Raw genomic sequence first — 61,930 nt, 5'->3', positions numbered from 1 at the left:
ATGGCCCCATTCATTCTTTCCTTTACACGGATCAGTCGTCCTGGTCCCTTTGCAGAAAAACAGCCCCAAAGCATGATGTTTCCACCCCCATGCTTCACAGTAGGTATGGTGTTCTTTGGATGCAACTCAGCATTCTTTGTCCTCCAAACACGACAAGTTGAGTTTTTACCAAAAAGTTCTATTTTGGTTTCATCTGACCATATGACATTCTCCCAATCCTCTTCTGGATCATCCAAATGCACTCTAGCAAACTTCAGACGGGCCTGGACATGTACTGGCTTAAGCAGGGGGACACGTCTTGCACTGCAGGATTTGAGTCCCTGGCGGCGTAGTGTGTTACTGATGGTAGGCTTTGTTACTTTGGTCCCAGCTCTCTGCAGGTCATTCACTAGGTCCCCCGTGTGGTTCTGGGATTTTTGCTCACCGTTCTTGTGATAATTTTGACCCCACGGGGTGAGATCTTGCGTGGAGCCCCAGATCGAGGGAGATTATCAGTGGTATTGTATGTCTTCCATTTCCTAATAATTGCTCCCACAGTTGATTTCTTCAAACCAAGCTGCTTACCTATTGCAGATTCAGTCTTCCCAGCCTGGTGCAGGTCTACAATTTTGTTTCTGGTGTCCTTTGACAGCTCTTTGGTCTTGGCCATAGTGGAGTTTGGAGTGTGACTGTTTGAGGTTGTGGACAGGTGTATTTTATATAGATAACAAGATCAAACAGGTGCCATTAATACAGGTAACGAGTGGAGGACAGAGGAGCCTCTTAAAGAAGAAGTTACAGGTCTGTGAGAGCCAGACATCTTGCTTGTTTGTAGGTGACCAAATACTTATTTTCCACCATAATTAGCAAATAAATTCATTAAAAATCCTACAACGTGATTTTCTGGATTTTTTTTCCTCAAATTTGTCTGTCATAGTTGACGTGTACCTATGATGAAAATTACAGGCCTCTCTCATCTTTTTAAGTGGGAGAACTTGCACAATTGGTGGCTGACTAAATATTTGTTTTCCCCACTGTAATTCTGGACGAAATAAAGACATCCTCTCTTTTAGTACAGTGCCTTCGGAAAGTATTCAGACCACTTCCCTTTTCCCACCTTTTGTTACATTACAGCCTTATTCTAAAAATGGATTAAATTAATTCCCCCCCCCTCATCAATCTACAAACAATACCCCATATTGACAAAGCGAAAACAGGTTTTTAGATTTTTTTGTTCAGACCCTTTGCTATGAGACTAGAAATTGACCTCAGGTGCATCCTGTTTTCATTGATCATCCTTGAGATGTTTCTACAAATTGATTGGAGTCCACCTGTGGTAAATTCAATTGATTGGACATGATTTGGAAAGGCACACACCTGTCTATATGTCCCAGAGTTGACAATGCATGTCAGATCAAAAACCAAGCCAAGAGGTCGAAGGAATTGTCCGTAGTGCTCCGAGACAGGATTGTGTCGAGGCACAGATCTGGGGAAGATTACTAAAAAAATTCTGCAGCATTGATGGTCCCCAAGAACACAGTGGCCTCCATCATCCTTAAATGGAAGAAGTTTGGAACCACCAAGACTCTTCCTAGAGCTGGCCGCCCAGCCAAACTGAACAATCGGGGGAGAAGGGCCTTGGTTAGGGAGGTGACCAAAACCCTGATGGTCACTGACAGAGCTCCAGAGTTCCTCTGTGGAGATGGGAGAAACTTCCAGAAGGACAACCAATCAGGACTTTATGGTTGCGTGGCCAGACGGAAGCCACTACTCAGTAACAGGCACATGACAGCCCGCTTGGAGTTTCCCAAAAGGCACCTAAAGGACTCTCAGACCCTGAGAAACAAGATTCTCTGGTCTGATGAAACCAAGATTGAACTCTTTGGCCTGAATGCCAAGCGTCACGTCTGGAGGAAACCTGGCACCATCCCTAGGGTGAGGCATGGTGGTGGCAGCATCATGCCGTGGGGATGTTTTTCAGCTGCAAGGACTGGGAGACTAGTCAGGATCGCGGGAAAGATGAACGGAGCAAAGTACAGAGAGATCCTTGATGAAAACCTGCTTCAGAGCGCTCAGGACCTCAGACTGGGGCAAAGGTAGTCTGCTGGAGCGCAGACTACGGGTGGGAAGAATGGCGCCGGAGAAGATGGCTGCCGTTTTACAGCCCTCTAAACAATTATACTATTATGTGTGTTTTTCCGCGTTATTTGTAATTTATTTTGTACATAATGTTTCTGCCATCGTCTCTTATAACCAAAAAGAGCTTCTGGATATCAGGACAGCGATTACTCACCTCGTATTGGACAAAGATTTTTTCTTCAACGAGGCGGCCGCGAAGGATATCCTACAGACACCCGACAAGGCCGAAATCCCCGTCATTCGCATGAGATAGAGACAGAGATATCATGGACGTAGGTCGTGGTGCCTTGTAAGGATCCGAAGGCGAGCGAGTAAACTGCCTCTCCCATCAATCCTATTAGCCAATCTTCAATAATTTGAGAATAAATTGGATGACCTAAGATTACGGTTATCCTACCAACGGGACATTAAAAACTGTAATATCTTATGTTTCACTGAGTCGTGGCTAAACGACGACATGGACAACATACAGCTAGCGGGCTATACGCTACATCGGCAGGATAGAACGGCTGACTCCGGTAAGACAAGGGGTGGCGGTCTGTGTATATTTGTAAACAACAGCTGGTGCACAAAATCAAATACTAAGGAAGTCTCGAGGTTTTGCTCGCCTGAGGTAGAGTATCTTATGATAAGCTGTAGACCACACTATTTACCAAGAGAGTTTTCATCTATATTTTTCATAGCTGTCTATTTACCACCACAAACCAATGCTGGCATTAAGATTGAAATGAATGAGCTGTATAAGGCCATAAGTGAACAGGAAAACGCTCATCCAGAGGCAGCGCTCCTAGTGGCCGGGGACTTTAATACAGGGAAACTTAAATCCGTTCTACCTAATTTCTACCAGCATGTCAAATGTGCAACCAGAGGAAAAAAAACTCTAGACCACCTTTACTCCACACACAGAGACGCATACAAAGCTCTCCCTCGCCCTCCATTTGGCAAATCTGACCATAACTCTATCCTCCTGATTCCTGCTTATAAGCAAAAACTAAAGCAGGAAGCATCAGTGACTCGGTTAATAAAAAAGTGGTCAGATGACGCAGATGCTAAGCTACAGGACTGCTTTGCTAGCACAGACTGGAACATCTTCAGACGGGATTCTTCAGATAGCTTTGAGGAGTACACCACATCAGTCACTGGCTTCATCAATAAGTGCATCGATGATGTCGTCCCCACAGTGACCGTACGTACATACCCCAACCAGAAGCCATGGATTACAGGAAACATCCGCACTGAGCTAAAGGGTAGAGCTGCCACTTTCAAGGAGCGGGACTCTAACCCGGACGCTTATAAGAAATCCCGCTATGCCCTCCGACGAACCATCAAACAGGCAAAGAGTCAATACAGGACTAAGATTGAATCGTACTACACTGGCTCTGATGCTCGTCGGATGTTGCAGGGCTTGAAAACTCTTACAGACTACAAAGGGAAGCACAGTCGCGAGCTGCCCAGTGACAAAAGACTTCCAGACGAGCTTAACCACTTCTATGCTCGCTTCGAGGCAAGCAACACTGAAGCATGCATGAGAGCACCAGCTGTTCCGGATGACTATGTGATCACGCTCTCCGTAGCCGATGTGAGTAAGACTTTTAAGCAGGTCAACATTCACAAGGCCGCAGGGCCAGACGGATTACCAGGACGTGTACTCCGAGCATGTGCTGACCAACTGGCAAGTGTCTTCACTGACATTTTCAACATGTCCCTGACTGAGTCTGTAATACCAACATGTTTCAAGCAGACCACCATAGTCCCCATGCCCAAGGACACTAAGATAACCTGCCTAAATGACTACCGACCCGTAGCACCTGACGTCTGTAGCCATGAAGTGCTTTGAAAGGCTGGTCATGGCTCACATCAACACCATTGTCCCAGAAACCCTAGACCCACTCCAATTTGCATACCGCCCCAACAGATCCACAGATGATGCAATCTCTATTGCACTCCACACTGCCCTTTCCCACCTAGACAAGAGGAACACCTACGAGAGAATGCTATTAATTGACTACAGCTCAGCATTCAACACCATAGTGCCCTCAAAGCTCATCATTAAGCTAAGGATCCTGGGACTAAACACCTCCCTTTGCAACTGGATCCTGGACTTCCTGACGGGCCGCCCCCAGGTGGTAAGGGTAGGTAACAACACATCTGCCACACTGATCCTCAACACGGGGGCCCCTCAGGGGTGCATGCTCAGTCCCCTCCTGTACTCCCTGTTCACCCATGACTGCATGGCCAGGCATGACTCCAACACCATCATTAAGTTTGCCGAAGACACAACAGTGGTAGGCCTGATCACCGACAACGATGAGACAGCCTATAGGGAGGAGGTCAGAGACCTGGCCGTGTGGTGCCAGGATAACAACCTCTCCCTCAACATGACCAAGACAAAGGAGATGATTGTGGACTACAGGAAAAAAAAGAGGACAGAGCACGCCCCCATTCTCATCGACGGGGCTGTAGTGGAACAGGTTGAGAGCTTCAAGTTCCTTGGTGTCCACATCACCAACGAACTATCATGGTCCAAACACACCAAGACAGTCGTGAAGAGGGCACGACAAAGCCTATTCCCTCTCAGGAGACTGAAAAGATTTGGCATGGGTCCTCAGATCCTCAAAAAATTATACAGCTGCACCAGCTCTAGAGCATTCTGACTGGTTGCCTCACCACCTGGTATGGCAACTGCTTGGCCTCCGACCGCAAGGCACTACAGAGGGTAGTGCGTACGGCCCAGTACATCACTGGGGCCAAGCTTCCTGCCATCCAGGACCTCTATACCAGGCGGTGTCAGAGGAAGGCCCTCAAAATTGTCAAAGACTCCAGCCACCCTAGTCATAGACTGTTCTCTCTGCTACCGCACGGCAAGCGGTACCGGAGTGCCAAGTCTAGGTCCAAAAGACTTCTCAACAGCTTCTACCCCCAAGCCATAAGACTCCTGAACAGCTAATCATGGCTACCCGGACTATTTGCACTGCCCCCCCCCCCCCCTCTTTTTACGCTGCTGCTACTCTGTTAATTATTTATGCATAGTCACTTTAACTCTACCCACATGTACATATTACTTCAACTACCTCAACTAGCCGGTGCCCCCGCACATTGACTCTGCACCGGTACCCCCCTGTATATATAGCCTCCCTACTGTTATTTAATTTTACTTCTGCTCTTTTTTTCTCAACACTTTTTTGTTGTTGTTTTATTTTACTTTTTTATTAAAAATAAATGCACTGTTGGTTAAGGGCTGTAAGTAAGCATTTCACTGTAATGTCTGCACCTGTTGTATTCGGCACATGTGGCCAATAAAATTTGAGTTGATTTGATTTGATTTGATTTGAGGTTCACCTTCCAACAGGACAACGAACCTAAGCACACAGCCAAGACAACGCAGGAGTGGCTTCGGGACAAGTCTCTGAATGTCCTTGATCGAACATCTCTGGAGAGACCTGAAAATAGCTGTGCAGCGACGCTCCCCATTCAACCTGACAGAGCTTGAGAGGATCTGCAGAGAAGAATGGGAGAAACTCCCCAAATACAGGTGTGCCAAGCTTGTAGCGTCATACCCAAGATGACTCGAGGCTGTAATCGCTGCCAAAGGTGCTTCAACAAAGTACTGAGTAAATGTGATATTTCCGGGGGGATTGCAAACAATTGCAAACATTTCTAAAAACCTGTTTTTGTTTTGTCATTATGAGATATTGTGTGTAGATTAATTTTAGAATAAGGCTGTAACGTAACAAAATGTGGAAAAAGTCAAGTGGTCTGAATAATTTCCGAATGCACTGTATCTGAGCCTCAATCTTTTTACTTTTTCTATTAAAAGAATATGGTTAAAGAATATGTGGGATTGACCCTGCAATCTTCAGATCTGCAGCAAGATCATTAACCCTCTACACTAGGGGTTATATAGCTGTGGCCTTGTGAGTTTTCAGTAAAATGGGGTCAATCAGGACACAAAAACACAATTTCTGAGTTATTAAAATGTTTCCATCCTCTTCATATGCTGTGTACTTGTAACACTGTATTTTATGATTGTCTTTCTTCAACACGTGTTGAAAGTCTTATGAAATGTGATTTTGAAATTGAGAAAAGGTCAAATTGTTTTCTCATTTAGTTTGAAGGTTCTGAGTCTGTATTTAAGAAGCATATTGAATACACAAGAATACAAGTTATTTAAAAGGAGCTCTATCAAACTAAAATCACATTTCATAAGACTTTCAACATGTGATGAAGAAAGGAGTACGGAGATAAGAGACTGGAAAGAGATGAGGCCTGCTGCAAAGCCAAGTGTACAGAGCTAAGAGACTGGAAAGAGATGAGGCCTGCTGCAAAGCCAAGTGTACAGAGCTAAGAGACTGGAAAGAGATGAGGCCTGCTGCAAAGCCAAGTGTACAGAGCTAAGAGAATGGAAAGAGATGAGGCCAGCTGCAAAGCCAAGTGTACAGAGATAGGAGACTGGAAAGAGATGAGGCCTGCTGCAAAGCCAAGTGTACAGAGCTAAGAGACTGGAAAGAGATGAGGCCTGCTGCAAAGCCAATTGTACAGAGATAGGAGACTGGAAAGAGATGAGGCCTGCTGCAAAGCCAAGTGTACAGAGCTAAGAGAATGGAAAGAGATGAGGCCTGCTGCAAAGCCAAGTGTACAGAGATAGGAGACTGGAAAGAGATGAGGCCTGCTGCAAAGCCAAGTGTACAGAGCTAAGAGACTGGAAAGAGATGAGGCCTGCTGCAAAGCCAAGTGTACAGAGCTAAGAGACTGGAAAGAGATGAGGCCTGCTGCAAAGCCAAGTGTACAGAGCTAAGAGACTGGAAAGAGATGAGGCCTGCTGCAAAGCCAAGTGTACAGAGCTAAGAGACTGGAAAGAGATGAGGCCTGCTGCAAAGCCAAGTGTACAGAGCTAAGAGACTGGAAAGAGATGAGGCCTGCTGCAAAGCCAAGTGTACAGAGCTAAGAGACTGGAAAGAGATGAGGCCTGCTGCAAAGCCAAGTGTACAGAGCTAAGAGACTGGAAAGAGATGAGGCCTGCTGCAAAGCCAAGTGTACAGAGCTAAGAGACTGGAAAGAGATGAGGCCTGCTGCAAAGCCAAGTGTACAGAGATAGGAGACTGGAAAGAGATGAGGCCTGCTGCAAAGCCTAGTGTACAGAGCTAAGAGACTGGAAAGAGATGAGGCCTGCTGCAAAGCCAAGTGTACAGAGAGAGAGAGAGAAGCATTACCACTCCATAGTGCAGCCAGCCAATACTCGAGGAGTACGTAAAAGAAAATCCTCTGTCCCTAACAAAAACACTCGCTTGTGAAAGATCCATTGTAGTAATCAGAAAGGAATGGACATTTGGTGGATGGGTGGAGTTGGGGGAATGGGGTTGGAGGTTAGAGGTGGAGGTTTTTCCCCTTTACATACTCAATGTATTGTTACTTTTTGGCTGTGTGGTATGATCATGGTGATCAATGTTTTGTATTTGAGTACTTACAAAAAAAAAAAAAAATCTTATTTTTGAGTGGCAGCCCATGGGATGATGTGAGCTAACTATGAAATTATATGAATGTGTGTATTGTGCCTGTAGCCCAGCCACCCCCCAACAAGAAAATGACAAAATGAATAACGATTTGGTCACAAAAAAAGAAAGGAATGGAAATATGTCAACAGTTAAATTAGGCAACATGATATCAGAGTAAAATTTCATCCTGCTACTTGAGAGCGACTCCTCTGAGCTGGGGTAGTTCGTTTTCAGGCCCTCGACCTGTGCTGCAAGAGGGCGGAGTTAGCCGTTTGAGAGAGAGATTAATGTGATGCCAACAGGCAAATCCGGGAGGCAAATCCGGGAACACAGGCGAACATAATGAACAAACCACTATTCATGATTCCATTTGTTTGTAAAGAGGGCAGGTGCGATCAGAACTCAGTCAGATCAAGAATATAAGCGTTCTGAGCTTTGATCAATGCTGGGAGCAATATTTAGATGTAAATTTTTATTTTTTTCAAATTAGAAAAAAAATTACTGAGGTCCGGACCTCAGTGACCTCATATGTAGTTAGGGCCCTAGATGGTAGGCCACTCTGATAGGCCTACATTATGATCAAATAGCCACAGTGGCCTACTTGGCCAATGTTAAAACTATAAACATAGGCCAGAAGTTGCACAGAATTTTCACAACGTTCAAGTTTCCGCTCAGCAGTCCTGAAATTTGCTCAGTGCTATATTAGAGGGAATGTTGCCTCCCTTGACCAACTCATATTTCACCCACATCTGTTTAACTTATTTTGTATTTTATAATAGTTAGTGTAAATCAGTGGAACGATTTTGGAATAAAAGCGCCTTGGATAAAAATCGTGGATAAAAGTGTCTGCTAAATATATTAATTCTCATTCCTCACAATGGGCTAAAACACAGTGGTGGAAAAAGTAACCAATTGTCATACTTGAGTAAAAGTAATAAAAAATGACTCAAGTAAAATTGAAAGTGACCCAGTAAAATACTACTTGAGTAAAAGTCTAAAAGTATTTGGTTTTTAAATATACTTAAGAATCAAAAGTAAATGTAATTGCTAAAATATACTGAAGTATCAAAAATAAAAGTATAAATCGTTTCACATTCCTTATATTAAACAAATATTTTTTATTTACGGATATCCAAGGTCACACTCCAACACTCAGACATACTGTAATTTACAAACATAGCATTTGTGCTTCGTGAGTCCGCCAGATCAGAGGCAGCAGGGATGACCAGGGATGTTCTCTTGATTAGTGTGTGAATTGGATCCTTTTCCATTCCTGCTAAGCATTAAAAATGTAATGAGTACTTTTAGGTGTCAGGGAAACTGTATGAAGTAAAAAGTACATCATTTTCTTTAGGAATGTAGTGAAGTAAAAGTTGTCAAAAATATATAAATAGTAAAGTAAAGTACAGATACACCACTGCTAAAATATAGGGTATTTAATGTGCTTGTGTCAGCAAGAGCACTTCTGTTATTCTTCATACTTTTATTCCACTTCTTCACAGTTTTGCCGGTGCATCTACTTATTTGAAGTCTGATAGTTGTGTCTTTTGAAAGTAAATGTAATAAGGCTCCCATTTTTGTAGGCATGTTCATGTAACATGTAGCTCAGTTGGTAGAGCATGGTGTTTGCAACGCCAGGGTTGTGGGTTCGTTTCCCACGGGGGACCAATATGAAAAAATTTAAATAATGCATTCACTAACTGTAAGTCGCTCTGGATAAGAGCGTCTGCTAAATGACTAAAATGTAAGCTATGTCCTTGGACAGTGTTGATTGTAAGTCATAAACAAATGAGAAAAGGCTATGTTGAAATGCCCCTTGCCTCACATCTTGTTTTGTCCTTTTAATACTTCAAACCAAGTCGTCAAGTTTGAATGTTAATTTAAACTTTCAAAGCATCCTGAATACACCAGATTTGTGATTTTATTTAAATTCCACCTTTGTCATAGACCTAAGCCTCACAGGAGGAGCTGTGAGTTTAACTAGCTAGTATTCTGTGTTCAAGTTATATTTTCTGAGTCAGCTGCTAGCTTGTGAAGTTGTTTTGACATGCAGGGGGTTAAATTGAAGGGGACAAAGTCGCCCAATGTAGAAAGTAAACAACACCGACTTGGACAGTGATTCATCAGGCTGTAATACACAATTCATTGGTATATACAGCCTGAAACTAATGACTGCAAAATCGTTTAAATGTTTATTACAAACCAGAATGTTGAATAAAAATACATTTGAAAACTTACTCAACCGGTTGCCTGTGGTGTTGGTCCTTCAGATGGTCGAGACAAAACATCCACGATGTTTACCCGACTTTTTTAGAGCGCAGGTGTTATTGCCACAGATGGTTTGGTTACGTTTCTACCGTTGTCTAAATGGAGCAGGCCTACAGCTCCATCTAGTGGTCACGTCAGGGACAACAGTTGTTGAAAACTGTAGCGTTGTAGCTGACCCAAACTCTTTTCCTAACCTGCTACGTTAATTCACCTAACATGCTGCGTTAGTTTCCCTAACCTGCTACGTTAATTCACCTAATCTCCACGTTAACAAACCATCTGTGCTGACAAATCATCAGTATTACAACACAGGTACTGAAGTAAAACATTTTATCACCTGGCACATGCAAAACCATGTAAACACCTGCTGACTTCAGTTAGACTGAGCTATAATAAGAACAACCCAGTTAGTATGCCATCGCGTGCATGTACTTCCCAGTCTTGTACACATGCCTTCGGTCATTAGCAAACACGTGATGCAAACTAACTGAACTCAGCAGGTACAGTGCCTTCAGAAAGTATTCATACCGACACAAACATCCACTACATCTAAGAGGAACAATGGCGGACTGAAAAACCCTTGAATGAGTAGGTGTGTCCAAACTTTTGACTGGTAGTGTATATATATATATATATATATATATATATATATATATATTTTTTTTTTTAATAACAGTATACAATACAATCGAGGTGAGGGCTTTGGAAATGCTTTTGGCTGTTAATCTGCTTCTGTTCTGTGGTTCTGCCTGTTCTTTTTAAAGGATTGGTCCCGATCTCTCAAAGGCCCTAGGATTCAGGTGGAAAGGGGTGGTCTGCCCGTCCCTGGGACGACAACCCAACTTGGGATAGGGGGGAGGTTTTAGCAGGTGGAATAGTGGAGAACAATTGGAGGTTTACTCAGTAGTAGTGCAAATATCATGGTACAGCTATATGGACACTCAATCATCAGTGTAGTTTTTAATGGTAAGTTTACAAACATATATTATGATAGTAGGCCTGATTACCAACAATGACGAGACAGCCTACAGGGAGAAGGTGAGGGCCCTGGGAGAGTGGTGCCAGGAATGCTTGTGCCCCCCCCCCCCACCCCCACTTGAGGGAATGTATTATTAAATATACGTACTGTAGGCTAATAATAATTGTGCCCTGCCCTCCCATGCATTTCATATGCCCCCCTTAAGACTGAGGTCTGGCGACGGGTCTGCCTCCAGGATACCTACAGCAACCGATGTCACAGGAAGGCCAAAAAGATCATCAAGGACATCAACCACCCGAGCCACTGCCTGTTCACCCCGCTATCATCCAGAAGGCGAGGTCAGTACAGGTGCATCAAAGCTGGGACAGAGAGACTGAAAAACAGCTTCTATCTCAAGGCCATCAGACTGTTAAATAGCCATCACTAGCACATTAGAGGCTGCTGCTACCTATTGAAATCACTGGCCACTTTAAGAAATGCAACACTAGTCACTTTAATAATGTTTACATATCTTGCACTGCTCATCTCATATGTATATACTGTATTCTATTCTACTGTATTTTAGTCAATGCCACTCTGACATTGCTCAATCTAATATTTATATTTCTTAATTCCATTCTTTTACTTTTAGATTTGTGTGTATTGTTGTGAATTGTTAGATATTACTGCACTGTTGGAGCTAGGAACACAAGGATTTCGCTACACCCGCAATAACATCTGCTAAATATGTGTATGTGACCAATACAATTTGATTTGATAAATAGAATTGAAACTTGTATCTCATTATGGTATGTGGTGAAATAAGTATAGCCAGTTATAATTGTAATGGCTTAGCAGATAATAACAAAAGAAGAACAATATTTACATGGCTCAAAGAGAAGGAATATAATACCTGTTGTTTACAGGAAACTCATTCAACAAGTTGTGCGGGAAAAGGACTGGGGGGCAAGTATAAATATAATATATAAATATAATGGATGAAGAAACTCAAAAAGGATGATGATGTTACTTAACAAAAATTTTGATCAGAATTTTTATTTTATTTTTACCTTTATTTAACTAGGCAAGTCAGTTAAGAACAAATTCTTATTTACAATGACGGCCTACACCGGCCAAACCCGGACGACGCTGGGCCAATTGTGCACCGCCCTATGGGACTCCCAATCACGGCCGGTTGTGGACACTCAATCACTATGGTATTTTTTATTGGTAAATGTACAATGTACCTCATTATGGTATGTGGTGAAATAAGTATAGCCAGTTATAATTGTAATGGCTTAGCAGATAATAACAAAAGAAGAACAATATTTACATGGCTCAAAGAGAAGGAATATAATATCTATTGTTTACAGGAAACTCATTCAACAATACTAGATGAAGTAGCGTGGAAAAAGGAAGGGGGGGGTAAATATACTTCTCCCATGGGCAAAGAAACTCAAAAGGGGTGATGATGTTACTTAACAATAATTTTTGATCAGATCAGAATGTGCAAATTGTCCAAACAGATCCGCAAGGTAGATGGATTCTTTTAAATATGTTATTGGACCATAAACAGATTTGGCTCATTTAATCAATACGGTCCAAATAATGATGATCCACGCTTCTTTGAAAATATATACAGTATAATAATTTATCAAGCCTATAAGCAATACAAGACTCTATTATGGTGGGAGATTATAATATGGTTTTACAGTGAGGGAAAAAAGTATTTGATCCCCTGCTGATTTTGTACGTTTGCCCACTGACAAAGAAATGATCAGTCTATCATTTTAATGGTAGGTTTATTTGAACAGTGAGAGACAGAATAACAACAAAAAAATCCAGAAAAACGCATTTCAAAAATGTTATAAATTGATTTACATTTTAATGAGGGAAATTATTATTTGACCCCCTCTCAATCAGAAAGATTTCTGGCTCCCAGGTGTCTTTTATACAGGTAACGAGCTGAGATTAGGAGCACACTCTTAAAGGGAGTGTTCCTAATCTCAGTCTGTTACCTGTATAAAAGACACCTGTCCACAGAAGCAATCAATCAATCAGATTCCAAACTCTCCACCATGGCCAAGACCAAAGAGCTCTCCAGGGATGTCAGGGACAAGATTGTAGACCTACACAAGGCTGGAATGGGCTACAAGACCATCGCCAAGCAGCTTGGTGAGAAGGTGACAACAGTTGGTGCAATTATTCGCAAATGGAAGAAACACAAAATAACTGTCAATCTCCCTCGGCCTGGGTCTCCATGCAAGATCTCACCTCGTGGAGTTGCAATGATCATGAGAACGGTGAGGAATCAGCTCAGAACTACACGGGAGGATCTTGTCAATGATCTCAAGGCAGCTGGGACCATAGTCACCAAGAAAACAATTGGCAACACACTACGCCGTGAAGGACTGAAATCCTACAGCGCCCGCAAGGTCCCCCTGCTCAAGAAAGCACAGATACAGGCCCATCTGAAGTTTGCCAATGAACATCTGAATGATTCAGAAGAGAACTGGGTGAAATTGTTGTGGTCAGATGAGACCAAAATCGAGCTATTTGGCATCAACTCAACTCGCCGTGTTTGGAGGAGGAGGAATGCTGCCTATGACCCCAAGAACACCATCCCCACCGTCAAACATGGAGGTGTAAACATTATGCTTTGGGGGTGTTTTTCTGCTAAGGGGACAGGACAACTTCACCGCATCAAAGGGACGATGGACGGGGCCATGTACCGTCAAATCTTGGGTGAGAACCTCCTTCCCTCAGCCAGGGCATTATAAATGGGTCGTGGATGGGTATTCCAGCATGACAATGACCCAAAACACACGGCCAAGGCAACAAAGGAGTGGCTCAAGAAGAAGCACATTAAGGTCCTGGAGTGGCCTAGTCAGTCTCCAGACCTTAATCCCATAGAAAATCTGTGGAGGGAGCTGAAGGTTCGAGTTGCCAAACGTCAGCCTCGAAACCTTAATGACTTGGAGAAGATCTGCAAAGAGGAGTGGAACAAAATCCCTCCTGAGATGTGTGCAAACCTGGTGGCCAACTACAAGAAACGTCTGACCTCTGTGATTGCCAACAAGGGTTTTGCCACCAAGTACTAAGTCATGTTTTGCAGAGGGGTGAAATACTTTTTTCCCTCATTAACATTTTTGACTTGTGTTTTTCTGGATTTTTGTTGTTGTTATTCTGTCTCTCACTGTTCAAATAAACCTACCATTAAAATTATAGACTGATCATGTCTTTGTCAGTGGGCAAACGTACAAAATCAACAGGGGATCAAATACTTTTTTCCCTCACTGTAAATACCTCAAAGGAAATCACATTACAAACTATCACACTAATGCACTTAAGGAAATCACAAATATCATGGATATATTGTAACTCGTGGATACAGTGCATTCTGAAAGTTTTCAGACCCCTTGACTTTTTCCACATTTGTTACATTACAGCCTTATTCTAAAATGGATTAAGTTGTTTTTTTCCCCTCATCAATCTACACACAATACCCCATAATGACAAAGCAAAAACAGGTTTTTAGAAATTTTCAGAATGCAAAATAAAATAAATACTAAAATATTACATTTACATAAGTATTCATACCCTTTACTCAGTACTTTGTTGAAGCACCTTTGGCATCAATTACAGCCTACAAGCTTGGCACACCTTTATTTGGGGAGTTTCTCCCATTCTTCTCTGCAGATCCTCTCAAGCTCTGTCAGGTTGGATGGGGAGCGTCGCTGCACAGATATTTTCAGGTCTCTCCAGAGATGTTAGATCGGGTTCAAGTCCGGGCTCTGGCTGGGCCACACAAGGACATTCAGAGACTTGTCCCGAAGCTACTTCTGCGTTGTCTTGGCTGTGTGCTTAGGTTCGTTGTCCTGTTGGAAGGTGAACCGTCGCCCCAGTCTCTCTGTACTTTGCTCCATTCATCTTTCCCTCGATCCTGACTAGTCTCCCAGTCCCTGCCGCTGAAAAACATCCCCACAGCATGATGCTGCCACCAACATGCTTCACCGTAGGGATGGTGCCAGGTTTCCTCCAGACGTGACGCTTGGCATTCAGGCCAAAGAGTTCAATCTTGGTTTCATCAGACCAGAGAATCTTGTTTCTCATGGTCTGAGAGTTTTTAGGTGCCTTTTGCCAAACTCTAAGCAGGCTGTCATGTGCCTTTTACTGAGGAGTGGCTTCCGTCTGGCCATTCTACCATAAAGGCCTGATTGGTGGAGTGCTGCAGAGATGGTTGTCCTTCTGGAATCTTTTCCCATCTCCACAGAGGCACTCTGGAGCTCTGTCAGAATGACCATTGGGTTCTTGGTCACCTCCCTGACCAAGGCCCTTTTCCCCCGATTGCTCAGTTTGGCCGGGCGTCCAGCTCTAGGAAGAGTCTTGGTGGTTCCAAACTTCTTCCATTTAAGAATGATGGAAGCCACTGTGTTCTTGGGGACCTTCAATGCTGCAGAATTTTTTTGGTACCCTTCCCCATTTTTTTGGTACCCTTTTTGGTACCCTTCCCCATATTTTTACTCCTGACCTTATTTAGGCTTGCCATAAAAAAGGTGTTGAATACTGATTGACGCAAGACATTTCAGCTTTAAATGTTTAATTAATTTGTCAAAATTTGAAAAACATAATTCCACTTTGACATTATGGGGTATTGTGCATTGGCCAGTGACAAAAAAAAATCTCAATTTAATCAATTTTAAATTCAGGCTGTAACACAACAAAATGTGGAAAAAGTCAAGGGGTGTGAATACTTTCTGAAGGCACTGTATTTACATGGTTTTCGGCATGTGCTAGAAATATCAACCTCAGTACAAGCGGTCAAAAAAGTTTGGTAAACAATACCTTCCTGGGGATATTTTGCCTCAAATTTTGAGCGGCTGAAGGACAAACCGCACAGACAACCGGTAAAGTTCAAAAGTAATTTTATTAAACATTCTGGCTTGTAAGGAACATTTACACGATTTTGCAGTCATTAGTTTCAATTAATTGTGCATTACAGCTTGATTAATCAGACAAACTTGGACTGTTACTCAGCTAGCTATGTCTCAAACGCTCCTACCAAGGATCCTACCTCTGGCTTGTGGCTAGCTACGTATCGCTCTTGCTAATCTAGTTTTTGATGTTTTACAATAAAGGCACTTGAGCGGTGTTGGTAAAAAAAAACAATGAGCATCGTTCATCTTGTCAGTCAATCAAACAATGTTTTAATGATAACATTCGAGCTGTCATTATCTCTCTTTACAGTTGTCTCTACTTCCTCTACCCACAATGCCAAGTGACAAGTGTTGAGACAGAGGACCATGTTATTCAAACCACTCTAACCAAAGATGGTGTTTTAATCGCTCTTTTTAAAAATGGACACTGAAATCCTCCAGTGTTTATTTTTCGAATGCTAGTAAATGCGATGATATTGATCATTTTGTGATCAGTATATAATTTTATATACAAGGAAAGCACTCTCTTATTGCCAGACAGTTTGTGACACAGTATTTTCTCATTAACCTCAATGGAAGCTCCAGTCACACCAACTCCTCTACCCTCCAACTCCACCCTGCCTACACCTTTCCCTCTGCACCGGGCAGTGGCCCCAGCAGTCCGGCTTGGATTCACCATCCTCTACACTGCTCTCTACGGAAGTCTCTTCTTGGTCGTCTACGTTCGTCTCTGGCTCCTCCTGCTCTGCCGACACAAGCGCTGGAGCTACCAGAGTGTGTTTCTGTTCCTCTGTCTTCTCTGTTCTCCTTCTACTTCCATAACGGCCTGGAAGCCAATCACCTGGCCACAGTGTTTTACTGGCTCCTCTACTGCTTCTCTGTCTGTCTGCAGTTCTTCACCCCTCAGTCTCATCAACCTCTACTTCACTCAGGTAAGACACATTTTATATCTTAGATCACATGACATACTTGCAGGACAAGTTTTTCTGAGTTATGATTTGTTATGAAAGCATTAGTCTGACGCTCGTGGCAGATTGTTAAATCGAGTAGCTGGCCAGCCGCATGCAAGATTTGGTTCGAAGTTCAGAGACTATGAAAGTATTTGTTAAAGTATGTGTTTACTTTGTCTATTGGCTGGTTTCTATTCTCCTTTGTTTGTACAGGTATTACTCAACGTGATAGAGAAGTACAGCCCTAACACTGAGCCCAGCAATGGACTGTGAGTTCCACTTCCCTCAAACTACTTGCAGCTGTTGGTGTCCTTTAGAGAGGTTTTGAAGAAGCTTTATTTAAATAATTTGAACTGACAAGTCTCTCTCTCTCCTCAGATGTTGGGCGCGGTGCTTATACGCCTCCCTGAGTGGTGAGTTCCTGTGTGTCAAAGTGGTGTGTGCTGCTCTTGGCTGGAACGGGGGCAGTGGAGGAGCAGGAGCTATAACATGGAGTCTGGTTCTGAAACGAGGACTGAAACATGGAGTCTGGTTCTGAAACGAGGACTGAAACATGGAGTCTGGTTCTGAAACGAGGACTGAAACATGGAGTCTGGTTCTGAAACGAGGACTGAAACATGGAGTCTGGTTCTGAAACGAGGACTGAAACATGGAGTCTGGATCTGAAACGAGGACTGAAACATGGAGTCTGGTTCTGAAACGAGGACTGAAACATGGAGTCTGGTTCTGAAACGAGGACTGAAACATGGAGTCTGGTTCTGAAACGAGGACTGAAACATGGAGTCTGGTTCTGAAACGAGGACTGAAACATGGAGTCTGGATCTGAAACGAGGACTGAAACATGGAGTCTGGTTCTGAAACGAGGACTGAAACATGGAGTCTGGATCTGATACGAGGGACTGAAACATGGAGTCTGGTTCTGATACGAGGACTGAAACATGGAGTCTGGTTCTGAAACGAGGACTGAAACATGGAGTCTGGTTCTGAAACGAGGACTGAAACATGGAGTCTAGTTCTGAAACGAGGACTGAAACATGGAGTCTGGATCTGATACGAGGACTGAAACATGGAGTCTGGTTCTGATACGAGGACTGAAACATGGAGTCTGGTTCTGAAACGAGGACTGAAACATGGAGTCTGGTTCTGAAACGAGGACTGAAACATGGAGTCTAGTTCTGAAATGAGGACTGAAACATGGAGTCTGGATCTGATACGAGGACTGAAACATGGAGTCTGGTTCTGAAACGAGGACTGAAACATGGAGTCTGGTTCTGAAACGAGGACTGAAACATGGAGTCTGGTTCTGAAACGAGGAATGAAACATGGAGTCTAGTTCTGAAACGAGGACTGAAACATGGAGTCTGGATCTGATACGAGGACTGAAACATGGAGTCTGGTTCTGATACGAGGACTGAAACATGGAGTCTGGTTCTGAAACGAGGACTGAAACATGGAGTCTGGTTCTGAAACGAGGACTGAAACATGGAGTCTGGTTCTGAAACGAGGACTGAAACATGGAGTCTAGTTCTGAAACGAGGACTGAAACATGGAGTCTGGATCTGATACGAGGACTGAAACATGGAGTCTGGTTCTGAAACGAGGACTGAAACATGGAGTCTGGTTCTGAAACGAGGACTGGTCAATGACCTGCTTTTCATCTTTGAGGCTGTGTGTCTAGCTGCATTACTGCTCCTCTTAACCAGACATTCTCCATCCACCAGCCCTTACCTGCACAGTAAGGTGAGTGCTGACTAGGTTATTAACTATTCCTTAAAAGGTCATTCAACATGACAATCTTTAAAAAATATATATATATTTCACCTTTATTTAACCGGTAAGCCAGTTGAGAACAAGTTCTCATTTACAACTGCGACCTGGCCAAGATAAAGCAAAGCAGTGCGATAAAAACAACAACACAGAGTTACATATGGGGTAAAACAAAACATACAGTCAATAACACAATAGAAAATCTATATACAGTGTGTGCAAATGTAGTAAGTTATGGAGGTAAGGCAATAAATAGGCCATAGTGCAAAAATAATTACAATTTAGTATTAACACTGGAATGATAGATGTGCAGAAGATGATGTGCAAATAGAGATACTGATGCTTAAAGTTAGTGAGGGAGATAAGAGTCTCCAGCTTCAGAGATTTTTGTAGTTCGTTCCAGTCATTGGCAGCAGAGAACTGGAAGGAATGGCGGCCAAAGGAGGTGTTGGCTTTGGGGATGACCAGTGAGATATACCTGCTGGAGCGCATACTACGGGTGGGTGTTGCTATGGTGACCAATGAGCTAAGATAAGGCGGGGATTTGCCTAGCAGTGATTTATAGATGACCTGGAGTCAGTGGGTTTGGCGACAAATATGTAGTGAGGGCCAGCCAACAAGAGCGTACAGGTCACAATGGTGGGTAGTATATGGGGCTTTGGTGACAAAACGGATGGCACTGTGATAGACTACATCCAATTTGCTGAGTAGAGTGTTGGAGGCTATTTTGTAAATGACATCGCCGAAGTCAAGGATCGGTAGGATAGTCAGTTTTACGAGGGCATGTTTGGCAGCATGAGTGAAGGAGGCTTTGTTGCGAAATAGGAAGCCGATTCTAGATTTAACTTTGGATTGGAGATTCTTAATGTGAGTCTGGAAGGAGAGTTTTCGGTCTAACCAGACACCTAGGTATTTTTAGTTGTCCACATATTCTAAGTCAGACCCGCCGAGAGTAGTGATTCTAGTCGGGTGGGCGGGTGCAAGCAGCGAAGAGCATGAATTTAGTTTTACTAGCGTTTAAGAGCAGTTGGAGGCTACGGAAGGAGTGTTGTAAGGCATTCTCTAGTCAAGAATGTGATTCTTCCTAAAGGAATTCCTGCTTTTATGACATTCATCCTCCACTGTAACTGACCTAGCTGTTCCTAACCTTGTCCCCAGTCTAATTGGAAGGAAGTGTCTGGTGAATGAGATTGACATTTCCCCTAGCCAAAATCCAGTGTTTCCGCTGCACTCATTTAACTGTGTTGCTGTGCCACGGCAAAATCTCTGCAAACAAAACGAGTAATGAATAGAAAAATCTGACAACCCCCACAGTACAATAGTTTATCTACAGTGCTGTGAAAAAGTATTTGACCCCTCTCTGATTTTCTTTATTTTTGCATATCGTTGATACTGAACGTTATCAGATCTACAACCAAAACCTAATATTAGATAAAGGGAACCTGAGTTTACAAATAACAAAAAATATATACTCATTTTATTTATTTAATTAACAAAGTTATGCAACACCCAATTCCCCTGTGTGAAAAAGTAATAGCCCCCTTACACTGCAACCAAACGCTTCCTGTTGTTGTTGATCAGTCTCTCACATCGCTGTGGAGAAATTTTGGCCCACTCTTGCGTGCAGAACTGCTTTAACTCAGCGACATTTGTGGGTTTTCTAGCATGAACTTCAAGTCCTGCCACAACATCTCAATTGGGATTATGTCTGGACTTTGACTAGGTCATTCCATAACTACAAATGTGTTGCTTTTTAACCATTTTCATGTAGACTTGATTGTGTGTTTTGGATCATTGTCTTGCTGCATGACACAGCTGTGCTTCAGCTTCAGCTCACAGACGGATGGTCTGACATTCTCCTGTAGAGTTCTCTGATACAGAGCAGAATTAATTATTCCTGGCGAAAACCAAACACTGCATTCCACAGTAAGAACCTTATACCAACGGTCAAGCATGGCGGTGGTGGTGTGATGGTTTGGGGATCCTTTGCTGCCTCAGGACCTGGACAACTTGCCTTAATAGAAGGAACCATGAAGCATGGTGGTGGTGGTGTGATGGTTTGGGGATCCTTTGCTGCCTCAGGACCTGGACAACTTGCCTTAATAGAAGGAACCATGAATTATGCTCTGTATCAGAGAATTCAACAACAACAAAATGCTCAAAAGCAACACATTTGAAGTTTTGGAATGGACAACCAGTTAATGAGTGTAAGGGGGAAATTACTTTTTCACACAGGGGCATTGGGTGTTGCATAACTTTGTTTATGAAATAAATGAAATAAGTATGCAATTGTTGTGTTATTTGTTCACTCAGGTTCCCTTTATCTAATATTAGGTTTTGGTTGAAGATTGGTAACGTGCTGATAACATTCATTATAAACATTTGCTAAATTAGAAAGGGGGCAAATTATTTTTCACAGCACTGTATTTACCATGTCACAGTGGTGGAAAAAGTACTCAATTGTCATACTTGAGTAAAAGTAAAGATACCTTAATAGAAAATGACTCAAGTAAAATTGAAAGTCACCCAGTAAGTACTTTACACCACTCCCTAGTTGGCCTGTTGTGTGTTCTATGTAAGATACATATTCCTTTCGAGGCGCATTTCAAGTTACGAGTGCCATAGGGAGGGAAACCTGCATTCTGACAAGTAGTCAATGCACAACAATTCTTGCAGTTTTAATGGCCTTTGTTAAAAAGAGAGTGTTCCCAGCTTTCCATTCCTACTTTATTTATTTCTCAACTCCTAAATATGTGTGAACTGCACCGTTTTAAACCCAGAGTTTTTAGCAGCGTCATGGTTAAGCACGTTACCACTTGCAATTGGCTGTCATTAAGTGGTTTCTGTGAGAAGTACAGGCTAACAGGTAGACCTACCTAATATTCACTGTGTTTATGCAGGTTTTCTGGGACATAAATTCATCAGTAGGATGCTAACTAGTTAAAATATTAAATTTGGGCTCTAGCTAATGATTAGCCCAATAGGGCACATGCAGATAGGCAACCCCATGCTTCAGTCTATGTACAGTTGAAGTCGGAAGTTTACATACACTTACGTTGGAGTCATTATAACTCGTTTTTCAACCACTCCACACATTTCTTGTTAAACTATAGTTTTGGCAAGTCGGTTAGGACATCTACTTTGTGCCTGACACAAGTAATTTTTCCAACAATTGTTTACAGACAGATTATTTCACTTATAATTCACTGTATCACAATTCCAGTGGGTCAGAAGTTTACATACACTAAGTTGACTGTGCCTTTAAACAGCTTGGAAAATTCCAGAAAATGATGTCATGGCTTTAGAAGCTTCTGAGAGGCTAATTGACATCATTTGAGTCAGTATGAAAATGAATGCACTCACTAACTGTAAGTCGATCTGGACAAGAGCGTCTGCTAAATGACTAAAATGTCAATGTAAATTGGAGGTGTACCTGTGGATGTATTTCAAGGCCTACCTTCAAACTCAGTGCCTCTTTGCTTGACATCATGGGCAAATCAAAAGAAATCAGCCAAGACCTCAGAAAGAAAATTGTGGACCTCCACAAGTCTGGTTCATCCTTGGGAGTAATTTCCAAACGCCTGAAGGTACCACGTTCATCTGTACAAACAATAGTATGCAAGTATAAACACCATGGGACCACACAGCTGTCATACCGCTCAGGAAGGAGACGCGTTCTGTCTCCTAGAGATGAACGTACTTTGGTGCGAAAAGTGCAAATCAATCCCAGAACAACAGCAAAGGACCTTGTGAAGATGCTGGAGGAAACAGGTACAAAAGTATCTATATCCACAGTAAAACGAGTCCTATATCGACATAACCTGAAAGGCCGCTCAGCAAGGAAGAAGCCACTGCTCCAAAACTGCCATAAAAAAGCCAGACTATGGTTTGCAACTGCACATGGGGACAAAGATCGTACTTTTTGGAGAAATGTCCTCTGGTCTGATGAAACAAAAATAGAACAGTTTGGCCATAATGACCATCGTTATGTTTGGAGGAAAAGGGGGGGCTTGCAAGCCGAAGAACACCATCCCAACCATGAAGCACGGGGGTGGCAGCATCATGCTGTGGGGGTGCTTTGCTGCAGGAGGGACTGGTGCACTTCACAAAATAGATGGCATCATGAGGAAGGAAAATTATGTGGATATATTGAAGCAGCATCTCAAGACATCAGTCAAGGAAGTTAAAGCTTGGTCGCAAATGGGTCTTCCAAATGGACAATGACCCCAAGCATACTTCCATAGTTGTGGCAAAATCACTTAAAGACAACAAAGTCAAGGTATTGGAGTGGCCATCACAAAGCCCTGACCTCAATCCTATTGAAAAATTGTGGGCAGAACTGAAAATGCGTGTGCGAGCAAGGAGGCCTACAAACCTGACTCAGTTACATCAGCTATGTCAGGAGGAATGGACCAAAATTCACCCAACTTATTGTGGGAAGCTTGTGGAAGGCTACCCGAAACGTTTGACCCAAGTTAAACAATTTAAAGGCAATGCTACCAAATACTAATTGAGTATATGTCAACTTCTAACCCACTGGGAATGTGAATCACAGAAAATAAATGACATTTCACATTCTTAAAATAAAGTGGTCATCCTAACTGACCTAAAACAGGGAATTTTTGCTAGGATTAAATGTCAGGAATTGTGAAAAGTTTAAATATAAATATATTTGGCTAAGGTGTATGTAAACATCCGACTTCAACTGTACATGTAGGTAGTTATTAAAGTGACTATGCATAGATAATAAACAGAGTAGCAGCAGTGTTAAAAGGGGGAGGGGGAGGGGGGGGGGCAATGCAAATAGTCTGGGTAGCCATTTGATTAGCTGTTCAGGAGTCTTATGGCTTGGGGGTAGAAGCTGTTAAGAAGCCTTTTGGACCTAGACTTGGCACTCCAGTACCCCATGCCATGCGGTAGCAGAGAGAACAGTCTATGACTAGGGTGGCTGGAGTCTTTGGCAATTTTAAGGGCCTTCCTCTGACACGACTGGTATAGAGGTCCTGGATGGCAGGAAGCTTGGCCCCAGTGATGTACTGGGCCGTACGCACTACCCTCTGTAGTGCCTTGCGGTTGGAGGCCGAGCAGTTGCCATACCAGGCGGTGATGCAACCAGTCAGGATGCTCTTGATGGTGCAGCTGTAGAACATTTTGAAGATCTGAGGACCCATGCCAAATCTTTTCAGTCTCCTGAGGGGGAGTAAGCTTTGTTGTGCCCTCTTCACGACTGTCTTGGTGTTTTTGGACCATGATAGTTTGTTGGTGATGTGGACACCAAGGAACTTGAAGCTCTCAACCTGCTCCACTACAGCCCCGTCGATGAGAATGGGGGCGTGCTCGGTCCTCCTTTTCCTGTAGTCCACAATCATCTCCTTTGTCTTGATCACATTGAGGGAGAGGTTGTTGTCCTGGCACCACACTGTCAGGTCTCTGACCTCCTCCCTATAGGTTGTCTCATCATTGTCGTTCATGGGTGAACATGGAGTACAGGAGGGGACTGAGCACACACCCCTGAGGGGCCCCCGTGTTGAGGATCAGGGTGGCAGATGTGTTGTTACCTAACCTTACCACCTGGGCCCCCCACACGGGGGCCCCTCAGGGGTGCGTGCTCAGTCCCCTCCTGTACTCTCTGTTCACCCATGACTGCATGGCCAGGCACGACTCCAACACCATCATTAAGTTTGCCGACGACACAACAGTGGTAGGCCTGATCACCAACAACGATGAGACAGCCTATAGGGAGGAGGTCAGAGATCTGGCCGTGTGGTGCCAGGACAACAACCTCTCCCTCAACGTGACCAAGACAAAGGAGATGATTGTGGACTACAGGAAAAAAAAGAGGACTGAGCACGCCCCCATTCTCATCGACGGGGCTGTAGTGGAACAGGTTGAGAGCTTCAAGTTCCTTGGTGTCCACATCACCAACGAACTATCATGGTCCAAGCACACCAAGACAGTCGTGAAGAGGGCACGACAAAGCCTATTCCCCCTCAGGAGACTAAAAAGATTTGGCATGGGTCCTCAGATCCTCAAAAAATTCTACAGCTGCACCATCGAGAGCATCCTGACTGGTTGCATCACCGCCTGGTATGGCAACTGCTTGGCCTCTGACCGCAAGGCACTACAGAGGGTAGTGCGTACGGCCCAGTACATCACTGGGGCAAAGCTCCCTGCCATCCAAGACCTCTATACCAGGCGGTGTCAGAGGAAGGCCCTCAAAATTGTCAAAGACTCCAGCCACCCTAGTCATAGACTGTTCTCTCTGCTACCGCACGGCAAGCGGTACCGGAGTGCCAAGTCTAGGTCCAAAAGACTTCTCAACAGCTTCTACCCACAAGCCATAAGACTCCTGAACAGCTAATCATGGCTACCCGGACTATTTGCACTGCCCCCCCACCCCATCCTTTTACGCTGCTGCTACTCTGTTAAGTATTTATGCATAGTCACTTTAACTCTACCCACATGTACATATTACCTCAACTACCTCAACTAGCCGGTGCCCCGCACATTGACTCTGCACCGTTACCCCCCCCTGTATATATAGCCTCCCTACTGTCACTTTATTTTACTTCTGCTCTTTGTTTTTCTCAACACTTTTTTTTTTTTGTTGTTGTTTTATTCTTACTTTTTTTGTTTAAAATAAACGCACTGTTGGTTAAGGGCTGTAAGTAAGCATTTCACTGTAATGTCTGCACTTGTTGTATTCGGCGCATGTGACCAATAAAATTTGATTTGATTTGATTTGATTTGGGGGCGGCCCATCAGGAAGTCCAGGATCCAGTTGCAGAGGGAGGTGTTTAGTCCCAGGATCCTTAGCTTAGTGATGAGCTTTGAGGGTGCTATGGTGTTGAACGTTGAGCTGTTGTCAATGAATTGCATTCTCACATAGGTGTTCCTTTTGTCCAGGTGGGAAAGGGCAGTGTGGAGTGCAATAGAGATTGCATCACCTGTGGATCTGTTGGGGCGATATGCAAATTGGAGTGGGTCTAGGGTTTCTGGGATAATGGTGTTGATGTGAGCCATGACCAGCCTTTCAAAGCACTTCATGGCTACAGACGTGAGTGCTACGGGTCGGTAGTCATTTAGGCAGGTTACCTTAGTGTTCTTGGGCACAGGGACTATGGTGGTCTGCTTGAAACATGTTGGTATTACAGACTCAGTCAGGGTTGAAAATGTCAGTGAAGACACTTGCCAGTTGGTCAGCGCATGCTCAGAGTACAAGTCCTGGTAATCCGTCTGGCCCTGTGGCCTTGTAAATGTTGACCTGTTTAAAGGTCTTACTCACATTGGCTACGGAGAGCGTGATCACACAGTCGTTCGGAACAGCTGATGCTCTCATGCATGCTTCAAAGTTGCTTGCCTCTAAGCAATTTAGCTCGTCTGGTAGGCTTGAGTCACTGGGCAGCTCGCGGCTGTGCTTCCCTTTGAAGTCCGTAATAGTTTGCAAACCCTGCCACATCCGACGAGCGTCGGAGCCGGTGTAGTACGAATCAATTCACCTGTATGGTTAATGTACAACAACAAATGATTACTGTTCACACTGTTGTCTCTTTTCACCAGCTGGTATGGATCCATCAAGGAGACGACACCTCGTCTTCGGCCAGTAACCCTCCTGACCAGAACCAACACCACACCTTTTACTCTACACCACAGAACTAACTGACCCTCTCTCTGAAATGGCACCATATTCTCTTTATAGTGTGCTATATAGGGTAGAGGAAGCCATTTTGGACGCACCCTGATCCTGTTTGTCTGCAGTGAAATGTTGAAGCGCTCTCTCTCAGGTTGCTGACCACTTGCAGCTGCAGACAGTCAATACCTCATTCCAATGGACTGATGCGTTTTTGCACAAAAATAAACTCTCCGAAAGTTGTCACTAAATTGAGTAACTATGCACCTTTTAAACTGATCAATAGATGACTGACATCTCCAAAGGGGGCCTTGTTTTTTTTTTTTAAATGTAATTCCTTTGATTGGTCACAATGTGTTTGTCAACTGACCTGTGTATTCATTAGCCAGATTGTGCAATTTCATGTCAACTCCTTGTCACTCAATGTCATGTCAAATGTTTGGCTTGAAAATGAGCAATGGAGTTGGCAAGAGGAAAAACACTGACGCTCAGTCTATATTCATTCCACTATAGAAAGTTTATTTTCTGACAAGACCAAATATTTTGTAAAGGTGTTGTTTCCTACTTGCCGACTAGCTAAAAAGGCATCGTAACATCGGTATGACCACTGCCATAAGTAATGCAGACAACAGTAGATTAGTTTGTCATTTTCTGTGATTGTACATTGAAGTAAGCTAACATTTATTCAGATATCACCTCGTCGTTTTAGCATTTATGGACCAAATACCTCTTCCTTCTCACCAGCATTTTCTAGGGGATTCATAGGTAAACGAATATACTCAGATCTGTGTAAATGTCTGATTGTTAATCTTGTACGTACAATGCGTCACAACACATTAAAATGTGAATAAAAAGAATGAAGTGTTCCATTTCTTCTAGGTTGGTGCACCGCCCCCTTTCCTCAACTTAGGGCTGGAGTCAATCCATATCGCTGAAGATCCGCATTCAAATTAAAGGTCATTTCCGATTGAGCTGACATCTGCCGCATTTACCGTGAATGCAGTCTCTGCAACATTGCCTTTAAAAAAATGGTCAATCGCGCTATAAAGCGTATCGACAGTGCTACGGATTGATTTACTACCACTATAGTAAATATGACGAGGGAACACAGAGGCGACAGGTTGGCCACCAGCCGAGTACAGCTCACGTTGGTCTGTCATTTCCTAGATAGCAGAGATGAATATTAAGCTCATGATAGTGAACCCATCCACGTAGTACATCCCAACGAAGACATGACCTGAGCTCTGATAACAGCAACGTTTCATTTCAATGGTTTATTCTGCAGTATGTACAGATCATCCTATTAAAACTCTTTTTACAGTATATACAGGTTAAATCAACCCACTTTCCTAATAAGTTATAATGCCCCCGCCTGCAGCAAAATCTTGATATCCCAGAAATCAGAGAAAGAAATGAAGGGGGAAACAGTATAACGTCGTCCATCACTCGGGGTGCTATGGCTACACCCTATTCCCTAGATAAGTAGTGCACTACTTTCGACCAGAGACCTGTGCACTACATAGGGAATAGGGTGCCATTTCAGACAAAGCCAGACTGCAATTTAACATGGCTTCCTTTAACTCAATGTGTCAGACCTCCCTGTAACACAGTCTGACAAGCTGGGGAATAAGGGTGATCAACTTTACAGTGAAGAAAAATCAACCTTTCACGGTTGGATCAACTCCATGGTAGAAGGAGAAATACCAGTGACCTGAGATTTTTTTTTAACTGTCCACTTTGTTGTCACTGATCAAGTCTGTATTTGAAGAAGTCAGGTCTCAGGTCAGGTATGTATTTGAAGAAGTCCGGTCTCAGGTCAGGTCTGTATTTGAAGAAGTCCGGTCTCAGGTCAGGTCTGTATTTGAAGAAGTCCGGTCTCAGGTCAGGTCTGTATTTGAAGAAGTCCGGTCTGTGTGAAGAGGGGGGAAACAAAACACCTACAGATGGATCATAAGATGTCAGGCAGTAGAAATCTTGCTTTTATGTCCAACAACAACGAAAAGGTTGTGGAACACAACATGTTCCTTCTTCCTCTTTCTGTCGGAGTTTGAACAGCACAAAACACAGAGCCAGGAGGGGGAAAAGAGAAATAAAATACAGCTATTATTCTAAATTGGTCATCAATAAATGTATTGATTGATAAGTCAGTTCCCAGAATGCACCAGTAGGCATGTATTAGTGGTCAGGAGGAGGGGGTGTGGTCTCGAGTTTGCGGAGACGACGGCGCCTCAGCTCTGAAGGGTTGGGGTCTCCATCTTCCCCGACTTCCTCTCCATCTTCCCCGACTTCCTCTCCATCCCGCTTGTCTTCACTGTCGCCCAACGTGGTAGAGTCTGGCTGGGAGAAACCTGTCGCCCCGTTCACAGCTTCTGGTTCAGCAGCTGGAAAGAAGAGACAGAGGAGAGAAACAAGTGAGAAAATGTGTGTCTACAGTGTAAAACATGCCGCTTCACAGTCCCACTAACGGCTAGTCCGGATTCCTAACGGAATGATTCTGTTTCACTTCACAATGTCAGTCAGTCAATAGGAAGACTTAACTGTACTGTTCTGAGAGTCATTCTCCTGGGTTTCTGCACTAGTGGAGACTTACAGTGCATTCAGAAAGTATTCAGACCCCTTGACTTTTTCTACATTTTGTTAAGTTACAGCCTTCTTCTAAAATTGATTAAATAAATGTTTTTCCTCAATCTACACACAATACCCCATAATGACAAAGCAAAAATAGGTTTTTAACACTGTTTACAAATGTACAGTACCAGTCAAAGGTTTGGACACACCTACTCATTCCAGGGTTATTCTTTATTTTTACTATTTTCTACACTGTAGAATAAAAGTGAAGACATCACAACTATGAAATAACACAAATGGAATCATGTAGTAACCAAAAAAAAAGTGTTAAACAAATCAAAATATATTTTATATTTGAGATTCTTCAAATAGCCACCCTTTGCCTTGATGACAGCTTTGCACACTCTTGGCATTCTCTCAACCAGCTTCATGAGGTAGTCACCTGGAATGCATTTCAATTAACAGGTGTGCCTTCTTAAAAAGTTAAATTTGTGGAATTTCTTTCTTCTTAATGCGTTTGAGCCAATCAGTTGTGTTGTGACAAGGTAGGGGGGGTATACAGAAGATAGCCCTATTTGGTAAAAGACCAAGTCCATATTATGGCAAGAACAGCTTAAATAAGCATGGAGGAGGTGGTGTGATGGTGCTTTGCTGGTGACACTGTTGGTGATTTATTTAGAATTCAAGGCACACTAGCATGGCTACCACAGCATTCTGCAGCGATACGCCATCCGATCTGGTTTGCGCTTAGTGGGACTATCATTTGTTTTTCAACAGGACAATGACCCAAAACACACCTTCAGAATGTGTAAGAGCTATTTGACCAAGGAGAGTGATGGAGTGCTGCATCAGATGACCTGGCCTCTACAATCACCCTACCTCAACCCAATTGAGATGGTTTGGGATGAGTTGGACCGCAGAGTGAAAGAAAGGCAGCCAACAAGTGCTCAGCATATGTGGGAACTCCTTCAAGACTGTTGGAAAAGCATTCCACATGAAACTGGTTGAGAGAATGCCAACAGTGTGCAAAGCTGTCATCAAGGCAAAGGGTGGCTACTTTGAAGAATCTATAATATATTTTGATTTGTTTAACACTTTAGTTACTACATGATTCCATATGTGTTATTTCATAGTTTGTCTTCACTATTATTCTACAATGTAGAAAATAAAAATAGTAAAAGAAAAACCCTGGAATGAGTAGGTGTGTCCAAACTTTCGACTGGTACTGTATACAAAAACAATGAGTGTCGCTGCACAGCTATTTTCAGGTCTCTCCAGAGATGTTAGATCCGGGCTCTGGCTGGGCCACTCAAGGACATTCAAAGACTTGTACCGAAGCCACTCCTGCGTTGTCTTGGCTGTGTGCTTAGGGTCGTTGTCCTGTTGGAAGGTGAACCGACCCAGTCTGAGGTCCCGAGTGCTCTGGAGCAGGTTTTCGTCAAGGATCTCTCTGTACTTTGCTTCGTTCATATTTTCCTCGATCCTGACTAGTGTCCCTGCCACTGAAAAACATCCCCACAGCATGATGCTGCCACCACCATGCTTCACCTTAGGGATGGTGCCAGGTTTCCTCCAGACGTGACGCTTGGCATTCAGGCCAAAGAGTTCAATCTTGGTTTCATCAGACCAGATAATCTTGTTTTTCATGGTCAGAGCCCTTTAGGTGCCTTTTGGCAAACTCCAAGCAGGCTGTCATGTGCCTTTTACTGAGGAGTGGCTTCCGTCTGGCCACTCTACCATAAAGGCCTGATTGGTGGAGTGCTGCAGAGATGGTTGTCCTTCTGGAAGGTTCTCCCATCTCCACAGAGGAACTCTGGAGCTCTGTCAGAGTGACCTTCGGGCCCTTCTCCCCCGATTGCTCAGTTTGGCCGGGCGGCCAGCTCTAGGAAGTCTTGGTGGTTCTCAAGGATGATCAATGGAAACAGGATGCACCTGAGCTCAATTTCAAGTCTCATAGCAAAGGGACTGAATATTTATGTAAATAAGGTATCTGTTTTTTAGGTTTTATAAATTAGCAAAATTTTCTAAAAACCTGTTTTCGCTTTGTCATTATGGGGTATTGTGTGTAGATTGAGGTGGAAAATGGTTTAATATAATCAATTTTAGGATAAGGCTAACGTAACAAAATGTGGAAAAGGGCAAGGGGTCTGAACACTTTCCGAATGCACTGTACCTGTGCTGTTCTGAGAGTCATTCTCCTGGGTTTCTGCACTAGTTGAGACTTACCTGTACTGTTCTGAGAGTCATTCTCCTGGGTTTCTGCACTAGTGGAGGAAGGAGATAATCCACTGGCCTCGCCAGCAGCGCTGCTGTTTTCTGACCGAGGAGGACTGAGGAGGAAAGGAGTAGTATGATTATCATATTGCTAAAACAATAAATGGAAAATGTTGACACACTAAAGATGTGGTTTTCCCACATAAAAATGAAACAAGGCATCATTACGTGAGTGTGGCGACGGTAGTGAGGTAATGGTGGATGTTGAGCATGGCAGCGTCCAGTAGAGTGTGGATGTTGTGGAGACACTGCAGTCTGGCCTCCAGGCCTCTACGGCCCTCCTGCTCCAGCTCCCTCAGCTCAGCCTCTGACATGGTGGACAGGGCCGGGGGAGGAGGGGGCATGGATGACACTGGGCCGGAACACACAGAGTAACAAGGTTATTCAAGATGCCTGCCTTAATACAGATTTGTGAACATCTCAGCCCTCGGCAACAGCCATCCCTCGGCAACTTGGTAAATAAGAACAAACTTGTTGCTTGAAATGTTGAAAAATGGTGGCCCATCTACAGTACATCATGATGGAGGCTTCCTTTATAAGTGAAGGTGTAAGTGGGAATGACTCCAGCTCTTACCAAACGGTGGAGGTGGTGGCATAGTCAGCCACGGAGCTGAGGGGAACAGTGGGGGTGGGAAGGAGGGGAAAGGGGACCCAGGCATAGGGCCTCCTGGAGCCGGAGCAGCACCGACTGTACTGGCCCCAGCGGACTGACTGGTGCCTGATTCACACAAGGAGAAATGATGACTTAATGTTCACAGAATGTTAGGACAGACACTTCAGAGCTGATCCCCCAGACCCAGAGGAAACATACTCCTGGACCAAAAAGCATGCTCAATTGAGAATCTCTATTGAACGTGCCATTTCGTCATCTAGGTCCGGGAAATTACCACTTTAATTGGTTAATAGCTAGCTATTACACTAGAATGTGGAGGTTGGCCTGAGTCTACCCTCCCATTCAGAAAAGATTGACATTTTGACAAATGCCTGTCTTAAGTACCAGAGAGTAGAAATGAGACTCACCAGCTCCCTGAGTCTGAGCTGCCTCTGGGGCACCAGCAGGGGGGGCCGCTCCAGGGAAGGGGCCCCAGAAAGGAAACAGCCCTGGGGGGAAGTGGGGCATCATTCCTGGGCCAACTAAAGGAGACAAGAGGGAGACTCGTGTCAGTCAGCTGCTTGGGAGTCAACCCAGTTTATATCTAGTAACTTCATGAAACCATTACTAGGTTCCTATCAGATATCTAGTAACTTCATGAAACCATTACTAGGTTCCTATCAGATATGGTCCTCTGTAGCTCAACTGGTAGAGCACGGCGCTTGTAACGCCAAAGTAGTGGGTTCGATCCCCGGGACCACCCATACACAAAAAATGTATGCGCGCATGACTGTAAGTCGCTTTGGATAAAAGCGTCTGCTAAATGGCATATTATATTATATTATAAGATATCTAGTAACTTCATGAACCTATATTTGATGTTAGACAATGAACGTGTTGCTCTGTGTGGCGCTACCCACCGTTCCCAGGTGGACCAGGGACAGGGGCGTTGGCTGGTGCTGCTGGAGCAGGGGGCTGGGCAGGGGCTGGGGCGGGGGGCTGGTTGGGGTTAGAGGCCCGGAGGACATCCATACGACATGTAGGACACGTCTGCTGTCTCTGGAACCAGGAGCGAAGGCAACTTGAGATACAAAATGAAGGAAAAGGTTAGTTAGCTACACCGAGTTGGTGACTTAAACAGCAGAAAACCAACAGGATCAGCCCAAACAATAATGGGATAGGAATGGTGATGAAATGTATTCATATGACTAGTCAAATATTTAAAAAAAAACATTTTCTTATCTTATTTTCTACTTTCTGATCATGTTCTGTCTAAAATAAGTATAGCGTAGATGTATCCATAAAATACCTTGAGTGGAAGATATGGTTGCAGGGAAGTTTCTTGGCTCCAGTCACCATCTCTTCACGACAGATGATACACACGTTGTCTGAAGCCAGCAGATCTTCAGGGGTGGCATCTGGGTAACTGCAGAGATACAAATCGAGTTAATTGATCATTGACTAGTCCACTGATGTTTAGTCAATGTTATTCATCCTAAATGATGAATATGGTAAGAGGAACGATTTTTTTCCATTGTGGATACACAAAATAACCGGATGCATTGCACACTCACAGTGTATTCATGTTGCGGATGGCTCGCCGGGACATTATTGCATCCGTTACGGCTTTCTTGAACTGCCTAAAGAACAGAATCCAGAAATTCAAGTGTTCTAATGGTTACACATCTGCCTCTAATTAAAACTAAACAATAGAGAAGACAATCTGTTGGCCGGATAACATACGGGGTCTTCAGAGAGCCCTTGGTTCAGACTAGGTCCAAGAATTTAGAGTGGCATCTTTATTCTAGGGTTCAGAGTAGCTGTGTTGCTCACCTCATAGCCAGGTACATGGGCCGGATGGCGAATAGGGGGAAGGTGTGCACCTTTATCATGATGGTCATGAACGCCATATACAGGAGGACCTTGATGAAACCTGGGAGGGAAGAGTGGGGAGATTTTAATGTCTTAAAACATCCCACTTCAGTATATACAGGACCAGTTTCCTGGACACAAAACAACCCCAGTCCTGGACTAAAATAGCATGATTTTCATTCTAAGAAAATGTGGCTTAATGTGGATCCAATAAACTGGACCTTTAAAGTTGTACAGCATGTGAAGAGGATCTTTAGTGATAAAGGTATCATACCAGTGAAGAGCTCAGTGTAAAGAGTATCTTTGGTGATAAAGGTATCATACCAGTGAAGAGCTCAGTGTAAAGAGTATCTTTAGTGATAAAGGTATCATACCAGTGAAGAGGATCTTTAGTGATAAAGGTATCATACCAGTGAAGTGGATCTTTAGTGATAAAGGTATCATACCAGTGAAGAGCTCAGTGTAAAGAGTATCTTTAGTGATAAAGGTATCATACCAGTGAAGAGCTCAGTGTAAAGAGTATCTTTGGTGATAAAGGTATCATACCAGTGAAGAGCTCAGTGTGAAGAGTATCTTTAGTGATAAAGGTATCATACCAGTGAAGAGTATCTTTAGTGATAAAGGTATCATACCAGTGAAGAGGATCTTTAGTGATAAAGGTATCATACCAGTGAAGAGGATCTTTAGTGATAAAGGTATCATACCAGTGAAGAGCTCAGTGTACAGAGGATCTTTAGTGATAAAGGTATCATACCAGTGAAGAGCTCAGTGTAAAGAGGATATTTAGTGATAAAGGTATCATACCAGTGAAGAGGATCTTTAGTGATAAAGGTATCATACCAGTGAAGAGGATCTTTAGTGATAAAGGTATCATACCAGTGAAGAGGATCTTTAGTGATAAAGGTATCATACCAGTGAAGAGCTCAGTGTAAAGAGTATCTTTAGTGATAAAGGTATCCTACCAGTGAAGAGCTCAGTGTAAAGAGTATCTTTAGTGATAAAGGTATCCTACCAGTGAAGAGCTCCGTGTACAGAGGATCTTTAGTGATAAAGGTATCATACCAGTGAAGAGCTCAGTGTACAGAGGATCTTTAGTGATAAAGGTATCATACCAGTGAAGAGCTCAGTGTAAAGAGTATCTTTAGTGATAAAGGTATCCTACCAGTGAAGAGCTCAGTGTAAAGAGTATCTTTAGTGATAAAGGTATCATACCAGTGAAGAGCTCAGTGTACAGAGGATCTTTAGTGATAAAGGTATCATACCAGTGAAGAGCTCAGTGTAAAGAGTATCTTTAGTGATAAAGGTATCCTACCAGTGAAGAGCTCAGTGTACAGAGGATATTTAGTGATAAAGGTATCATACCAGTGAAGAGTATCTTTAGTGATAAAGGTATCATACTAGTGAAGAGCTCAGTGTACAGAGGATCTTTAGTGATAAAGGTATCATACCAGTGAAGAGCTCAGTGTAAAGAGGATATTTAGTGATAAAGGTATCATACCAGTGAAGAGTATCTTTAGTGATAAAGGTATCCTACCAGTGAAGAGCTCAGTGTAAAGAGGATATTTAGTGATAAAGGTATCATACCAGTGAAGAGTATCTTTAGTGATAAAGGTATCATACTAGTGAAGAGCTCAGTGTACAGAGGATCTTTAGTGATAAAGGTATCATACCAGTGAAGAGGATCTTTAGTGATAAAGGTATCCTACCAGTGAAGAGGATCTTTAGTGATAAAGGTATCATACCAGTGAAGAGTATCTTTAGTGATAAAGGTATCATACCAGTGAAGAGTATCTTTAGTGATAAAGGTATCATACTAGTGAAGAGCTCAGTGTACAGAGGATCTTTAGTGATAAAGGTATCATACCAGTGAAGAGGATCTTTAGTGATAAAGGTATCATACCAGTGAAGAGCTCAGTGTACAGAGGATCTTTAGTGATAAAGGTATCATACCAGTGAAGAGCTCAGTGTAAAGAGTATCTTTAGTGATAAAGGTATCATACCAGTGAAGAGTATCTTTAGTGATAAAGGTATCATACCAGTGAAGAGGATCTTTAGTGATAAAGGTATCCTACCAGTGAAGAGCTCAGTGTACAGCGTATCTTTAGTGATAAAGGTATCCTACCAGTGAAGAGCTCAGTGTACAGCATGTAGACTGCTTTGTTGTCCCAGGGGCTGTCACTCTGGAGGTGGACCGTGTGGAGGGTGTACTTGATGAAGGTGGTGAGCACCATAGTCATCAGGATGGCGTACTAAACAACCAGAGGAACAACTACAGTTATTATTTCGGTATTTGAGAAGTGTGCCGAATTATTACCAACTGCTTAGATTCATCAAGACAACGAATATTACTTCAAAAAGAAATGCGGCAGGCATATATGAATAAAGCATCACATGACTGAAATTCAAAAATGTGTAGTTTTACAAACCTCAAATCCAAAGACCAGTTGGACAGAGGCCCCCCGTGTGATGATACTGTGACAGGCATGGTTGACGAACAGGAAGTCCAGAACTCCCAGCAACACCATCAGAGCTATGAGAGAGAGACGCAATGATTTAGATCATCTCTTCACTCATACCAGTCATTTTGACTAAACACTAGTATAGGTCTAGACGTTCTTGCCCAGATATGCCAGTTGCGTTATCACTCTTGGATTGCGTCCTACCTGACAGGTCGCTCCTACCAGGTGGCGTGGCGAGAATCTGTCTCCGCACCACGCGCTCTCACCACTGGTGTCCCCCAGGGCTCAGTTCTAGGCCCTCTCCTATTCTCACTATACACCAAGTCACTTGGCTCTGTCATATCCTCACATGGCCTCTCCCATCATTGCTACGCAGACGACACACAATTAATCTTCTCCTTTCCCCCTTCTGATAACCAGGTGGCGAATCGCAACTCTGCATGTCTGGCAGACATATCAGTATGGATGACGGATCACCACCTCAAGCTGAACCCTGGCAAGACGGAGCTGCTCTTCCTCCCAGGGAAGGACTGCCCGTTCCATGATCTCGCCATCACGGTTGACAACTCCGTTGTGTCCTCCTCCCAGAGTGCAAAGAGCCTCACCACCTTCCGGAGACACTTGAAACCCCACCTCTTTAAGGAATACCTGGGATAGGATGAAGTAATCCTTCTACCCCCCCTTACCCCACCCCAAAATCATAAAATAAAAAATTCTAACAAATAAAAAATATATAAAATAACTAAAAAATATATTTAAAAAAATAAGGTGAATGCACCTATTTGTAAGTCGCTCTGGATAAGAGCGTCTGCTAAATGCCGAAATTGTAAATGTAATCAAGCGTCAAGGTCGATGTTTCGTTTTACTGGTGTGCATCCAGGACCAGGTGCAGCAGTCTGATATATTTGCATACAGCTGTAATTTAAGAAACACACTTGGTCCTGAAAACCCCAGTTTCACATATCTGTGAATAAATCAGTAACACTCCAGAAAGTAGTAAAGATTACAGTCCTGATATACACTGTAGGGTCTATTCAAAGATTATATAACCCATACTGTAATGTAAACGTATACCACTGAAGAGCCCATGACAAGATATTGTATATCACTGAGTGGGCCTTTAACACCTTGAAAAGATATAACCCATACTCACATAACACCCTGAAGTGGAAGAGCCAGGATATATTAGGACTTCTCTCCATCTGAGTGAGAAGGTTTGGAAAATACCATAAGAACAGACAGACACTTGCTTTCCTTTCACATTCATTGCCACTTTATGGATGGTAAACATGTTTGTTGTATAGTAACTAAATGGCTCAACTATGTGAAATATCTATACAAATGTGTTTTTTAACATGTAACAGCCTCTCACAAAGTCCACCCTGTCCTCGGCCAGCCAGTGGAAGCACTTGATGAAGAGCAGCAGGGTGAAGAGTGCTACGAAGCGGGGAGAGAAGTCATCTCTGAACACTGTAAAGGCCAGACACGTCTCTGTGACAGCATACCAGGACCGCTCGATCAGGTGCTGAAGGGAGAGGAAGTTGAATATTAGTTATAAACTTATCATACTGACCCAACCTGTACTGGCTTTGATATTTTATTTTCAGATTTTCCTTTCCAGCACGAGTCTAGCAAATATGGTGGATGTGTAATCGAGACAGCGCAGTACAGCTTGGCTTGTGAAGAGGGTATAATGGTTGCAACACAGGCCTAAGCAACAACGGCATTACATTACATAGAAGACCAGTGGTAGTTATTGAGCAATACAGATCTGGTACTCTAGTAAACCAAACAGGAGTAAACAAAACACTGAAATAACATATGAATTGGTCGATACCTCCATCTCTGCAGCTCTCAGCTGTCCAAAGAAGACTTTACGCATGAACTTTCCCAACAGGAACACCAACACAAACGCCTGGATGTACAACACCTGCCGCATAGAGGGGAAGGGAGGGAAAGCCACGTTACAGACCACACATCTGATAAACATGTGAAAGGGGATGTAGAGAACGGTGTGTGTACTCACCGCCATACTGGGGCTGCTCTTGGTCAGGTACACCACAGTGGGGTAGAACTGGTGTTTGAGCAAGTAGGCATGGGAAACCACTGCGCCAGTCAGAGCCAGACTGGTGGCAGTCACCAGGGCCGCACGCACCATGGTGCAGGCAGTATCTACAGCTGTGTGGTAGGAAGACAGGGGCAACACAGTCAGGCAGTAATCTACAGCCGTGTGGTAGATAGTGCCTGACTGAGCGGCAGGTAGCTTAGTGGTTAAGAGCGTTGTGCCAGTAACCGAAAGGTCGCTGGTTCTAATCCCCGAGCCGACTAGGTGAAAAATCTGTCGATGTGCCCTTGAGCAAGGCACTTAACCCTAATTGCTCATGTAAGTCGCTCTGGATAAGAGCGTCTGCTAAATGACTAAAAATGTAAAATGTGTGGTAGCAAGACAGGGCAACACAGTCAGGCAATCGGAATGTAGAGCAGGTTAGGACCTTGTAATTTCATAATCCTGGCTGTTGGACAATCCAATTTGGAAGGTATCCAATTGTTTCCTTATAACTCACTAGATAGCTAACAGCCAGTGAATATATACATGCATGTTGACAGCTGCCTAGGGGCAAGTGTAAACAGAGAGCAATGTTTGAACTAGATTTTTTTTTTTTTTTTTTTTATTTCACCTTTATTTAACCAGGTAAGCCAGTTGAGAACAGGTTCTCATTTACAACTGCGACCTGGCCAAGATAAAGCAAAGTAGTGCAATAAAAACAACACAGAGTTACATATGGGGTAAAGAAAAAAAACATAAAGTCAGAAAATACAACAGAAAATATATATACAGTGTGTGCAAATGTAGCAAGTTATGGAGGTAAGGCAATAAATGGGCTATAGTGCAGAATAATTACAATAGTATTAACACTGGAATGCTAGATGTGCAAGAGATTATGTGCAAATAGAGATACTGGGGTGCAAAATAGCAAATTAAATAACAATATAGGGATGAGGTAGTTGGGTGGGCTAATTTCAGATGGGCTGTGTACAGGTGCAGTGATCGGTAAGGTGCTCTGACAACTGATGCTTAAAGTTATTGGGGGAGATAAGAGTCTCCAGCTTCAGAGATTTTTGCAATTCGTTCCAGTCATTGGCAGCAGAGAACTGGAAGGAATGGCGGCCAAAGGAGGTGTTGGCTTTGGGAATGACCAGTGAGATATACCTGCTGGAGCGCAGACTACGGGTGGGTGCTGCTATGGTGACCAATGAGCTAAGATAAGGCGGGGATTTGCCTAGCAGTGATTTATAGATGGCCTGGAGCCAGTGGGTTTGACGACCGAACATGTAGTGAGGACCAGCCAACAAGAGCGTACAGGTCACAGTGGTGGGTAGTGTATGGGGCTTTGGAGACAAAACGGATGGCACTGTGATAGACTACATCCAATTTGCTGAGTAGAGTGTTGGAGGCTATTTTGTAAATGACATCGCCGAAGTCAAGGATCGGTAGGATAGTCAGTTTTACGAGGGCATGTTTGGCAGCATGAGTGAAGGAGGCTTTGTTGCGAAATAGGAAGCCGATTCTAGATTTAACTTTGGATTGGAGATTCTTTATGTGAGTCTGGAAGTTGAGTTTACAGTCTAACCAGACACCTAGATATTTGTAGTTGTCCACATACTCTAGGTCAGACCCGTGGAGAGTGGTGATTCTAGTCGGGTGGGCGGGTGCTAGCAGCGTTCGATTGAAAAGCATGCATTTAGTTTTACTAGTGTTTAAGAGCAGTTGAAGGCTACTGAAGGATTGTTGTATGGCATTGAAGCTCGTTTGGAGGTTTGTTAACACAGTGTCCAATGAAGGGCCAGATGTATACAAAATGGTGTCGTCTGCGTAGAGGTGGATCTGAGAGTCACCAGCAGCAAGAGCGACATCATTGATATACACGGAGAAAAGTGTCGGCCCAAGAATTGAACCCTGTGGCACCCCCATAGAGACTGCCATAGGTCCAGACAACAGGCCCTCCGATTTGACACACTGAACTCTATCTGAGAAGTAGTTGGTGAACCAGGCGAGGCAGTCATTTGAGAAACCAAGGCTATTTAGTCTGCCAATAAGAATGCGGTGGTTGACAGAGTCGAAAGCCTTGGCCAGGTCGATGAAGACGGCTGCACAGTACTGTCTATTATCAATCGCGGTTATAATATCGTTTAGGACCTTGAGCGTGGCTGAAGTGCACCCGTGACCAGCTCGGAAACCGGATTGCATAGCGGAGAAGGTACGGTGGTATTCGAAATGGTCGATGATCTGTTTGTTAACTTGGCTTTCGAATACTTTCGAAAGGCAGGGCAGGATGGATATAGGTCTGTAGCAGTTTGGATCTAGAGTGTCACCCCCTTTGAAGAGGGGGATGACCGCGGCAGCTTTCCAATCTCTGGGGATCTCAGACGTTATGAAAGAGAGGTTGAACAGACTAGTAATAGGGGTTGCGACAATTTCGGCGGCTAGTTTTAGGAAGAAAGGGTCCAGATTGTCTAGCCCAGCTGATTTGTAGGGGTCCAGATTTTGCAGCGCTTTCAAAACATCAACTGTCTGAATTTGTGTGAAGGAGAAGCGGGGGGGCATGGGCAAGTTGCAGCAGAGGGTGCAGAGTTGGTGGCCGGGTTAGTGGTAGCCAGATGGAAAGCATGGCCAGCTGTAGCAAAATGCTTGTTGAAATTCTTGATTATTGTAGATTTATCGGTGGTGATAGTGTTTCCTAGCCTCAGTGCAGTGGGCAGCTGGGAGGAAGTGCTCTTATTCTCCATGGACTTTACAGTGTCCCAAAACTTTTTGGAGTTAGTGCTACAGGATGCAAATTTCTGTTTGAAAAAGTTAGCCTTTGCTTTCCTGACTGCTTGTGTATATTGGTTCCTAACTTCCCTGAAAAGTTGCATATCGCGGGGGCTATTTGATGCTAATGCTGTACGCCACAGGATGTTTTTGTGCTGATTGACACTGACATCAACAAAAAGACATCTTCACTCAATTTGATTTAGCCTTCATTTCGCTCAAACTAAACCTGCATTGTTGAAATGGCAAATTGTATCTATCAAGCTAGGTAGATGTATCGGATGGCAAGTCAATAAGATAGCTAACAAGACAGCTTGGCTAGTCTGACATTATGCTAACACCCTATTCAACTCAGCCACATAAAGCTAATCCTTAGTTAGCTAGCTAGTTAACAATGCAATATTATAGTTGAAGGGGTGTGTTAGCTAATCTGGCCTGGAAGGGACTGTTCTTTCTCTGCATATCCAGCTAGTTTAGCTAACTACCTAACGTTAGTTAGCTGTACTACTGTTACTGTAGTGCGAAACTAATTTGGACAACTACCTAGCTAGCTAGCTAACGTTAGCTACTCACGGATTCGATGACGTTTTCGCCACGGAATGCACTTTGCTGAGCTTGTTCCAACGCCTTGATTTGGGGGTGTTTACTCTGATTACAAGATGTATCAGCTCCCTCAACTATATCACGACCAATTACGTTTCCATTCTTCGAGCATTTCTCTGTCTAGTTCACTAACATTGATGCCCCCAAAGACGCCTACCTGAGTCTCTCTGATACGTGTTTATCTTTGGCTTGCTCCTCCAAGTGGCCACCTCACTTCCGGGGAAATCCAAACTAGCTAGCTAGCTAGCCAACCAGCAATTCAAGGGGATATGCGTTCGATGGAAACCGTTTAACGTTAGCTGTTGCGCAACGGAAGAAAAGCCGTTGAATAGCAAGCTAACTGACGTAGCATTCCAATATAAACCGTGACACTCAGCCCGCAGAATTCCTGTCAGTGTAGCTAAGAGCTAACTACCTGACTTGTCCTCGATGGGAGTGCATGGGTTTTCATACCGGCGTACCCCGGCGGCGTTTTGGCATTGGATTTGTACCCTGGTGACAGTTAACAGACCATATTTTAGTAGACCTGCGGTAACAAACCAACGCGGACCAATAGATGAACATGTATAACTATTTTACCTATGGGGGTCTGGCAAGTTGACTTCCTACCACGTACTACCGCCAATCAAATTATAGGTTATATTAACCGTAATGATTGTAGTGGCGCACCTCTACAATTTCAGCATCACAACAAAAGTACGCACCAATGCATGTTTTTCAATAGAAGTTGTCCTAACAGACAAGTATGGACAAAACAGTCAAAAATAACATGTGAATAAAATGTAGTCATTGTTACCCATTATAAGTTTACTTTATTGTGCTAATGAAGTTGATCATGTCATATCAGAATAATGCCACTAACTGTACCCTATACAGTCGTGGTCAAAAGTTTTGAGAATGACACAAGTATTGGTCTTCACAAAGTTCGTTGCTTCAGTGTTATGAGATATTTTTTGTCAGATGTTACTATGGTATACTGAAGTATAATTACAAGCACTCCATAAGTGTCAAAGGCTTTTATTGACAATTACATTACGTTTATGCAAAGAGTTCATATTTGCAGTGTTGACCCTTCTTTTTCAAGACCTCTGCAATCTGCCCTGGCATGCTGTCAATTAACTTCTGGGCCACATCCTGACTGATGGCAGCCCATTCTTGCATAATCAATGCTTGGAGTTTGTCAGAATTTGTGGGGTTTTGTTTGTCCACCTGCCTCTTGAGGATCGACCACAAATTCTCAATGGGATTAAGGTCTGGGAAGTTTCCTGGCCATGGACCCAAAATGTCGATGTTTTGTTCCCCGAGCCACTTAGTTATCACTTTTGCCTTATGGCAAGGTGCTCCATCATGCTGGAAAAGGCATTGGTCGTCAACAAACTGTTCTTGGATGGTTGGGAGAAGTTGCTCTCGGAGGATGTGTTAGTACCATTCTTTATTCATGGCTGTGTTCTTAGGCAAAATTGTGAGTGAGCCCACTCCATTGGCTGAGAAGCAACCCCACACATGAATGGTCTCAGGATGCTTTACTGTTGGCATGACACAGGACTGATGGTAGCGCTCACCTTGTCTTCTCCGGACAAGGTGTTTTCCGGATGCCCCAAACAATCGCAAAGGGGATTCATCAGAGAAAATGACTTTACCCCAGTCCTCAGCAGTCCAATCCCTGTACCTTTTGCAGAATATCAGTCTGTCCCTGATGTTATTCCTGGAGAGAAGTGGCTTCTTTGCTGCCCTTCTTGACACCAGGCCATCCTCCAAAAGTCTTCGCCTCACTGTGCGTGCAGATGCACTCACACCTGCCTGCTGCCATTCCTGAGCAAGCTCTGCACTGGTGGTGCCCCGATCCCGCAGCTGAATCAACTTTAGGAGACGGTCCTAGCGCTTGCAGATTTTCTTGGGCGCCCTGACGCCTTCTTCACAACAATTGAACCTCTCTCCTTGAAGTTCTTCATGATCCGAAAAATGGTTGATTTACTAGCAGCAATATCCTTGCCTGTGAAGCCCTTTTTGTGCAAAGCAATGATGACGGCACGTGTTTCCTTGCAGGTAACCATGGTTAACAGAGGAAGAACAATGATTTCATGCACCACCCTCCTTTTAAAGCTTCCAGTCTGTTATTCTAACTCAATCAGCATGACAGAGTGATCTCCAGCCTTGTCCTCGTCAACACTCTCACCTGTGTTAACGAGAAAATCACTGACATGATGGCAGCTGGTCCTTTTGTGGCAGGGCTGAAATGTAGTGGAAATGTTTTTTGGGATTAAGTTCATTTTCATGGCAAAGAGGGACTTTGCAATTAATTGCAATTCATCTGATCACTCTTCATGACATTCTGGAGTACAGTATATGCAAATTGCCATCATCAAAACTGAGGCAGCAGACTTTGTGAAAATTAGTATTTGTGTCATTCTCAAAACTTTTGACCACGACTGTACACCAAAACATACCTAGCCTCCACAGGATCCAAAAAGAGGGCACAAAATGGTTAATTAATACAGAAACAGTCACTGTCACTTGAATACATACAGTGCCTTGCAAAAGTATTCATCCCCCTTGGCGTTTTTCCTATTTTGTTGCATTACAACCTGTAATTTAAATTGATTTTTATTTGGATTTCATGTAATGGACATACACAAAATAGTCCAAATTGGTGAAGTGAAATGAAAAAAATGTTTCAAAAAATTATAAAAAATAAATAATGGAAAAGTGGTGCGTGCATATGTATTCACCCCCTTTGCTATGAAGCCCCTAAATAAGATCTGGTGCAACCAATTACCTTCAGAAGTCACATAATTAGTTAAAGTTCACCTGTGTGCAAACTAAGTGTCACATGATCTCAGTATATATACATCTGTTCTGAATGGCCCCAGAGTCTGCAACACCACCAAGCAAGCGGCACCATCAAGACCAAGCAGCTCTCCAAACAGGTCAGGGACAAAGTTGTGGAGAAGTACAGATCAGGGTTGGGTTATAAAAAAATATCAGAAACTTTGAACATCCCACAGAGCACCATTAAATCCATTATTTAAAAAATAGAAAGAATATGGCACCACAACAAACCTGCCAAGAGAGGGCCGCCCACCAAAACTCACAGACCAGGCAAGGAGGGCATTAATCAGAGAGGCAACAAAGAGACCAAAGATAACCCTGAAGGAGCTGCAAAGCTCCACAGCGGAGATTGGAGTATCTGTCCATAGGACCACTTTAAGCCGTACACTCCACAGAGCTGGGCTTTATGGAAGAGTGGCCAGAAAAAAGCCATTGCTTAAAGAAAAACATAAGCAAACACGTTTGGTGTTCGCCAAAAGGCATGTGGGAGACTCCCCAAACATATGGAAGAAGGTACTCTGGTCAGATAAGACTAAAATTGAGATTTTTGTCTGTCAAGGAAACGCTATGTCTGGCGCAAACCCAACACCTCTCATCACCGCGAGAACACCATCCCCACAGTGAAGCATGGTGGTGGCAGCATCATGCTGTGGGGATGTTTTTCATCGGCAGGGACTGGGAAACTGGTCAGAATTGAAGGAATGATGGATGGCGCTAAATACAGGAACATTCTTGAGGGAAACCCGTTTCAGTCTTCCATTGATTTGAGATTGGGACGGAGGTTCACCTTCCAGCAGGACAATGACCCTAAGCATACTGCTAAAGCAACACTCAAGTGGTTTAAGGGGAAACATTTAAATGTCTTGGAATGGCCTAGTCAAAGCCCAGACCTCAATCCAATTGAGAATCTGTGGTATGATTTAGAAAGATTGCTGTACACCAGCGGAACCCATCCAACTTCAAGGAGCTGGAGCAGTTTTGCCATGAAGAATGGGAAAATTCCATGTGGCTAGATGTGCCAAGCTTATAGACATACCCCAAGAGACTTGCAGCTGTAATTGCTGCAAAAGGTGGCTCTACAAAGTATTGAATAGTGATGCACGCTCAAGTTTTTTTTTCACAATAAAAAAATATTTTGCATCTTCAAAGTGGTAGGCATGTTGTGTATATCAAATGATACAACCCCCCCCCAAAAAAAATCACTTTTAATTCCAGGTTGTAAGGCAACAAAATAGGAAAAATGCCAAGGGGCGGTGAATACTTTCGCAAGCCACTGTATGTACAGAGAATCGACAAGCATTGTTGACATTGATAACTTTATTGATGAAAGTTCTCATCTTCTATCTGAAGAGAAGTGTGATGTTTCTAGCTTGTCACCTGTTCAAAGCATTGGGTAATGGATCCCCCCATATCATAGTTATCAGTTAGACATACTTTATTTAAAAAGGCAGCAAATCAGTGTTTTTTTTTCTAGCGATAGAAACTATAAAAAGGAAACATTTTGTTATGAAATCTGGGTCTAATAGTAAACATATGATATCTATACCTTAAGATGGCAAGTAAGAAAAGTTATCAGAGTAAAAGGAGAAGTAGATTGACTGTCGGTAAAAGGTTGAGTAGTAGTGATATACATTTCATCATTTCTTTTAAAAACTAAAAACGTACAGAAAGAAAATCGTTCACTAACATTTTGAACAAATGTTATGCAAAATCAAAACATTATTAAAAAGGTACATGCTTTCCAGTCCTCCAACTCTCAATAGAAGAAGCACATGGTTGGTAGTGACGACTCAGAGCATTAGTTTGTCCATTATTTTGTGCTGCTACTCAGAATATTCTTCTGCAGGTTTTACTTCCATCTTCTGCTTGTAGCCTCAGTTTCTCTTTCAACATAATTCTGCTGCTCTGGGTTCAAAATCCCTTCCGCAGCCAGATAGTGGAAACAGTTCAGCCTTTGATGACCTGCTTTTGCTCATTAAACATAGCAAAAAAAGTATAAAGTTACGGCAAAAAATAAATGTGTAAAATAATCTCCCAGCCTGGCAGGCCACCATTAGGACACTGAAGAGATGGGGTTGAGAGTCTGGTCTGGGGGTACAACCATTAGGACACCGAAGAGATGGGGTTGAGAGTCTGGTCTGGGAGGGGGGGCAACCATTAGGACACTGAGGAGATGGGGTTAAGAGTCTGGTCTGGGAGGGGGGCAACCATTAGGACACTGAAGAGATGGGGTTAAGAGTCTGGTCTGGGAGGGGGGGCAACCATTAGGACACTGAAGAGATGGGGTTGAGAGTCTGGTCTGGGGGGGCAACCATTAGGACACTGAAGAGATGGGGTTGAGAGTCTGGTCTGGGGGGGCAACCATTAGGACACTGAAGAGATGGGGTTGAGAGTCTGGTCTGGGGGGGGCAACCATTAGGACACCGAAGAGATGGGGTTGAGAGTCTGGTCTGGGGGGGCAACCATTAGGACACTGAAGAGATGGGGTTGAGAGTCTGGTCTGGGAGGGGGGGGGGCAACCATTAGGACACTGAAGAGATGGGGTTGAGAGTCTGGTCTGGGTGGGGGGGGGCAACCATTAGGACACTGAGGAGATGGGGTTGAGAGGAGAGCCCATTTGTGTCAGCACTTTATCCAGCCACTGCAGAGGGCCGTGAAGGTGCACTTCTATCCAACAGGGGGTGCTGGTGACATCTTGTCGGTGATACTCAGCTCCCCAGCCCTGTGGAGAGGGAGAAAGAGAGAGATAAAGCTGGGTCATATTCACCAAAGGAAGTACATGGTCAGAAAAGGAGTGAAAAAAGCAAACTTGTCCAATAAGAAATGTTTGTTTTCCATTGCGCAATGTTTTGCTACAGTGTGGCCTAATGTTACTCTCAACATTGCAGATTTGCTCTTTCAATGAAATTAAGTTAATTTAAAAAAACGGTTATTTCCACAATTTTTTATTTAAATCAATGACCAAGATCATAAAGCAGTTAATCGTACATAGTACTGAAACTAATAGAAATGTAACTGTATATCACCTTTACAAAGCTCATGCGGATGGTGCACATCTTGGTGAGTTCGTAGACAGCCTCAAAGCCGTGGTTAACAGACTGGGCCAGTAGCTGAGCAAATTCCTGGTTGTTAAAGATCTTCAGACTGCAGCCACTAGGGATCTTACACACCGTGGTGGGGTGGAAACCGTGGTGGTAGTTACAGTTACGACTCTGAACGAAGATACTGGTGTCGCTCAGACACTCTGCATAGACCTCACCTCCTACATAGTACAGGTGGACCCCTGGCGGAGGGGGGGAAGTGAGAGGGGAGAGAAAGAGGGAGAGATACAACTCTGAACGAAGATGCTGGTGTCAGACACTCTGCATAGACCTCCAACATAGTACAGGTGGACCCCTGGCGGAGGGGGAGGAGAAAAAAAGCTAAAACGCTTGTGTTTCTAGCTCCAACAGAGCAGTAAAACCTAGGAATAAAAATAAATTAACCATCTATAAATTTAAAAAAATACATGTTTCAATGGAACATCACGCATGTTTCAACTGAATATCACAAACGTTTTTCACCATTCCTTCCCCCCACTTTCTCTGAACCTCATCTCCATTTTCAAGACCTCATCAACTAATCTAGTCATCTCTGTGTGTTGCCCTGCTCACCTTTACTGACGTGGGAGGCACATTTGTGTTTATGCTCACCTTTGCCGATGTGGCGGCGTGTGTTCTCTATGGTTGAGTTGCGGTTGACGTTGGACAGCAACCCCAGGCAGAAGCGGTTCTTGTTGTTGGAGGGGTCGGTGAAGCCGTCCACCAGGACGCTGGTAGAAGAGGCATGGTAGGCCTCACCCACTCTGTTGTTCAACTCATAGTACACAATACTGCACCAGTGGCTAGGTTCCTCATACTCCACTGGCTGCACATCTACAGGGAGAAGGAAAGGAGAGAGGAGGCTGTTAACTCAAGTACACAATACTGCACCAGTGGCTAGGTTCCTCATACTCCACTGGCTGCACATCTACAGGGAGAAGGTGGAGAGGAGAGAGGGATGAGAGGAGGCTGTTCAACTCATAGTACACAATACTGCACCAGTGGCTAGGTTCCTCATGCTCCACTGGCTGCACATCTACAGAGGTCCTTCTGTGTTGTAAAGGAAAAGGGTTGCGTAATCTTGAAATGTACAATTTAATTTGATCAATTCATGAATGATGTTGTGCATTTGTAGTGCCCATGGTTCCCTTTCAGTCAGTCAACTTCGGTACAACAAACTACGGGGAGTTGCACTCTCGCGACAATCACGCTGTGACAAGGCCAATGAAATCCGCGCCTCGCTGGAAGTCCCGCCTTCCACAGGTGATAAGCGTGAGGCCCGTCTTCATTCCTTCAATCGTTCAGCTCTTCACCTTGAATGATTCACGCTTTTAAAAAACACACACACACTTACATTGCGCCAACTAAACTGTCCCTTAGTGGTAGCGTGCTAACACCCTGGACATTGTGTGCTGAAGTTTGTATGGTTCTCATAAGTTTCCTAATCACAAACAATTAGTTATTCTTAGAATTGCTTGGCCTGGCTATAGCAATAAAGTAAGATGGCTAACGCGACCGAAACGATGAAGGCTAATGTAGCAGGAGCTGTTTTCACCTGCATGTAGATTATTTGTATGAAGTTCGTGAAAATATTATATTCTCATTCTAAAGGGAATGAGTTACAAGATGTTACGTCGCTATTCAAGGCTCTTATGCCCTCGCATGGTATAAGCAAGCTGGTATTGGTCTGATGTCAAGTTCACCGTTGCCGCCATATTTGAGTTACCTTTCACTTATGATTATGGCAAAGATGGTACGCTTCTTTTTGTGATATAACATGTCATAATTCTCATACAAGTCTAGTCTAACTGTCTAAAGTGCTTATTTAATGTGTGTGTATATATATATATATATATGTAACTGTGTGAAGATCAGACTATCTCAGTATCTTGATGTATTTTGTATCGTGATGCTAGCCAGCTACCTGGCGCTAAACAAACGTTCTGAATGTTTACTCTGCTAGCTAATGAGGCGTGAAACGCCTAACGTCACCACGAGCGGCCAAGACATACATTTACATTTACGTCATTTAGCAGACGCTCTTATCCAGAGCGACTTACAAATTGGTGCATTCACCTTTTTTTTGGGGGGGTAGAAGGATTACTTTATCCTACCCCAGGTATTCCTTAAAGAGATGGGGTTTCAAGTTGTCACTATTATATTTTCATGTACAGGAGCTGGAGGAATGCAAATACATAACCGTCTGATTCTAACTTGAACACCTACATTGTGTGCTTTATTGCCAGACTACAATAAACAGGGCACTTGCCTGAACCCGATGATCCTGTATGTGCGTATCAGTCCTGCAAAGCAGCGACAGCCAAGAATCGAGGGGTTACACTAATAAGCTGGGTTCGCAACCATGCCCGTTTGTTGTCTTGTATTTCTCGGCGCATGCTCAGGCTGCCCTCGCCCCAATCAGTTAGTGTGCGAGACTAGGGGACGGCTGGCACCGTTACCCTACTAGTCGGCAGGTAGCTTAGTGGGTAAGAGCGTTGTGCCAGTAACCAAAAGGTCGCTGGTTCTAATCCCCGAGCCGACTAGGTGAAACATTTGTCGATGTGCCCTTGAGCAAGGCACTTAACCCTAATTGCTCCTGTAAGTCGCTCTGGATAAGAGCGTCTGCTAAATGACGTAAATGTAGTCCGCGGCGCAGGTTCTCTTGACAATCGTGTAAGCATTCTTTAGGGGGCTTGGTGTTCCCGATAGTGACTTCCTCTCCCGGGTGCCCGTACCTCAGCTGAGTGTAAGATGAGGGACGCCGAGATGGTTTGGGTGGTTGGTCTGGTCGAATGCCCCTTGCCACCTGTGTCTGCCTTGGTTAAGCACCGCTTGCCTCTCTTCCCAGAAGGGTCCAGGTCCCACCTTCAGGTCCCGGTCCAACGTAGACTTTAGAGATCAAGCTAGCTAACAAGCGCTGCATAGCGTGCTAGCCAGGTTAGCCAACTTGCCGAGGCGAGCTAGCTATTTTCCGGCTCCCAAATGATGAAAATGCTAGGGTAGCTCGCTTGTTTAGTATATGCTAATTGCTTGGTTATTCTAAAAATGGACAGTGCTGCGGTCAAAGAGGATAGCTAACCTAGCTTAGACCAGAAGCCTTATCATGGCTAACGTCAGCTAGCATGCATCATTTTCGGCAAATGCAGCTTACTAGCTATCCCCCGGGCGTTATGGTAATCATCTCAGACCTGTCTCTAAACCTATTGCGTGCATTGGACTTGGTTTTGGAGGCATTGTGTGCGGCCCCCTTTGAGCCTCTGAAGTTCCTCTCATGCAAAACCTCCCTGCTTATGGCTTTGGCCTCAGATAAACGCGTTGGGGACCTCCATGCGCTATCCGTACAGCCTTCTTGTACTCAGTTGGCCCCGGGCGACTAAGGTGACGCTGCGTTCACAAGCGGCCTTCGCCCCGAAAGTCATGGCTATGTCCTACAGGTCCTTAGCTTTGAGTCATTTCCGTTTTTCATCTCCTCCTTTGCTTCTTTAGATCAACAGAGGTTACATGACCTATGTCCGGTGTCAGCTTTATGCACGTACATTGAATGGACCCAGGATTTCCGGTCACGTGACCAGCTTTTTTGTCTGTTTTGCTAATCCAGTTTGCGACAGGGCGCTCTCTAAGCAGCCCCTGGATTGTGAAGGCTATCTCCCTGGCATATAGCAGCAATATAATATAATAATATAATATGCCATTTAGCAGACGCTTTTATCCAAAGCGACTTACAGTCATGCGTGTATACATTTTTACGTATGGGTGGTCCCGGGGATCGAACCCACTACCCTGGCGTTACAAGCGCCATGCTCTACCAATTGAGCTACAGAGGACCAACAAGGGTTACCTAGTGGTGTACGCGCCCACTCCACCAGGGGTCTGGCAGCGTCTTGGGCGTTGTTTAAAGGGTTGACTATAGGAGATATTTGTGCTGTGGAGAGTTGGGCATCACCACACACTTTCGAGGTTTTATTGCTTGGGTGTCACTGCTCCCAGTATAGCCCACAGTGTGTTTACTGCTGGGACAGGGGGAAAGTCACTAGGCAATAATCCCTGGTAAAATAAAGTGGAAAGTTGAAAGTCAGACTCCTCACCCCCACTAGGCATGTTCCTGGGCCCGCTGCTGCTGTTGGTCTCCATGGACCCCTCCTGTCCCATCTGCTCGTCAGGGGGCATGTAGGCCGGGGGTGGGGTGTCAGCTGGAGAGGGAAGAACACAATGGACGGATAGTTAGAGGAGACCAGCTGCTGCTGATGACAAATGGCTGTCCACAAACTCACAGCGGGCGGACGGACACATACATACACACACACACACACACACACACACAAAGAGTCACACACAGCCACTCCGACAACTCCCAAGAGGAGTTGAAACCCATCCACCACCACAGGATCTTTCTCTACCCGGAAACAGGTGCAAGGTTTTCACACACACACATCCATCACATGGTACACTCGTCTATGGATCTATGGACAGTCCCATTAGTGCTGTATTACAGAACCACTTATGGAAGACAGAAATGGAGATGTGGGTGGGGACTAATTGGTAATGGTTTTTATGAAGAAAGACTGGTCTTCCTACAGACCAAACATTTACAGGTTACCACCGTGCTTAAGAGGGTGGCCAGATTTCTCTGGATAATAACACGGCTGCCCAAACTGACAATTCAAATCAAACAACTCCGCTTTCCTCCTGTTACACCACATAGAAGTGATAGCACTAGCAGTGTAGTGAATCAATCCTGGGGGCAATTCAGCACAATTCAAAAAAGACAAAAGGCTATTTTCCCTGCTGCCATTATGCCTGACTGACTACAGCAGCCCATGAATCTGTTGTGGATCTGGGCATCAGCAAACCTCACTGGCTGGGGATCTATTCACCAGAATAGGAGCCGGAGGCCAGGCCAGGCCTATGCTGTACCCAGCGATGGGCACACTGGCTGGGGATCTATTCACCAGAATAGGAGCCGGAGGCCAGGCCAGGCCTATGCTGTACCCAGCGATGGGCACACTGACTGACAATCACCAGTCACCCTGATGCAGGGCTTTGGTACACTCTTTAGTTGCCATTTACTCCCGAGTGGCGCAGTGGTCTAAGGCACTGCATCGCAGTGCTAGCTGTGCCACTAGAGATCCTGGTTCGAATCCAGGCTCTGTCGTAGCCGGCCGTGACCGGGAGACCCATGGGGCGGCGCACAATTGACCCAGCGTCGTCCAGGGTAGGGGAGGGAATGGCCGGTAGGGATGTTGGTAAAGCATGGCGTTTGCAACGCCAGGGTTGTTGGTTCGTTTCCCACGGGGGGCCAGTATGAAAAATAATAATGTATGCACTCACTAACTGTAAGTCGCTCTGGCTAAGAGCGTCTGCTAAATGACTAAAATGTATAAATGTATTTTGATTGTCCCCCTGGCTGTCAGAAGACCCTGGTTTCTATCATGGACCATCATCACATATAGTTAGAAATCAAACCAACTTGTCCTCCACAGATTTCTAATCCCATTTTCTATCAGGAAAACACTTTTCTTTCTTTTAATGGCAATGTTACTTCCCTTTTACATTCTCACATAGAGACCAAAGGCAGTGTGTGACCAGGTGAAGTGTACATCATAGAGGCCAAAGGCAGTGTGTGACCAGGTGAAGTGTACATCATAGAGGCCAAAGGCAGTGTGTGACCAGGTGAAGTGTACATCAGAGACCAAAGGCAGTGTGTGACCAGGTGAAGTGTACATCAGAGACCAAAGGCAGTGTGTGACCAGGTGAAGTGTACATCATAGAGGCCAAAGGCAGTGTGTGACCAGGTGAAGTGTACATCATAGAGGCCAAAGGCAGTGTGTGACCAGGTGAAGTGTACATCATAGAGGCCAAAGGCAGTGTGTGACCAGGTGAAGTGTACATCATAGAGGCCAAAGGCAGTGTGTTACCAGGTGAAGTGTACAAGTGTGAAAACCCAGTGTGAATATATATGTAATAGGCTAACAGTATATGATATTGTAATAGCAGCCATGGTAACTGACTACCAATAAACACATAGGTGCATGATATATGATAGGAGTGTATACTGACATCTACCTGGAAGCTGGAAGGGGCTGGAGGGTCCGGAGCTGGCAGGAGAGTTGGGGTAGGTGCCCACCCCTCCGCTGGAGGCTGGGGAGGGGGGGTAGGGGGAGTTGGGGGAGATGGGGAAGGAGGTACCGCTGCCCCCACTGTGCTGCTGGAAGGACTCTGGGAAGGTGGCGTTCAGGGGCATGTGGGGCTCGTTGTGAGTCATGTTCCTAAACTGGACCAGGAGGCTGTGTTGTGGGTTGAACTCACTGTGGCGAGGCACCAACACCGGAGGGAGAACTGGTGGAGAAGAGATTTTAAAATAAATATACATTGGATTTGAAGCGCCTTTAAAGAAACCTTGGGACACTATAGCATTTCATTTGAAACCAGTGAAAACATAGGTACTACACATGAATGAAGGAATCTTCTCTTCGCATGACCTCTGTTGTCATTAGTGGCTGTTGTGCATGTCCACTGCAAGGATCTCCTCTAGCCTTTACATTTTAACAAAAGTACTTTCAATACCATTGTGTTTTCCATTACATTCTAAAAACGTGCTATATGATGCAGATCCTATTGATCAGGTCATTTTTAAAGTCCTTGACCTGTGCTCTGCTCCACCCCCTCCTCCCTGACATGTGACTGCTAGCTTTGTATTAACCAATTCAAGGACAGATATCACGTCACTCAGACGAGACAACACATCTATCTCTAGGGTAGCAGACAGAATGCCCCATATTGCTCACCTTGAGACATATTTATTGGAAACGTTAATCTAAATAGTATGAATGGTCAAGGATGCAGTACTCTCCTTCACTTGGCTAAATGGTTGAGGATGCAGTACTCTCCTTCACTTGGCTAAATGGTCAAGGATGCAGTACTCTCCTTCACTTGGCTAAATGGTTGAGGATGCAGTACTCTCCTTCACTTGGCTAAATGGTCAAGGATGCAGTACTCTCCTTCACTTGGCTAAATGGTCAAGGATGCAGTACTCTCCTTCACTTGGCTAAATGGTCAAGGATGCAGTACTCTCCTTCACTTGGCTAAATGGTAACTTAAGTCAGATGAACTTTAGCCTTACTGTGTAATGTACACTTCTTGTAGAAGGACGTGTACAACAGCCACAAATACATCACTTAGAGGCTAGGTCTTGCAATGCATTAGATTGAGTCAATACTATAGTAGGAACGAACATGATTTAAATGCCTGTATGTACTAGCTACAAGCTAGCGATTACATACCTGGGCTCTCTACCCTCTTGTAGTGGTAGGGGTTAATGCAGACCTCCTTCTGTTTGGAGCCGAAGGGGTATTCACACATCTCCAGAGGCTTGAGCTCATGGTGAGACTGCAGGTCGGGCCAGCGCCACACCCTGCAGTAGATAACGTGGGGGAGACCCTTCCTGTGGGACACCTGGAGACGACCGTCCAGAGACCGAGGAATGGTCACACACTTACCTGGCAGATAGAGAGGGGTTAGGGAAGGTTAGGAACTATCTGGACCAAGTATGACAATGCTTTAATATATATATATATATATATATATATATATATATATATATATATATATATATATATATATATATATCTTAGTCATCTAGCAGACTCTATGATATTATGATCCAGAGAGACAGTCTATCTCTCACACACACCTGGCCCGGACCTGACCAAGTATGATGCCGCACACAGTACACAGTGCACTACAGACAGACAGGGTCACTCACTGGGCTGTCCTGGGCTGCTGAGGGCTTTCTCCAGGTCCTCCATGGCTCCCTTCTTCTTCTTCAGTTTCTTGACCAGGGCGTCAACAGCCTTCTCAGCCCATTTCTCCTCCTCGTCCCCCTGCTTCCACCCCAGCAGACGCTTCACAGCTGGGCTGGTGAAGGAGAACAGGCTGGACATGGAGGTCATGGTGCTGCTGTCGTCTCTGGTGAGAGGGAGAAATGTACCAGGAAGTTAGGGGATTGATGAGTCCTCTTCTTCTTGGATCGCGGTCAACAGGGAGGGAGAGTGTGTGTGTGTGTGTGTGGTGGGGGTGGAGAGAGGAGGCTTAGCCTTGCACACCAAAGACAGGAAATAGAGGCAGGACGCAGGCAGGACACAGCTGCTGCTCAGGAAAGGAAAGCCTGCCGTGAGGTGGGATGTACCCTGGAGCTGGGTCACAACCAACCCCCACTGAGGGGAGTGCAGTTTGGGGAACAAGTTCAGCTGAACTCCCACCTCTCTGGGACCCTGAGGATTTACAAACGTAGCTAGTCAATAGGCAGATGTAAAGGAAAGGATCTATTCTCTCTCCTCTTCTCTGGTTTAGTCCATACCATATGATGAGGTGGCCAGAGCCTGGGTAAAGGTCTAGTGTGGAACCTGGGGAAAGAAGAAGAGAAGCTGTGTTAGAAATATTTTGCACAACAGAATCATCATGTTGGGTGACATATCTAGGGCCGGGACGATACCAGTATCACCATACTCCTTAGTATAGTGGCAAGGAAACAAAACACGAAGCGGATTTAACTTCTTTAGGAAAACAGCCCTAACGTTGGAAACAAACATTATGTTGTCATCTAGAGCAGTGGTTCCCAAACTGAGGGGTCCCCCCCCCGCGCCCAAAAAAACTAACAAAATGTTAATTTTTAATGGGACTCAGTCTGGCTTTAAAACCTTACTGTTGAAAGTTGTAATAGTAGAATGCACAAGATGCGATTTAGAACTTAGTGCATCATCAGTATTCCTCTTGTCATGTTAGTCATTGCATACCTTAGAGAGCTATTTATAACTTATCAAAAATGTCCAGATCAACTAGGCCATGTCAGTTAAGGTTTTTATTTTTTTATTTTTAGCCCATAGATGTTGTCATTTTTTTGTCACTCAAATATCACAAATACACATTAGATATGGCAAAATGTATTGAATTGCAAGAAAATGTGCTTTAAAACAACATTTTCTTTGCACCCCATGACAGAATGTGTAGAATTGCAGGAAATAAGCTTTAAACCTGCAAAATTCTCTCCACCAACAAGGAGGGGTGTGAACTGCGTGTCATGAACAGTGCTTGTGCCCATAGAAATAGACTGGAAAGCCCCCCCCCGAATGGGAACCCCTGATCTAGTGTCACATTTATTTATTTACCACGCTATATTTACCATGCTATAGCAGGCAATATTTCACATACAGAAGGTTTGCTGTAGAGTTTGCTTCGTGTTTTCATTTTTGCCATGGAAACAATATTGCGATACTGGTATCGTCATAGCCCTAGTGACATCTGTACGCAAAAGCCCCAATCTGGGAGATTTATGGACAGGATAGACAGATAGGCAGATGGGACAAAAAGACAGACAAGATCTCTGGGTGGACAGGCAGACAGATCTCTGGGTGGACAGGCAGGCAGACAGATCTCTGGATGGACAGGCATGCAGACAGATCTCTGGATGGACAGGCATGCAGACAGATCTCTGGGTGGACAGAGACAGACAGAAACACAGGCATGGCCGCACAGCTGTTGAAAACAGCCCTAGCAGAGAGGATGTGAGGCCACTGAAAGCTGCTTCCTCCCTCTCCCATCCTTTCCCATCATATCCCTCCCTTACAGCACACATCGGTCCAACAGTACCAGGCAGTTTACCGCTTCATCGTTACAATAGGGAAAAAGCACTAGTGGAGCCCTATCTGCAATAAAATATACCCTACACTTCAGTCACCACAGGAAAACAATTATGCGCTTTGTATGTGTGATGATGAAGTGAGATGGCAGGGCATACAAGGAGAACAAAATGTAGCAGAGGCTAGGTAGGCTAATCACTGATTCTCTAAAGATGCATGTAGGCCTGTTGTTTCATCCATGAAGATATGGACAACTAGGCTATACGCTATGTAGGTAAACAAGCTCTCTGGACACAGCCGGACTAAATAATCTGCTGGTTTCTGTTGCTGTGAGGCTGTAATGCCATGTGAGCGATGACAGCAATACAATAACCTTAATGACAGGAAACGAGGTGCACAGATCCCAGAGTCCAGCGACTGATCACATCACACCTCAGTATTTTCCTGCCTGGCTGTCCTGTAGCAGGGTCAGGAGGCAACAACAAACAGTGTCTGGCTGAAGAGACAGTGACAGTCACCATGGGTACCAGGTTTTGAGAGTGCCTCAATTCAATAAACATTGGACAGAAAAACGGAATGTTGTTGAGATTAAGTTTAGCGAAAAGTATAGCAACATATTGAGAAAATACTAAATCGTGTTGAAACTATTCTGACATGGCATGCTCTGACTACAGGGTGAAAGTGAAGGGTTAGACAAAGGATGGTTCAGGTAACTAAGCAAGAGATGTCTCCCCATCCCCACCCAAAGTGATACTCAGGAGAATATTGCCAAATGGATGATCATTTATGACACCAGACACCCACACTATCCCCGAGGTCTGACATCATCATTAACGCAAGGATGATAAACTACTTGACCAATTATCACAACCATTATACCACTGAAGCTTGAAACCAACACAAAGACATGCCCCGATTCCCTACAAAACAACTTTGTAAACGTAGCTAGTTACACTGAACAATATGACAAAATAGCTAACGTTAACTTCCAAGGTACACAAGAACATCTCATGCCTAGCTAGCTAGCTAGCACGTTTAGGTAGCTAGTATTCCATTTGATGAAATACACACAGTTAGCTAGCTATGTGTCTTTTGTGTCAGAGATCTATAATTATGTATGTAGCTATGTGATTATGGCTATGAAGAGGATTGGAAAATATATCAACTCATCCAATTTCGCTTAAGTGAACTTAGCTAACGAAGCTTAGCCAAGTAGCTTCCGTTAACGCTAGCTAGCTAGTTCAACACGCTACAAGTTAATTAACTAGCTTAGCTAGCCAGTTGGTTATCAAGTTGAACCGAATTGATGGTACACTCAAAGTTCTTCGTGTAATTTTACATGGCTGACCTTAACGAGAACACGTCCTATTTTCACCACAAATCCCGTCTTTATCCCCATTCTAGCTAGCGACCTCTCTCTTCCCTATTCCAGAGATAACTTTTTTTAATCACTTCTCTAGCTAGCAGTTAACGTTAGCCGGCTAGCTACACCCCACCCCCTCTGGAAAAGTACCCAAGCCTAACTTTCCTGATTAAAACTTGGTAATTTTGTAGCCTACCCATGGAAACATGCTTATCTAGTAGATAAACTATAATTTCGTCGCATACCTTTGAATAATTGAGGCAGGCTGGTCGCTTCTTTATTCCTTTTCTCTATTTAAAGCAGTCCGACATGAAGCTGTTTTTTAATTTTCTACTTTTTTTCCCTCAATGCCTCTTTCCCCCAATCTCCCTACTCCCCTGTCCTGGCGTCAAGACTGGGAGGCGGAGCGCATATCCCTCCGCTAAATTACTCTCAATTCTTCTTCTTCTCCATCTTTTTACACTTTGTCACAGTCTTCTTCAAATGAGGGCTATTCCATGTTAACAGAGTGATGCTGAGAGTCAGATTTTTCACTTTAAGATGTATGTCAAAGAAAAACCAATGATTGCAACCATACAACTCTATGCACAGGGACTACTTTAAACAATTTCCACAGAATATTTTACAGAAACACAATTCCTTGAAGAACAGTGCAGATGCAAAGTTTGGTAACAGAATGAGTTTGTGTCATCATTCTGTTACCAAACTTTGCATCTGCAGTTCTAATAATAATAATAATTTATGACATTTGTAAAGTGCTTTTCATTATACAGAATCATCTCAAAGTGCATAAAATAAAAAACAAAAAACGAATAGAACAAATAATCAAATAAAAATGTGTTTTTGTAAAATATTCTGTGGTAATTATTAAAAGCAGTCCTTGCGCATAGAGTTTTATGGTTTGTTTAACTTTGCAATCAATGATCTTTGTTTGATATTTTAAAGGGAAAAATCTGAGTCTCAGCATCACTCTGTTCTGTGGAATTGCCCATCTGTTCGGTGGAATTGCCCATGAGCATGTGGAATTGCCCATGAGCAGTTTGTGAAAATAAATATATTGTAAAGAAAAATTTTCATAATCGTACATCGTGGTCCGATGAAGCGGACGCTAAGCTACAGGACTGTTTCGCTAGCACAGACTGGAATATGTTCTGGGATTCATCTTATAACATTGAGGAGTATACCACATCATGACGATGTCATCCCCACAGTGACCGTACGTACCCCAACCAGAAGCCCTGGATTACAGGCAACATCCGCACTGAGCTAAAGGCTAGAGCTGACGCTTTCAAGGAGCGGGATACTAATCCAGACGCTTATAAGAAACCCCGCAATGACCGCTGACGAGCCATCAAACAAGCAGAACGTCAATAGAATCCTACTACGCCGGCTCTGACGCTCCACGGATGTGGCAGGGCTTGCAAACTATCACAAATTACTAAGGGAAACCCTGCTGCGAGCTTCCCAGCGACGAAAGCCTACCAGACAAGCTAAATGCCTTCTATGCTTGCTTTGCGGCAAGCAACATTGAACCATGCATGAGAGCACCAGCTGTTCCGGACAACTGTGTGATCTTGCTCTCAGTAGCCAATGTGAGTAAGACCTTTAAACAGGTTAACATTTATAAGGCTGTGGGGCCAGATGGAATACCAGGACGCGTACTCTGAGCATACGCTGGCAAGTGTCTTCATTAATATTTTCAACCTATCCCTGACCCGGTCTGTAATACCAACTTGTTTCAAGCAGACCACCATAGTCCCTGTGCCCAAGAACGCCAATGTAACCTGCCTAAATGACTATCGCCCATAGCACTCACATCTATAGCCATGAAATGCTTTGAAAGGCTGGTCATGGCTCACATCAACACAATCATCCCAGACACCCTGGACCCATTCCAATTCGCATACCGCCCCAACAGATCCACAGATGACGTAATCTTTATTGCACTCCACACTGCCCTCACCCACCTGGACAAAGGAACACCATTCAACACCATAGTCCCCTCCAAGCTCAGGACCCTGGGACTGAACACCTCCCTCTGCAACTGGATCCTGGACTTCCTGACGGTGAGGGTAGGCAACAACACATACGCCACGCTGACCATCAACATGGGGGCCCCTCAGTGGTGTGTGCTTAGTCCCCTCCTGTACTCTCTGTTCACCCACGACTGCGTGGCCGCGCACGACTCCAACACCATCATCAAGTTTACTGACGACACAACGGTGGTTGGACTGATCACCGATGACAATGAGGCAGCCTATAGGGAGGAGGTCAGAAACCTGGCAGTGTGATGCCAGGACAACAACCTCTGCCTCAACGTCAACAAGACAAAGGAACCTTTTCATGAACTACAGGAAACGGAGGGGCGAGCAAGCCCCCATCCACACCGACGGGGCTGTGGTGGAGCAGGTTGAAAGCTTCAAGATCCTCAGTGTCCACATCACTAAGGAATCAACTTGGTCCACACACACCCACACAGTTGTGAAGAGGGCATGACAGCGCCTCTTCCCCCTCAGGAGGCTGAAAAGATTTTGGCATGGGCCCTCAGATCCTCAAAAAGTTCTACAGCTGGACCATTAAGAGCATCTTGACTGGTTGCATCACCGCTTGGTACGGCAACTGCAAGACACCCGACCGCAAGGCGCTACAGAGGGTGGTGAGTACGGACCAGTACATAACTGGGGCCGATCTCCCTGCCATCCAGGACCTCTATACCAGGCGGTGTCAGAGGAAGGCCAAACTCCAGCCACCCAAACCACAGACTGTTCTCTCTTCTACCGCACGGCAAGCAGTACCAGTGCACCAAATCTGGAACCAAGAGGGCCCTTAACAGCTTCTACCCCCAAGCCGTAAGACTGCTAAACAAGACTGCTAAATAGCTAATCAAATGGCTACCCGGAGTACCTGCATTGACTCTTTTTTGCACTAACTCTCTTGCACTGACTCTACACACACACTGGACTCTACCCACACACTGACACATACTTACACTGACACCCCAACACACACACACACACACTACTTACGCCAACACACATGACACACACACACACACACTGACGCCACACTCACACTCTCATACTCACCACACACGCTGCTGCTACTGTCTATTATCTATCCTGTTGTCTAGTCACTTTACCCCTACCTACAGTATGCTGCTGCTACTGTCTATTATCTATCCTGTTGTCTAGTCACTTTACCCCTACCTACAGTATACTGTTGCTACTGTCTATTATCTATCCTGTTGTCTAGTCACTTTACCCCTACCTACAGTATACTTCTGCTACTGTCTATTATCTATCCTGTTGCCTAGTCACTTTACCCCTACCTACAGTATACTGCTGCTACTGTCTATTATCTATCCTGTTGCCTAGTCACTTTACCCCTACCTACAGTATACTGCTGCTACTGTCTATTATCTATCCTGTTGCCTAGTCACTTTACCCCTACCTACAGTATACTGCTGCTACTGTCTATTATCTATCCTGTTGCCTAGTCACTTTACCCCTACCTACAGTATACTGCTGCTACTGTCTATTATCTATCCTGTTGCCTAGTCACTTTACCCCTACCTACAGTATACTGCTGCTACTGTCTATTTTTTTGTATCTTTTATTTTATTTCACCTTTATTTAACCAGGTTTAAGCCAGTTGAGAACAAGTTCTCATTTACAACTGCGACCTGGCCAAGATAAAGCAAAGCAGTGCGATAAAAACAACAA

The 61,930-nt window shown here is 44.1% G+C and overlaps 2 protein-coding genes and 1 pseudogene across 3 annotated transcripts; 1 reads left to right on the top strand and 2 right to left on the bottom strand.

The window, feature by feature from the left end:
* Positions 1-15,603: 15,603 nt before the first annotated feature.
* Positions 15,604-17,604, top strand: LOC121530683 (annotated as a pseudogene).
* A 9,771-nt stretch (positions 17,605-27,375) lies between these two features.
* On the bottom strand, positions 27,376-41,825 carry LOC121530678 (E3 ubiquitin-protein ligase synoviolin-like). Of its 2 annotated transcripts, none has more exons than XM_041835828.2 (16): positions 41,272-41,825; positions 37,912-38,063; positions 37,723-37,815; positions 37,258-37,410; positions 37,039-37,087; positions 35,853-35,956; positions 35,549-35,675; positions 33,388-33,487; positions 33,129-33,194; positions 32,864-32,980; positions 32,475-32,635; positions 31,983-32,096; positions 31,537-31,680; positions 31,131-31,314; positions 30,915-31,018; positions 27,376-28,501 (listed from the first exon to the last, which is right to left on the bottom strand). In XM_041835828.2, exons 2-16 carry the CDS (start codon positions 38,041-38,043, stop codon positions 28,296-28,298), a joined length of 1,854 nt encoding a protein of 617 aa, XP_041691762.2. In that variant the 5' UTR covers positions 38,044-38,063; positions 41,272-41,825; the 3' UTR covers positions 27,376-28,295. The 2 variants fall into 2 exon arrangements, with proteins under 2 accessions (XP_041691762.2, XP_045065139.1); XM_045209204.1 differs by having other exon boundaries at positions 41,459-41,825.
* A 4,555-nt stretch (positions 41,826-46,380) lies between these two features.
* LOC121530692 (mothers against decapentaplegic homolog 5) lies at positions 46,381-58,601 on the bottom strand. The gene is made up of 9 exons (XM_045209203.1): positions 58,454-58,601; positions 55,313-55,612; positions 54,973-55,175; positions 54,491-54,706; positions 53,274-53,546; positions 51,296-51,400; positions 47,823-48,044; positions 47,157-47,413; positions 46,381-46,852 (listed from the first exon to the last, which is right to left on the bottom strand). Exons 3-9 carry the CDS (start codon positions 55,157-55,159, stop codon positions 46,709-46,711), a joined length of 1,404 nt encoding a protein of 467 aa, XP_045065138.1. The 5' UTR covers positions 55,160-55,175; positions 55,313-55,612; positions 58,454-58,601; the 3' UTR covers positions 46,381-46,708.
* Positions 58,602-61,930: the final 3,329 nt, after the last annotated feature.

The sequence above is a fragment of the Coregonus clupeaformis genome, chromosome 29 (genome assembly GCF_020615455.1).
Source record: "Coregonus clupeaformis isolate EN_2021a chromosome 29, ASM2061545v1, whole genome shotgun sequence".
Taxonomy (NCBI): Eukaryota; Metazoa; Chordata; class Actinopteri; order Salmoniformes; family Salmonidae; genus Coregonus; species Coregonus clupeaformis.
This window is presented reverse-complemented; position numbering and strand designations above follow the sequence as displayed.

Bases quoted from the DNA above. Each gene is read 5' to 3' on its own strand.
- LOC121530692 (XM_045209203.1), bottom strand. From the start codon at position 55,159: ATGACCTCCATGTCCAGCCTGTTCTCCTTCACCAGCCCAGCTGTGAAG. The intron at 48,045-51,295 runs GTGAGGAGTCTG...TTCTCCCTGTAG, and splicing joins CAGGAACATGCCTAGTGGGG to ATGTGCAGCCAGTGGAGTAT. The intron at 46,853-47,156 runs GTGATATACAGT...CCCTCTCCACAG, and splicing joins TCCGCATGAGCTTTGTAAAG to GGCTGGGGAGCTGAGTATCA.
- LOC121530678 (XM_041835828.2), bottom strand. From the start codon at position 38,043: ATGGTGCGTGCGGCCCTGGTGACTGCCACCAGTCTGGCTCTGACTGGC. The intron at 35,957-37,038 runs GTGAGTATGGGT...TCTCTCTCATAG, and splicing joins CTTCCACTTCAGGGTGTTAT to CTCTGATGGTGTTGCTGGGA. The intron at 28,502-30,914 runs GTAAGTCTCAAC...TCTTCTTTCCAG, and splicing joins TGACTCTCAGAACAGTACAG to CTGCTGAACCAGAAGCTGTG.